Source organism: Watersipora subatra, chromosome 7, assembly GCF_963576615.1.
Source record: "Watersipora subatra chromosome 7, tzWatSuba1.1, whole genome shotgun sequence".
Classification (NCBI taxonomy): domain Eukaryota; kingdom Metazoa; phylum Bryozoa; class Gymnolaemata; order Cheilostomatida; family Watersiporidae; genus Watersipora; species Watersipora subatra.
In genome coordinates, this window is record NC_088714.1 from 25085636 (window position 1) to 25146583 (window position 60948).

The 60948-nt window shown below is 36.0% G+C and overlaps 5 protein-coding genes across 5 annotated transcripts in view; all 5 read right to left on the minus strand.

Annotated features, from left to right (window-relative positions):
- The window catches only part of LOC137400315 (neuroendocrine protein 7B2-like), a 20520-nt gene extending 17316 nt beyond the window's left edge, over window positions 1-3204 (minus strand). The window contains exons 1-3 of the mRNA XM_068086643.1: window positions 3148-3204; window positions 2347-2461; window positions 1-186 (exon numbers count right to left, since the gene is read on the minus strand). The exon at window positions 1-186 is cut by the window's left edge and continues 38 nt beyond it. Coding sequence (XP_067942744.1) covers window positions 1-186; window positions 2347-2450 — 290 coding nt within the window. The 5' untranslated portion in view covers window positions 2451-2461; window positions 3148-3204. The remainder of the gene's footprint in view (window positions 187-2346; window positions 2462-3147) is intronic.
- A 12391-nt stretch (window positions 3205-15595) lies between these two features.
- On the minus strand, window positions 15596-27318 carry LOC137399717 (COMM domain-containing protein 4-like). The gene is made up of 9 exons (XM_068085926.1): window positions 27223-27318; window positions 26823-26894; window positions 26487-26552; window positions 25826-25865; window positions 24087-24206; window positions 23921-24001; window positions 23006-23067; window positions 22255-22369; window positions 15596-16142 (listed from the first exon to the last, which is right to left on the minus strand). Exons 1-9 carry the CDS (start codon window positions 27223-27225, stop codon window positions 16093-16095), a joined length of 609 nt encoding a protein of 202 aa, XP_067942027.1. The 5' UTR covers window positions 27226-27318; the 3' UTR covers window positions 15596-16092.
- Window positions 27319-31920: 4602 nt separating this feature from the next.
- LOC137401064 (uncharacterized) lies at window positions 31921-32997 on the minus strand. Its single transcript, XM_068087415.1, has 2 exons — window positions 32897-32997; window positions 31921-32493 (listed from the first exon to the last, which is right to left on the minus strand). Exon 2 carries the CDS (start codon window positions 32479-32481, stop codon window positions 31921-31923), a length of 561 nt encoding a protein of 186 aa, XP_067943516.1. The 5' UTR covers window positions 32482-32493; window positions 32897-32997.
- A 1962-nt stretch (window positions 32998-34959) lies between these two features.
- On the minus strand, window positions 34960-49636 carry LOC137399849 (protein AAR2 homolog). Its single transcript, XM_068086087.1, has 7 exons — window positions 49457-49636; window positions 48809-49009; window positions 45549-45690; window positions 44971-45068; window positions 43557-43653; window positions 41963-42127; window positions 34960-35246 (listed from the first exon to the last, which is right to left on the minus strand). The coding sequence occupies exons 1-7, from the start codon at window positions 49621-49623 to the stop codon at window positions 35016-35018; spliced, it is 1101 nt and encodes a 366-aa protein (XP_067942188.1). The 5' UTR covers window positions 49624-49636; the 3' UTR covers window positions 34960-35015.
- A 10165-nt stretch (window positions 49637-59801) lies between these two features.
- Window positions 59802-60629, minus strand: LOC137400581 (uncharacterized). Its single transcript, XM_068086911.1, has one exon. The coding sequence runs from the start codon at window positions 60627-60629 to the stop codon at window positions 59802-59804; it is 828 nt and encodes a 275-aa protein (XP_067943012.1).
- Between the last annotated feature and the right edge of the window lie 319 nt (window positions 60630-60948).

Consider the following 60948-nt stretch of genomic DNA (forward strand, 5'->3'; position numbering starts at 1 on the left):
TCTTCTTCAGGGTGTCGTATGTTTACCCATTTGGGTGAGACTGTGTTCTCGTAATCATGGTCGTTAGTCTGGGATAGATGGATCGAAGGCATGCTTTGTTCAGACTGCGAACTGCCGTAAGAATTGTGAGAGATTTTGGCTAAAGTATCTTCAATCTCACCATAAAGTTCCGCTAGCATGTGATTTCTACAATATGACATGCTATGGGTGTATGAGGCATCAGACTTGTAGTTGGAAAAAATAAAATATTAGTTATCTCTCATTTTCCACAAATAAGTAAAACCACTGCCTTTTGTAATAAATGAAAATCTGTGAAATAGAAAGTAGCCGTTAAAGTCACATTTTGATTAATCCTAAGCAATTTCCTCCTTTTCTTAGGCTCATTGGACAATCTTGGGAGTCGTGGCTATTTAGAGGTTGACTTGCAACGAAATTCACATTACAGTTATTTGGTATCAAAAGGTTCACCATGTCTTACTCTGCTGTGTTGTAGGTGCAAAATATGTGGAAATGTGATTACAAGCTCTTAAAAGCTAAAAAATGAACAGTTAATCGCAGCCACACGAGACCGCCGTAGTTTGGATTCTCTTTCCAAAACGGCTCAAATGGGACGCAGTTGTTACAGGATGGTTTCTGTTTACACTTTCATGCAACCTCATTTGTCGAAATATTTTTATAAATATACTTCACGCATTCAATAAAACCTTGTCTATTGTTCTTACGCATCTGTTTTATCGACATTGTAATGCTGTCACTTTTAGCACTGATATCATAACTTACCGTAAAAATTCGTTAAACTTTTTAACCTTAGCTTGAAGGAGTACATATAATTGTCTGATAATCATGACGAGCCTGTTGGTCACCTGTGATAATCGAAAAGTGCTGCAAAAATTATTTGCGAAGTATTGGGTCACATGATCAGATTACGACTTGACGATTAGATCAAGCCAAAGCAAAACTGTAAAGTAGCGAGCATCTATATTTGATACGGGGTCTTCGGTAAAACCCGAAGTGTTTGTCATAAACTAGTGCTACGATAAGTTTTATATTGAGCTTTTTATTGGCCTTTCAATTCACGTGAGAGCATCATGTGACAAGACAATAAATAAATTTCACGGCTACGTCAGAGAAATAAAGAGATTCCAATCTACAGCAGCTTTTCGTTTTTGAGCTTTTAAGAGCTTGTAATCACATTTCCACGTATGTGGCACCTACAACACAACAGAGTAAGACATGGTGAATCTTTTGATACCAAATAACTGTAATGCGAATTTTGTTGCAAGTCAACCTTTAAGAATCAGGATGAAGGGTGTCTAAGCCTGTTGCACTTCATGCGTAACCAAATAAGTGAACTGTGGCAGCTGCTAGCACAACATGTCTCGCTAAGGGATCTCACTGGGCCAGAATATGAGAGAGATTTATATATTTAATATTTTTGATTTTTTTAAAATTTGTACATACTATCTTTTTCCTGCAAAGTACTGAAAGCTTCAAAAAGGTAATCGTGAATTAGTGAAGGATTACCATATATAGCTAGATGTAATCATGGTTGCCATCTGAGTAGCCTATCTCACAGCCTCATAGACTAGTTTGATAAATGTAAGTTGAAATGGTTAGTGCAAGGGTATGTATTATGGTAAAAGGTGAGCGTAAGCTAAATTATCAACAAAGTATTATTAGCCCCTACAGAGTGTAAGAGAAGACTTGCAAACCCTCGGTGGTAATCCTTACTGTGACCTTTTTAGTCACAGTTACTGTTACTGTTGAGTAGGCCTACTAATGACATAGTTTTCAGTTTGGTTCGAACTGCTAATACTCAGGGTAGGAGTTACTTCTTGCTAGTACTACTTTGGTAAAAGTGACTGTATCAATGGTGAGTAAAGGTAAGGCCACACGTATCGTGTAATTTCAACTAATCTGGGAAATTCCAATCGTACGAAATTTCTGACCTGCCACACAGAGTTTTCCCACCACGGATTCGTACGAAACTAACTTTCAACTAGCCAATCAGAACGCGGTGATAAATTGAAGCCGATTCTGTTTCAATTATTTGCTTCAGTACAAACATGCGCAAAAGAAAACGACCTTCAACATTCAACTAACCTTTTCAATCGACCAATCAAACAACGATTCGTAGGAATTTCTCACGTTTCGTCCAATTCAGGATTCGTTCATCGTGCGCAACCAACGATGGACGAATTCATCCAAATGTCAATTCGTACGAATCGTTTCGTCCAAATTTTGCCGATTTCGTGAGAATTTTGTCTCGTGTGGCCCTACCTTAACTCCAACTAAGTATGATTATACATTGTTGAGCTCTTCTTCTCTAATCAGCACAAAATCTACCTGGTTTGGTCATCTCGGAAGGAGCCTCCATCAAATCCTTGAGCTGCACCACGAAGTCCAGCCAATCCAATAAGAAAATAAGACTTCCAAACAAAGGATATCATTTTCCCTCCTGCTACAAGATGAACCAATCATTTTCCCTCCTGTTACAAGATGAACCAATCATTTTCCCTCCTGCTACAAGATGAACCAATCATTTTCCCTCCTGCTACAAGATGAACCAATCATTTTCCCTCCTGCTACAAGATGAACCAATCATTTTCCCTCCTGCTACAAGATGAACCAATCATTTTCCCTCCTGCTACAAGATGAACCAATCATTTTCCCTCCTGCTACAAGATGAACCAATCATTTTCCCTCCTGCTACAAGATGAACCAATATATGAACAAAATAAGACATCAGTAAGAGAGCTTGTTACTTCCTACTAATGGTTTCCACTTCTCTGTTTTAATAATAGCCTTAAACCAGAAAAAGCGACACCTTTTGTCGACTGCAAAGAGACTCTAGCAGAAGAGCTCACTTTAGCACTTACTGCCACCAGTTGCAGGTAAGATGCAATATACCAACCTACATGTCAGAAATGACAATCCTGAAGCTTGTCACCTCCGCCAAAAAGCATACATATCCGCTATTGCTAGAGTTATAAAAAAATGGCTGTAGACAAGCTTACAATATTATAATAATATGCACAATAATAATAGTGCCATTCTATTTCAAACTGAAACTTTCAACTTTGAAAACTTAAGAGCTTAGCAGATTTCACAAATTTTCTAAGTGGCGTCTAAAAACATCTGAATTACCTTTTAAAAGAAACTTAGAAAGTCAACAGCTGTTGCGCCTAGTAGAAGAGAGACGATGTTGTTATTCACCGCTGTTATTGCTAGTGACTTGAAACTATATCATTGCCCTGTCACAAATCAATATCTTTGTGCGCGTTGAACATGTACAACACTTCGCAGCTCCCACGTACCAATCAATACCTGCTTCCTAACAGAAGAATACAAATGTGACATCAGCATTTTTAGAGCGTCAGTAATCAACTATCAATTTGCACAATCAAGTACATAAATGATTGGCAGCTCCAAATCCCTGTTTCGCAATGGCCAATTCTAAACCAAGCGTAATATTTTAGAATTTTCAAGAGGACAAAGTATAGTTTGAATTGTTTTAAGATATAGATATAAAAAAACTTGTAAATTTACAGCAACTTTGCCTAAGAGTTATGATTCTTTTATGAAAAAACTATGATCAACAATTCAGGGCCTTCATGTTCTATGAAGTTTCAATATTTTTTAATTTCTGTTGTCTAAAGTACTCTAACAGACTATCTCATATACCCAACCACCCACTTCATATTTGCACTTCATAACAAAAAACTACTGAACACACCAGACATAAACATTTTGCCCATCCTATATCTAGAACATTCTTGAATAATAAGAATTTCACTTTTAAGTTATGTTGATTTCATTTTTAATTATTTTTTTCTACACAGCCTGATTAGTTTTGCCGGGATTTGCCTGTGAAATAAAGTTAATATGAAATTGTCAAAAAAACTTTTCATCTACATAGCTTCTTTGCTTATTAGTAAAAAGCCAAAATGTAAGCTGGATGCTTCGATATCCATCAAGTTTAACTAGCTAGGTTCTATCTGGATATCACACGAGAGTTATTATTTGTTATACCCTCTGCAGTAACTCTAGTATCAAGATAACATTAGAACCTCTAGACATCAGAAGCCTGGTACTCAAAAAATATAGAGTTACCTTTGTTCATAACTACATGTAAGTGAGAAATTACAATAGATAGATATGAAAATGAAATTAAAATTAATAGCTACACGAATAGTGAAGTACAATAAACAGCAAAATAAAATAATACAAACAAATAAATAAACAGTTGAGCGAATGAATAAAATATTAAATATTGAATAAACAGAAATAGGCTTCTTCCTTCCATTCACTTGCTCATCTCAATTTACAAAAAACATTTGCTATGTTGCACCTATTATAAATATAACATTATTATATTAGTAAATACATGCACTAGTTTTCATTTCACCGTAAACCTTGGCAGCTAAAGATGGAAATCTGCAATATTTCTTGGCAGTTTTTGAGCAAACATGACGCTTTGAACAGATATTCTGACATCAATCCCAACAATGTCCTGTTTGACAAAAACAAATGAGCTTACCACCTACTAGAAGCCTTGGAATATTGACCATTAAATGTGTCACATCTAATAGTTGGACTGACAAATTGTGAACATCACAGCTCACCTGGATAAATCCAGGCCAAATTATATTCTCATAATCAGAAAACCATTTACAAGTAAATACATATCTTTATTCATTGTCTTTGTTTTACGCACATTTTGAAGAGAGAAAAACAAAAAAGCGGAACAATATAGTAGAAATAACAATCAGAGAGAGAGAGAGAGAGAGAGAGAGAGAGAGAGAGAGAGATTAATGAGCTAACGAGCAGACAAATATTTAGAAATATAGCATGAAAGGACACTGAGACAATAGCTGAGAAGATATGAATAAGCGTAGGTCTCTGAACAATGCCTAATGGTCAACGTTTTAACCAAATTACTAAGCGATTTAAGATATCAATTCTATTTATTAGTGACCATAAACACCATGTGCTATTTTTCCATCAACAAGGATTATCCGGACAGCACACGAGAGTTATTATTTGTTATCTCTTCCGCAGTAACTCTAATATCTGAGTGAAATTTAAAACCAATTGTCTTTAACACAGAAAACTTACTTATTTTCAATTTAAAAGTGTGAATGCTGATAAAAGGAGTAATTTAATGATTCTACTGAACTACTAAACAGATTTGTAACTCATAACCAAAGCGTTCTTTCATTTAATATATATTTCTACTCTCTATATTTATATGTATATATAATACAAGCATACGAGTGAATAATATGTAAAGCAAGTTGGGTTATCTAGATAAACATTATTATTTAAATACAACGAAGTTTGGGTTACGACCTGGTTTCAAAGTTACAAGTAATATTAATCGTCATTTTGTCTTACGTCATTTATGTTGTAAGTGATGTAAACAGTTGCGAACTAGTTCTTCCTCAGCAGATGAATGCATTTTGTTCTGGTTGCGTCCCGATGTTTCAGTGATATGCTATTTTGGTTGTGTATATGGGTTCTCTCCTTCATGTGTTGGGTCTTTTTTTAATTTTTGACTCTGGTTATCACTCTACTACTCCAGATTCTCCACCATCTCATTAAAATTTACAATAGTTTTTTTTTGGAAAAAAATTGTTCTCTTTTTCTAATCAAGTAATTTTTTATACGATTTTTTACATTTTATTATAATACAGTGCATAAAGAGTATCTAATTTATTTATGATATGCCGAATTCTACTGAAGTTTGGGCTGCACCATGTCTTAATAATAGATCAACATTGTAATTGAGGACTTTTTGTAATTAATATCAAAATATAACATGGTGTTTAATTATTTCACTATTTATGTAAAATATTTTTGTTTGAATAATAAGAAGCCATGTCTGTTATGAAAAAAATACTTTAATCAAGGTGAATTTTCAGAACCAAACTTACAAGTAGAGTGGGCAAATTATTAGCTACATTATTTTTTAGAATATATGTAATAAATAAAGTTAGAGGCATATTTATGCATTTGTAAATTGAAGCATAAACAAAAATAGAGTAATACTAAAGTATTTGTAAAGGAAATCGCAGCTTGTTACAAAGTTTTCCATCTGACTATACTTAAGTCTTCCATCTGACTATACTTAAATCTTCCACCTGACTATACTTAAGTCTTCCACCTGACTATACTTAAGTCTTCCACCTGATTATACTTAAATCTTCCACCTGACTATACTTAAGTCTTCCACCTGACTATACTTAAGTCTTCCATCTGACTATACTTAAATCTTCCACCTGACTATACTTAAGTCTTCCACCTGATTATACTTAAATCTTCCACCTGACTATACTTAAGTCTTCCATCTGACTATACTTAAGTCTTCCATCTGACTATACTTAAATCTTCCACCTGACTATACTTAAGTCTTCCACCTGATTATACTTAAGTCTTCCACCTGACTATACTTAAGTCTTCCATCTGACTATACTTAAATCTTCCACCTGACTATATTTAAGTCTTTCATCTGACTATACTTAAGTCTTCCACCTGACTACATTTAAGTCTTCCACCTGATTATACTTAAGTCTTCCACCTGATTATACTTAAGTCTTCCATCTGACTATACTTAAGTCTTCCACCTGATTATACTTAAATCTTCCACCTGACTATACTTAAGTCTTCCACCTGACTATACTTAAGTCTTCCATCTGACTATACTTAAATCTTCCACCTGACTATACTTAAGTCTTCCACCTGATTATACTTAAGTCTTCCACCTGACTATACTTAAGTCTTCCATCTGACTATACTTAAATCTTCCACCTGACTATATTTAAGTCTTCCATCTGACTATACTTAAGTCTTCCACCTGACTACATTTAAGTCTTCCACCTGATTATACTTAAGTCTTCCACCTGATTATACTTAAGTCTTCCATCTGACTATACTTAAGTCTTCCATCTGACTATACTTAAGTCTTCCATCTGACTATACTTAAGTCTTCCATCTGACTATACTTAAGTCTTCCACCTGACTGTACTTAAGTCTTCCACCTGACTATACTTAAGTCTTCCATCTGACTATACTTGAGTCTTCCATCTGACTATACTTAAGTCTTCCACCTGACTATACTTATGTCTTCCATCTGACTATACTTAAGTCTTCCACCTGACTGTACTTATGTCTTCCATCTGACTATACTTAAGTCGTCCATCTGACTATACTTAATTCTTCCACCTGACTATAAGGAAGTCTTTAAGGAGATATCTAATATATGAACGCTTTTTGTATGGAGCTTAAATTCTGGTTTTACGGGTAGCTCAATACTACATAAAACTCATCAGCGCTGACATTCACACACACCTCATAATTTTAATCTAGAAAGAGTGACAACTTGGAGATTAGAAAAGCTAACTTATATAGTCATAACTACAAGTAGTCTACTGTACGCATGGCATCATTTTCTCCAATTGCTCAGATATATAATATTAATATATTTATATTGTACTAGCTAATATATAATTTTATTGTATAATTAGTTTGGATGAGCTTTTCTGGAAGGGCACCACAGAGACTTAGCACTTCAATTTTTTGTCAGGCATGTCTCCCTGCAATTTGAACATCTAATCAGAGACCCCGAGGTGGGGTTGAACCACTGCCCTATGGCTTGGAAGTCCAGAGTGGTAACCATTGCACCACGGCTGCTCCTATAGTAATTGATTTATCCTGATAACTCGGAAAAAACTACAGGACCAATTCTTCAAGATTGTTTACAAAGAAATGACCTTTGACCACTGCTATAGTATTACAATAAAGTCAACTTCTAGTTAGAAAAGCTATCTAGAAAAACTTTAGAAAAATTTTTGGTTTATGAAAGCTATTCTTCCCACTACTGCCAACACGTGTTGAGTTGTTAGTTTTTAGTAGTCACACCCACAAACTTTTATATTGCTGAAAGAAATATAATAAAATACTAACTTATAATTCTTAGTTTAAATGACAAATTCAAATTTCTCTCATAAGCTGTTTTTAACAAATGAACTTTGTTTTTTGAAAAGGATTGGGCAGATCTAGGCAAGTGACACAACATCTGGGCATTTTCCAGTTCCACCCAATTGCTAGGAAATTAGACAGACAACTTATTTACACATATGAAATCTGTACTGAGGGGTCAAGCGCTGGTCAAGACAACACTACATCCATTTAGGACTGTAATGGCTTGTATGGGATGATATATTTTGCAAGCCTCACACAGTTGTTTTTATTCGATCAGATCAACATTCGTACTTACATGAAACATTCAGCTCATTGATAACCACGTAGCTGTTTTCATATTATAGCTGACATCTGTTCTGTAATTCATTACAGTGCCTAATGAATTGGTTTGTTTGACCGCAGCCAGTCACTTACAAAAGCTTGTTATCAGCGCCGTCTGCAAAATGTTAGTATGATGAAATTTGACTTGAATAAGCAACCATTCTTGAATGAATGTCAGTTCACTTGTACCCTTTGCGCGCTGTTGTAGAGGGCTATAGATTTTAAATATGAAAAATTGAAAGCAAAGCAAATAAAAAGTTAACTTTATATAAACTTTCTACGACGCCTAGAACAGCTTTAACTGCGTCATGATTTCACGCATGAGATTAATTTTTTATTCAAGTGCAGTCGCCATGTACACGCTTCCAATCTGTTGCTTTTATAGGTGAACTAGCATGAAATTTTAGTAGATTTTATTAGAAAGTACCTGGTATGTTGCAATAATTTGTGAATGTTTGTGATGTTTGAGGTGATCTGACTGTCAGGATGTTTTTAGATTAAAATCGACAAAACTTTATTGCGGTTAAAACACTCTGAGGAAAAATACGTGCAAAAAGGCGTCACTAATTGTTATCGTTGCTATAGTTGATATCAGCTATTGTGTTCAAGTTGCAGTGTTGCTCGTCCTTATTCTGTCTCTTTGCAACTATAGACATCATCATCGCACTATCATTTGGTCTGAGCATTTTAACCACGATCAAGTTTTGTCCTAGAAACATCCTGGCAGTCGAATCACGTAAAACATCAAAAACAATCACAAATGATAGGAAAACATCGAAACTTTTTGATAAAATTTACTAAAATTTTTTGCAAGTTCATCTTTAAATCACCATGCTTCTAAAACTTCAAACTTGAAAACTTTGAAGTACCATAAATGTGTCCTCATCTTATCATTGTAGGCTGAATAGTTTAACTGCTCATTAGTAACTGAAGGCAAAATTGAAATGTTTTTATTGAAAAACATTGTCAATCCATGAAAGCGTACATTTAAATAAAACAATAGAGAGTCCTTTAGTGTCACGCAAACATGAAGGAGTCCATCAATTGTGGATAGTTCGTGAGAAATGCAGTCAAAATTGAGCCACACCTCACGAGATGACACTCAGCAGGTGTTGATAGAATAGTTGGTTTCAAGATTAAATGACACCTAGAAAAAAATGCTCTAGAAAGATTTTTGAGCAAAAAATTAACAGTTGCAATATGGTTGCACATTTATTTTTAACATTTTTGCTTATCATTAGTTAGGGGCGACTGATTTGTGGATTGAGTGCATTTCCAATTACTAAAAAAAACTCCTTCCAGCAATAAAAAAAAGGAAACAGCAAATGTCAGGGTCTAACATTGACCGACAGTTTTTTAAAATATTTAGTGACTAGTAATGCAATGCTAACAGCTTTATGATTATTTATGCCAGCTACTGCAATCTATTATTGGGAGCAACAAGCAGATCTTGTACCATATCACTAAGTAAAAAATCACAAATGGAATGAGCTACTGTTAGTGCATAATTGAGTCATGTAAAGGCAATAGAAAAATTTCTGTTTTAAATTTTGAGCATTTCACATTAATTATTTATCTCATGGTTTTTGTTGTAGAAATAATATAGCTGGATTATTTTAACAATTTTTTTGGTTGCCGGAAATCTGGTCTTTACATGAAAACGGCAAACCAAAACTTACATGGGATAGGCAAAAAAATTGCCTGGAAAAACAAAGAGTGATGATGCTTTTCTTTCGCATATGATGATGACGATTTCTAGTTCATCTGTTCCGCTGCATGCTCTAGATGACAAGATTATTACAGAAAAAATGCTTTCTCACTAGGCATGCTCAGTGAATCCACTAATCTATATGGGTAACAGAGTATGCTACAGCTATAGCCTGGTTCCCATATCGATTGCGAGACCCAGGCGGTAATTTTGTGCAGCAAAACGCTTGCGACGCTAGGCTCGGCGGCTTCTGTTCACATAAAACTGCATCGCTGATAACCACATGAAAATATTCGCTTGCCATGACATTTTGATAATGGTGACCTTCACCTGTACAGTGCATTTCGGGAAGGTTTTGCCTGCGACTCTTCGTGAAATTTGAACAGTGCCAAACTCTTGCGTTGACCGCCGGCAACTACCGGTGGTACTCAGCGGTACCCGGCATGTAGGTTCACATTTCACCGCATGTAGGTTCACATTTCACTTGCTGTCGCCGGTGCTTTGCGGCGTATATGAGAGCCAGGCTTAAGAGAAGATATGTGGAAAGAGTGACAAATTATGATCAGACTTGTTCTTACTCTCCGCATCTGCTAGAGGTATAACGCAGTATAACAAACTTTTAATCTTTGCAATTAGTTTTCAGTTTAAGGTGTTGACAGCATGGCTTCATGTCAATAAAGATTAGATTATAGGATAGAAGGGGTGATTTCCTTCTTAGTGAACAATAGATAATAATCATGGCCAGCGTCTAGGCAAGAATAGGCTTGTTATAATATAAACAAATTATTTTTCCATTCAGACATATTTCTGCTCAGGTTTAGGCTAAGCCCTTGATAAGCTTGGAGAATAGCTTTTATATTTAGAGCCTCTCTCAATCATTTCCTTGTTAGATCTACTTGACTGACGATGATGCAATTGCATTAGGTAGATGGAAGGTAAAATGGTGCAACAGTCAAACTCTAGCTGTCTACCAGCTGGAGTCCCAGATAGAATTAATACTAAAAACTGAAGTCATCGCTTGATAAAAAGTTGTGCAACCATCGGTGTCGGCCAATTCTATAGCAATAATATAATTGATTAGACTTCGCATTTCAATTGCTAATTTAATGTGCGAAGCGATAAGTGAAACGAAAACCTTTTGTAATTATACAAAAGCCGATATAGGTTACACTCGGAAGTGGAAGTCTATATTTACTGGTTAGGGTGTCTTCTTTGTCAACCTGATTTGGTACATCGAAGTTACAATTCATCTCTGTTTGCGCTCTGACTCATAGAGTTTGTGAATACACTCTGGAGTACAGAATACGAGACAAAGAAACAGCAGTGCTGGTAGGCAGATGTTACTCGAGATATTCATTCGATGTTTAATCGCTATATATTACGGTGATCAGCAAACTTGAAATAAGTTTCGCAATAACAAGCAATATTTATTCATAACTTTGTCATTCTTTGTCTTGCTTATAACTTTCTTTCCTCCATACAGTTATTATTATTTTATATGTTTGAGCATGAGCAATAGATTTGTACATGTTGTACATTTAATCTTTAAAATCACAGTTTTTTAACAAGAACCCCCAGGTTTACCTGAAATTACTGATTGAAATTTTTAACCGAGATTATACACAGAGGTTATTAACTGAGATTATTAACAGAGATTAATAACGGAGATTAACAACTCAGATTATTAACTGAGATTATTAACTCAGATTATTAATAGAGATTAGCAACTCGATTATCATTAGAGATCATCTACTGAGCTTATTGACTGAGATAATCAACTGAAATCATTGACTGAGATTAACAATTAAGATTATGTATTGCGATTATTTGCTGATGCTATTAACTGAGACGATTAAATGATTAACTAAAAGCGTGTTCACACTAATGTCAGCATTGTAGCAGAATGTTAATGTTGGCCGATGCACAGACATTAAGGCGTGTTTGTCTTAGCAGTTGGTGACAGTTTTTTATATTTTTAAAAATGTTGTAATTTATTTACTAACTTCCTGTCAAATGGGTAGCTTCTATTGCTAGTAAACTAATACTGACCAATCTGTAAATTCCTGTTCACTGCTATTTAAGCTTGTGTATGTATGTACGTATAACTTGTGTAGCGTATGTATAACTTGTGTAGTGTACGTATAACTTGTGTAGTGTACGTATAACTTGTGTAGTGTATGTATAACTTGTGTAGTGTATGTATAACTTGTGTAGTGTATGTATAACTTGTGTAGTGTATGTATAACTTGTGTAGTGTATGTGTAACTTGTGTAGTGTATTTATAACTTGTGTAGTGTACGTATAACTTGTGTAGTGTATGTATAACTTGTGCAGTGTATGTGTAACTTGTGTAGTGTATGTATAACGTGTAGTGTACGTATAACTTGTGTAGTGTACGTATAACTTGTGTAGTGTATGTATAACTTGTGTAGTGTATGTATAACTTGTGTAGTGTATGTATAACTTGTGTAGTGTATGTATAACTTGTGTAGTGTATGTGTAACTTGTGTAGTGTATTTATAACTTGTGTAGTGTACGTATAACTTGTGTAGTGTATGTATAACTTGTGCAGTGTATGTGTAACTTGTGTAGTGTATGTATAACGTGTAGTGTACGTATAACTTGTGTAGTGTACATATAACTTGTGTAGTGTATGTATCTTGTGTAGTGTATGTGTAACTTGTGTAGTGTATGTATAACTTGTGTAGTGCATGTATGTACAACTTGTATGTGCAGTGGCTGGATGTCATGTATGGTTGTGTTGCTCCAACTGCTCGGCGCAAGTTTTTGACTATTCCAGAGTTTTCTAATGTTCTATTATTTAACCTGTAGGCCTATATGATATACCGGTATCAGGCATTTTGAAAAGGAAACAATTGGCCCCATAAAAATTGTGAGATTTAGGATGGCATATACGCGCTTCAAGGTTAATACTTGCTAATTTTGCGTAGAAGAACAAAACATACTCAAGTAGAAAATAAGTCCATAAACCGGAACATATATTATGTTGAATTTTAATGAAATTATAAAGTTAAACTAAAACGAAAACTGAAACTTTTATTTGCTTATTCATAATTCATCATGAGATTCTGATACTTGATGCAGCCTTTCTATAGAAACCATGATGTCTATTAATTATTGCATTATGGCTGGTTTAGTTACCACAAGCACTGACCGAGACATCTATGCATAGCTTTCTTGTGATTTGTTTACATTTGGCAGTATTTCCAATATGATTAATTGGACTATGGGCTTTAGCGGATGGTGACGAATGTCCGCTATTTCACACTAACACGCAATTATTCCAGCTAGAATAATTTGGCAGATAGTGTTAGTTTGAATTCTGTGCATTTTTGTAGGTTGAAGCATCCTAAGGTTGATACACACTATATCACCATATGTTGATGCTAATCCCACTACATACTTCGGTGATCGGCTGGCATAACATTGTTCACATTATCACAAACCTACCAGCGTTTACATCAGTGAATATTCAACAACAGCATTCTTATTATAAAACACGCTCGCTGAAATACTCGTTCAGCAGGAACCGCCATGAAAGAAAACATAGATCAAGCAATCCGCGGCGGCCAATCACTATCATCGAAGACGTAGGCATTGCACAGACGCCGTAAATGCTCGGTAAACTCTAGAGAAAGTTTGACAGCTGCAATATTACCGATGTATCTGCATTGCCTTTATGATTCCATCAGTTTACGTAGCCAATGAAAAATCAAAGAGAGGACAACACAGGCATATGACAACATACCGACATAAGTTTCTAGTTACATTATATGACTTACTAAACAATAATAGTGCACTCCCTGGCCCGTTTCCCATTATATAAATTGTACAATTCCATGACTTCCATCGATACATTACAGGAAGCTGTTATAGTGACAGGCTCTCTCATTGATTCTTTAAAGTATAGGAAATAAATCTTTTATAAAACAAAACGTGCAGAATTGAAAATTTCAAGGGAGCGGCCTGCTCCTAGATGTTACAAAGCATCAATGCAAAGTTGTATACATACCTTGTGTATACATGTACGTGATCAGTGTTCTTGGTGCTCGGCATTCCACTTGGAATTTCGGATTCTGTATAAAACTTGTTTTCGACTAGTGACCTTAATGATTACTGCTAGCACTCGCAATAATACGGTGAGCTAAGGCTACAGATATCACAGGCCACAATGGAAACAAGTTATCTCTATTAATAAACCCGCCTTGCCATATTGTGTCTGTTAGACTGCGTAAACGTTTCCACATTCTTTGGCAGATTTCACTCAAACTTCACAACTCTGCGCCTTCTACCAGGTCGCTAAAAATCTTTGGTTTCCGCACATCATCTGGTTCCTCAGAACCAGCATCTGAAACACCTACCCGCTGGCTGTCTGATTGAAAATGTAACAAAGCCCAGGCATCGCCAGGCTTACCGCTGGTCACCGTTAAAGCTCTTTGACACCATTCTATGATGCTCTGTGATGCCTCAGTGAGTAGAATGGTAATCATTGGCAACAATTGTTACATTGGCAACTGAATAGGTCTGAAGGAATATATATTATGGTGAGATTATTGGTGCAGGACTATGTATGAAATATCAACAGGTAATTTGTATATTGTTCATTTCAAAATATGAAACATTCAAACTGAACCCTAATTTTACAAAACTATTTGACGAATGGCGACATAGAGCGCGCCGAGAAAACTGCAAGCCGAACCCGGATTCATCACAAATGACTGGAAGTTACTAGCTTCTAAAACTCACCTAATAACCAGCACAGGAACATTATTTGCTATGGTCTCGCCTATTTTTTGCAATTAATACTTTTGCCTTATGTAGTAATTGCACATGTGAACAATCCTACCAAGCTACCATAATAAAATGCTAATGAGTATTTGTCAAGAGAATTCATTTGAAAAACAGCAATTAAACGCAATTCATGACGCTATCCTAAGGTTAGATAAAATGAATGCCTTTCATTTAATACCAATTTCATACCGATCTCATACTGAGCTCACACAGGCATGTATGAAAATTTCATAGGAAGGCATTTGAGATTGTAATATTGCAAACTTGCTTCAAGGCTACCTTTTCACTAGCTTGGCCAGCCGTTCAGAGGAGACATACAGACACATACGCACCAAGAATCATTGAAAGATCTGTATTTGTCCATCATTTGCGATTGTTTTTGATGTTTGAGATGATCTGACTGCCAGGATGTTTCAAGATTGAAATAAACAAAACTTGATTGCATTTTAAAATGCTCATAAGAAAAACATGTATGAAATGATGCCGTCACTAGTTGCTATCGCTAGCACAGTTGTTATCGGCTGCTATTGTGTTCAAGTTGCATCGTTACACGTCTTTATTCGGTCGATATCTTTTATTTTGTCGATCGTTTTAATCGCGACCGTTTTACCTATTTCAATTTTAAAACATAATGGCCATCAGATCAACTCCAACATAAAAAACAATTGCAAATGATAGAAAAAATACCGATCCTTTCTGATGAAATCTATTAAAGTTTTGCATAAGCGCATCTTTAATGCTAATATTACACTGGGATATGATTTACAGCGGTTAAACATAAGAGATGATTTATTATCACGAATAAGAAACAAATCAGACACGCAGATAGTATATTATTCAGCATTTCAATAGATTCATGAAAAATTAAATATATTAATTACTTGTCGCCATGTATTGATGTTGATTCAAGTCACCATTCCCAACTTGTTTTATCCCATAGGCAAACATATTGGAGCATCTATTATGTGAGTCAATAAGTCTAGTGAAACATTGCAATGGTCGCAGCAGGTCACGTAATGAGATGTCATATATCACAGCGCTGTACAGAGTTTACTACAAGCCACGATTAAAGTTAAAAATACATATAATAGGTTAAATAGCTTCATTATGACGCAGGTATAGCAAATATATAGATTCTTCTAGTAAGGGAGCCATTACAACATTGGGACACGGTTCCTCATACCATTCTCCAAACACCTGTTACGACAAGCAACGCTCTTTTTCTCAGCGGATATGCTGATTCATTGTTGTTAGCGAGCAACCCAAGTTTAGAGAGCATTGGATGTTGACGCCATTGCCTCTTTTGCCACTTTCATCTCTGCAAGTACACAACATAGCTGAAGCTATGACGGAATCAAATGTTACACATAGAGAATATGTTTGTCATTGTCAGAGCCCTGCTGGGTACAGTAATAAGCATTGCATAGCTAGTACTCGGTAATTACTACCTACAGGGCTGAGTTTTAACTGATCACACTTTTTTGCTTTGTCATGAAGTTTGACTTTTTATTTAACAGAGCTTGACAGTGAAAAACCGGTATCTTTCGATCTAAAGAGGTGACTACAGAGGGGCACAGCGCATCGCATATTCTCATTTAAGGTCATCGTCATATCTGTTTTCACCTTTATAGGCGTTTTTTGTTATAGCTTCAAACGTGACTATTAATTCGATTGATAGAACCCCCTGAAAGATGCCATTTACAGAATTATTGCTCAGATTTAATTATTATAGCACTGGCATAATAATTAAAACAAATGCTTCAACTATTATGCTGTTGCTATAATAATTAAAGCGGATTATGTTAGCAAAATACCACCCTCCTTATCCATTCTTCGTGATTACCTGGGCGGTGCAAACTAATTGGTAAACTTGCTGTAAGAGAAACGAGAAACTTCATAGAAAACAGTCAACAAAAGGTAAATCTTGACTCGGTAAAAATATATCAGCTAAAGTTATCTGACCTTACAAATAAATAATGGCAAGATTATCCACTCTCGGTCCAAACCCGTTCCGGTGTGAACAGAAAAGATTGAACCGACAACTCCCATAAAACCATTAAGATATTTGCCACAAAAACTCTGTTTGCAAATCGGTTGATGTGCATGCAGCTTTAGTGCTTTACATGTACATCAACGGCATGCAGACCGTCGATGCTTTATTTACAAGCCCTCATTACACTGAATATATAAAACATGAAGATTTTAGATGTTCATTAATTCGTGTTAGTCAGAAACTATCATCATCATGACCGGTTCATTGTTTTCAGCAAAGACGTATCCCGAATGCAATGAGTGTCACTAGCCAAAGAGACACAAGCGATAAAATGAGATTCTGAACAAACTCCAGCTAGGTAAACGTAGCCCGAGTGACAAACCTGTCAAGTACTTTCATTGACTGTCAAACAATCGATTTTAAAGCTAAAACCACTGCTTAAAGCAGGGTTGTAACAATTATGAAAAAATCGTAGCTGCACATTGATAAGTAGCCTACTCACTGATGCTCAGATGTTTGGTGCATCGCAGTTGCAGTGAATTTTTGCCTGGATTCTAATGCGCAGTAAAAAGTATTGGTGCAATGGCGTATTACGCACTGAACACTGTGCAGCGCTAGATGCCAAGGAAGTGTTTCTAGTGCGCATCACAGTGCTAGATGCAGTAGGAACTTCTGTATTACACTGTACATACATACACAATCTAATCATAAAATCCAGTATTGAGTTGCAATGGGCATAACCGCAACACAATTACAAAATGTGAATGCTGCCCAATCTTGAGTATGAATTGGCAAACAATTTGATGACATCGAGCATTTTGTGTATTGTTAAACTGAAAATCGATTATGGCTTTAGTGTATAACGTTGATGAAAATAAAATGCAAAGACTTCCATTTCATCAAAAAGGTGAAAATGCTTCCAAAATGATTTGGGGGTTAGCGAACAAATTTATGAGCTTGCTAAACAGCCTCTGACAATGTTATAAGTACAATGCAGTAGAGATGCTGAGAAAGCCAGCAATGTCAGTTGATCTACAGTCTCAACTCCATACTACCGGGCATTTTCACTACAAATACAGTTTCAAACAATGAAAAATGCGTATTCGCAGTATGCATGAATTGCTGGGTTTCAGGTAATGCATTACTAAAGTAAATGCAGTAGATTGCAATTGGCAGTTTGCAGTAGAGGTGTCATTGCAGTAGTAGCAAATGTCAATAGCTCATTAGAAAGTTGTGATGCGCTGCAAAATTACTGCGCGCCGCGCTGACGCAGTGGTTGCAATGCGTCACAACCCTGGCTTAAGTAACTTCACCCCATTAGTGTTTGGAAGTGCACCAAAAGACATAATGGTTTTTACTGGGTGCAGTATAAGAGCGTGTTACTAACCGTCACACAAGAGCACATATAACTCAGTCAACAAGATTCACAGCCCATTGACACCATGACACACATTACATTTGTATTCTAATATAAAGGAAGTATCTATTATATTTACAAATAATGGTATAAACAACATTTTTAAAGTTCAACGAAAAGCACTGTGACAGCCTATTGAGTTAGTTCAAGATTTCAAACTAAACATACACTGAAAATGCGCAACTGTTGCCCCAGGGTGACAAATTTCTCAAGAAATTTTAGGGGCGAGCTTGAGATGACTAGCTTAGAAACAAATGTTATAATGATGTAAAATGGTCAATCAAACAAATTGAGAAATATTATATATATTACAATAAAATAAAACATCATAAAATAATATTTATATAATAATATTGGCCTTGAACTTATAATAATATAAGTGCCTTAGCCTTTACAATGAGGCGAAGACACTTATACTTTTTGTCAGCTGCAAATACAAGGCTATGACTTTCTGCAATATCCAAGCATGTGTTGCTCTCATGTCTCTTTCAGACCGTCGTTATCCATAACGTCAGCCTCGAAGGTAAAAACGTCATAAAGTAACATACATAGTGATGTTACATTTTATTGCAGATCATAACAACTAAATAGGTATTTGTTACTTTTTTGCGAATGCGCTGAATTGAAACAATTAAAAACCTGTAATACTAATATCCCGTTTGAGTGTTTTTTCACAGTATGTTAACGGAGTAATTTGTACTTGGATATTTTATATAGGAAATATCATCTTGAGATGCGAGTAAATTGATATACGAGCTCAGTCCCAGAATGTATTCAGCTTGTATGTTGAGGTATGACTGCACGGTTGAGCATTTATTTTTAACATTGTTACTTATCCTAAGTTGGGCCGACTGATTTGTGAATATGACTGCATTTCCAATTTCTAAAGATCTCCTTCAGGCAATAAACAAGGAGTCAGCTACATTCGGTGTGTGGCTAACTTGGACTGGCCCTTTTTTGAATAGCTAGTAAGTAAAACTCAAGTATATAAAATATATAGTATAATATTCTTCTCCCCGAACCATCCACATTAAGTTCAGCAGTATAGAAATACTCTGATGAACCTTGGTCACAAGCCCACCCTACCATTAACTCTCTATTCCAAGAAGTGCAACAGCTGATCAACACAGACAGGAAGGATCGTATAAAGCATGTATCAGACATCCTCTCCGCCTGCCCCCACACTTGTCATCAGCTATTGTCACACCCGCGCTTTCCCTATTTCCACCCAAAGCCACGCTAACGATGTGACATCATTGCTACTTAGAGCCAGTGTTGCTAATAACGGCCAAGTGGGGAGATACTCTGCGCAATAAACTTATAGGCGCTTAGTGGTATATTAACTCCAATTTAATTGCTGTAATACGTAAATTATTAAATTGCGTAGGCAGAAAAAGGCCCAAATCAACATGTAAATAAGCCATTGATTATGAGACTAAACACATGCCAGGGCTGCCAAGCCTAGGCATTGCCTGGTACTAATTCTAAGGTTTGATTGTACCACGTGAAAACTTATAAAAAATGCACAATTCCACCATATTGTGACAATAACACAGATAGCTTATTACAGTGTTAGCTCAATACACTTTCTTGAGTATGAAGATTTTTGTATAATGAATTAGAGCTAGTGACCATCTAAGCTGTCAGCAATGAGAAACCAGACTAGCTTATTACAGTCAACAGGCCATTGAAAAGCAAATATTTAATATAGAAAATTTATTTGATATAGCAAATATATTTGATATAGCAAATATATTTGATATAGCAAATATATTTGATATAGCAAATATATTTGATATAGCAAATATATTTGATATAGCAAATATATTCGATATTGCAAATATATTCGATATAGCAAATATATTCGATATTGCAAATACATTCGATATAGCAAATATATTCGATATAGCAAATATACTGGATATAGCAAATATATTCGATATAGCAAATATATTGGATATAGCAAATATATTCGATATAGCAAATCTAAACTGAACTGCATAGATGACTTTGTGTATTCAACAATAGTCAACAGATGGGCATGTCAGATTGCGGTATAGAGTGAACTCAAGTGCTTAAGGGAAATGTTATATAAAAGTTCACGAACCCATCTTTCTGCCAATTTTACTGAGTCAGAGATACTATCATTAGCAGCCAATGGCCTCTCAGTTGATGAGGCACAAACAACATGCTGGAATGAGGAATTGAAAAGGTGTATATATGATTAGATATTCAGTATCAGCAGTTTCAAATCAACTTGTCACAGATGGAAGAGTGAATTTAATGTGATGAGTGCTTCCATCAAATGCCAAGCTAATGTAAATCTTGAGTCGAAGCAACAAACACTGAAGAGACATTGTCATGCGCATAAGCTGTAGGTTGCCTATGTGTTGTGTCTTAACAAAGACATGCAGAATAAAGTCTACATCGGTAAAAAAGAAGCTGATGGATCCGCGACGACCAAAGAAATTTAATTCTAACAAAAACTTCTATCCATTTCATTTTATTTTCAGCACAAGCTGATTGTAGTTGAAGCTAGCCTCTAAATGACTGTTTTAACATACCGTACTTTTCAGACTATAAACCGCCCCTCTATATAAGCCGCATCTGCTTTATTTTCCAAAAAACGATAATAAAACAATACATAGGCCGCACCTTTGTATAGGCCGCAGAACTCAGGACAGTGCCTTTTAACTCGGCAGCAACTTTGCTGTTTAAAACGGAACAGTGCCTAACGGCACTGTTTCGTAGCGCCCTAACGATGAAAGAAAAAGTCACAGAATAGCTGCACCCTTATATAAGCCGCATGGCTCAAATCGTCAGAAAAAAGTAGCGGCTAATAGTCCGAAATGTACGGTATATCTGAAGGCTACTGGTGTAAATTAGAATTGTCTAAGAGACATTTCAGTTAACTCTTTATATGATTAAATGTATGAAACCTATAGTCGTCTCGGGTTTCATTTATTTCATGAACCCAAATTAATTTTGTTCTTGTTTGACTTTCATTGTTAATGTGTAGCATTTTTGCTACTTGAGTAAAGCTATAGCATCACAAATAGCTGCGCAAATGCTAAAGCTGCCAAACACTGTTGATAGATAAATATGCTGCCAACGTTTCAACAGGTATAATCAAAAATCCCGCAAAAATATCTTTACAATTACTTAACCTTCGCTCTGGTAAAAACAATGTGCCATTCAGTAAGGTTGGTGTGCATATGTGTAGTCACAGTGGAGATCTTTCACTACAGGTTGGCAGCACATTTCCTCAAGGTTTGCAACATGTTATGACCCACCTTATTATTCATCATAATGGCAAATGATCAATACAACTGCTAGCAAAAAACAAGTTCATGCGATGAAGTTCAACACACAAACCTATATGGAAAATTAATAAATATCGGGGAGCTTTGCCAACCATTCAAGTTTCCTTCCCCCCCCCCCCCGCACATTCTGAAGTATTAAAAGTTAGCACATGCTTCCTCTATACTTGGATGTAAATGTTGCAGCCAAAAGCAGTTGTGTCCTAGTGGTCTAAAACCCCTGGCCCGCGATCAAACAACTGAGGGTCTAATTTCCAAAGAAGGCCACTGGTAGTGACAGGAATGACATGCAACCTTAAATTGCTCCCTGCAACTGGGCATGTCTCTAGTCATTGAGGTTCCCTTGACACTGGACTCAGAAATGTCCATCAAAGATCACAGAGCCATTGTTTGTACAACAATGCTAAGAAAAACACACCTAGTCTTTGCTTGCAGTAAGATAAGACATACCCGATCTTTGAGGGATTGCTCGCGTAAACATTTCTAATCTCTGCAACCTAGTTCTTGCCATGGCTATGAAGGTTAATCATCAACAAGCATCAAATAATAAAAGTATTATGGTAACGTGAGCTAAACAACATTAATAATCATATGTTGACAACTAAAGACCCAGCCACAATTACAGCATCCCAGTTTCCAAAATTCCTTTCAACAAATCGCTTCCAACTATTGATGATTCTACGAAAAATAAATAACTCACCGTGTAAAAATGTCTGGAACTTCCTGGAAGTCATGGAGAAAGACACAGTCTTTGAAGATGACAAGTGAGGATCATTCAGAACAAGTGTCAAGTCTACTATAGGCTCTTCAAGAACCTAAAATGCAGGTTGACTGGTGTCAATGACATGCCAAGGGTGACAGCAACAATGCGTGAGTGTCAAATACATACATGTCACTGACAAGGTGTGAGTGTCAGATGCATGCGTTGAATGTCACTGACAAGGCATGGGTGTCAGATGATGCAATGAATGTCACTGACAGGGCATGATTGTCAGATGCATGCTATGAATGTCACTAACAAGGTATGGGTGTCAGACACCTACAATGAATGCCACTGACAAGGTGTGAGTGCCAGATGAATGCAATGAGTTTTAAATGCAGCGAATACATGTCATTGCGATACATTGCAATACATACATGCAATGTCATTGACACCAAATTAGAACCGTAAAAATGCCAAAAAGTATCCGACATATGCAATAAAAAGATGAGGAAAGCAAAGTATTGGATAGCAAGTATATCCAATGTATAATACAAGGATTACGAGACAACTAATAATGTCAAAGGACATCACAAGTGCGTAATAATGACATTCGTTTGTAATCATGTATATTGCTAACTAATATGTGATTATGAAAAGTTATGATTAAGATGAAAACATCCTAAAAAATAGCTCAGAGATCATGACTAGCAGTACGCAAAACGTTACATACAGATGGAGTAAAACTGACCTGCTGACCAGAGAAGTCAAGAACGTGTCTAACTGTGTAATCCACTTTCTCTATTTGTGATACTGAAATATAGAACAGCAACTTGCATTCCACAGTAGTTTACTATCGATATTGCATCTATACTAGTTACCTATCTAACAACTCATATATACTAGTTACCTATCTAACAACTCATCTATACTAGTTACCTGTCTAACAACTCATCTATACTAGTTACCTATCTAACAACTTATCTATATTAGTTACCTATCTAACAACTCATCTATACTAGTTAACTATCTAACAACTCATTTATACTAGTTACCTATCTAACAACTCATCTATACTAGTTACCTATCTAACAACTTATCTATACTAGTTACCTATCTAACAACTCATATATACTAGTTACCTATCTAACAACTCATCTATATTAGTTACCTATCTAACAACTCATATATACTAGTTACCTATCTAACAACTCATCTATACTAGTTACCTGTCTAACAACTCATCTATACTAGTTACCTATCTAACAGCTTATCTATACTAGTTACCTATCTAACAACTCATCTATATTAGGTAGCTAACTAGTAACTGTATCTGCGCCACGTTAACGTACAAATGTAAATAATTTAAAGAAAAATAAGCAAGCAATATTCTTGGGCCGGCACCTATGAGAAATCACAAGCTTATACAAAAAGAATCCCTAAAAACATCGTTAGATATTATAATAATAAGATAATACGAACAACAATCTACACTAGATGCAAACTATAAACATTATTTCAGTAAGTAGTCATCATATAAAGACCTTCATGCTACTGCTCGCTAATTGGCAAAAATGCACATTTTTATCAAAGACTGCCATTTTCCTAAGAAACCAATAGTTCACCTTCTACACAGAGATGCATAAATAAATGCATAGATACATACATCTTAGTGACTTGAGCCGAAAATGATCCTGGAGAGATGATGAATTGTCAGCAAAAAGCTTGCAGAGTGAGGTCGAGTGTTCTACAATACATGCCAAAAGTGCTTACACACCTGCGTATTTCTAAAATGCAAAGAAAGTACAAGTAACCCCAGAAGAGCGATGTACCTTTTGGAAGTCCGAGTTGTTGAAGTTCATCAGACAATGGCGCTGACTCAATGTCATATCTAGCAGCGCTGGACAGTATGAATGTAAGTACAGATATAGCTGCCTTCACATCGCTTGTATCTATAAATAGCCAGAGGTTCACTAAGTTAGGTGCAAGTCAAGATGCAAGTAAGTCAAGGTGCAATTAAGTCAAGGTGCAATTAAGTCAAGGTGCAATTAAGTCAAGGTGCAATTAAGTCAAGGTGCAAGTGAGTCAAGGTGCAAGTAAGTCAAGGTGCAAGTAAGTCAAGGTGCAAGTAAGTCAAGGTGCAAGTAAGTCAAGTGCAAGTAAGTCAAGGTGCAAGTAAGTCAAGGTGCGAGTAAGTCAAGTGCAAGTAAGTCAAGGTGCAAGTAAGTCAAGGTACAAGTAAGTCAAGGTGCAAGTAAGTCAAGTGCAAGTAAGTCAAGGTGCAAATAAGTCAAGGTGCAAGTAAGTCAAGTGCAAGTAAGTCAAGGTGCAAGTAAATCAAGGTGCAAGTAAGTCAAGTGCAAGTAAGTCAAGGTGCAAGTAAGTCAAGGTGCAAGTAAGTCAAGTGCAAGTAAGTCAAGGTGCAAGTAAGTCAAGGTACAAGTAAGTCAAGGTGCAAGTAAGTCAAGTGCAAATAAGTCAAGGTGCAAGTAAGTCAAGGTGCAAGTAAGTCAAGGTGCAAGTAAGTCAAGGTGCAAGTAAGTCAAGTGCAAGTAAGTCAAGGTGCAAGTAAGTCAAGGTGCAAGTAAGTCAAGTGCAAGTAAGTCAAGGTGCAAGTAAGTCAAGGTGCAAGTAAGTCAAGGTGCAAGTAAGTCAAGGTGCAAGTAAGTCAAGGTGCAAGTAAGTCAAGGTGCAAGTAAGTCAAGTGCAAGTAAGTCAAGGTGCAAGTAAGTCAAGGTACAAGTAAGTCAAGGTGCAAGTAAGTCAAGTGCAAGTAAGTCAAGTGCAAGTAAGTCAAGGTGCAAGTAAGTCAAGTGCAAGTAAGTCAAGGTGCAAGTAAGTCAAGGTGCAAGTAAGTCAAGGTGCAAATAAGTCAAAGTGAAAGTAAGTCAAGGTGCAAATAAGTCAAGGTGCAAGAGGATCAGCCAATCACCGTTTCCATTGTGCGGATGATGTGAATTTGGAATTGTGCGCACATTGAGTTACCGTGCAACAAGTGCTTTAGTGAACATTCACATGCTGTTGATTAAAGTAGATTTTTTTTAATGTTCAAAAATTATACCCCGGAAGTTTAGTGGTGTACTCCGGACTCGCTTAGCAGCACGCTTCGAAACAGGAATGATTGATGCCAAGAAAATGTTTAAAACAGAGTAGTTTAAGCAGCGTTGTGTCTTGCGCATCATTAGCAAGTGCATTTCATTCTATCACAAGCATGAAATGTTCGAGAAAAATTTGAAAGTAAGAAAACTCACTTGACTTGTGGGTTTTTGTCAGTTCTATTTTGCGAATTACGCAAACTTGTAGATCAAATGTGTCATAAAAACAGTGAATGCAACTACTAAGAATTGCATAGACATGCAAAGGCAGTTTCAGCGTACATTCAACATATAAAATCGCCACAGAGCAAACAAAGCCATATTCCTGTTAGGCTCGCTGACCAAGACAATAAGATGTTAGCAAACCTAATATAAAATGGACATTTTTAAACAACTTGTTTGACTTTTAATAAATGCTTTCGTTGGACACCCAAATTTTTCCAACTAAAAGCTGGTGAGAATGGTTGGCTACTCACCATACTTGGCATCAGCTGTGTACTTCTTCACTTTTTCATACTGAAAATGACAGCAAAATTAAAGATAAGGATAATAACTGCAAAAAAACTGCTAAAAACACAGAAAAAGCCAGATAATTGCAATGATAAGACAAAACACCTGGTAGTCAACCTTTTAAAAATATTCCATGCATTTGTAAACAACATTTGTTTAAAGATCATTGTTAGCTGAGAAGTAAAAAATAACTCAATAATGTTAGGCATCATATAATTCATATTAAGTTACAATTTCCCCAAACATACAGACTTGTTAAAAAATAACACCCGTGCTCATGGGCAGAATTCTGAATGTATTAAAAATTCTCTTTCTGTGCAGTTAGTAGTATATGTAAGTTAGCCAAAGAGAGTGAGTGAAAGTGTCAATATAAGAAAGTAACAAAGGAAAATAAGGGTGAGTGAAATTGATTGAGATCAAAGGGGTTTGATTGAATGTGTAAGAAGTTGGCTTAGAGTACCTAAGGGTGAGTGAAATTGATTGATGAGTGAAGTCAATGAAGATGAGTGAAGTTGACTAAAGATGAGTGACTATGAGTAAAGTTGACTGAAGATGAGTGACTATGCGTAAGGTTGACTAAGGATGTATAAAGTTTACAGAGAGCAATAGAAGTTGGGAAACACTCACGTCTAGTACTTCTCCCAACAGATTCTTTATCACTTGGCCGCTGAGTAACTTCATTTTTATGGATGACTGAAAACAAAACCAGTCTATGAGGAGTTATTTGGCCACTAGTTGCAAAGGGAAAATAACTTCCGATACTAACTGTCATTTTGTAGGTCTTCTGGGTATTTTCTAGATAAGCCAAATATAACAAATATATACAGTAAATAGCAACAATACTAAAATATGTTTACTAAGGTAATTTAGTTTATTTTAATTTATTAAAATGCAGAGAAAACTCTTGTGCATTGAAATCAGACAATAAAATCCATGGATTCTTTTGTAAAAGGCTAAACTTACCATCCTGGCAAGAATTGTAATCTCTGCCAACACCCAATCGGGGCAGTCCAGCCCACCGCAGAATCTAAACCTCTAAAATGTGTAGCAAGTGCATGAAAAAATAAAAAAGGTTGAAGCAATCAAAATCAACACTAATTCGCATCCTGCATTAATTACACAAACATGAAGAGTTATGTTTGGACATGAACATGCATGATTATCAGGTAAAAAAGTTAGCTAAGTATTTCTTAAACATGCGGATAGTGATGCTGCTGGATCTTTCAGATCAAATGAACAGTAATGGTAGAGCTCTAGAGGTTTGCAATCAAAAGCATTCTTATATGCTCATCGGCATTTCATGAGACTGTCTATCAAAATGATGTGAAAAAACTTCAAACACGTCTTTCTTTTTAGGACTTACCATTGCTGCCGGAAAGAAACTTCAAGAACCTCCAATGCTCCTTAGGGTCTCTCTGACATAGCCTAACAGCAGAATAATAATATATGGGTAGATCTCTAAAAGACAAACTCGCTTTTAGATAATTGATTGTTGTTGATATAAACGATTCGTTATTAATACGATTTTGTGGACACTTTTCTAAAGATCACTTGATATTGTGGGTTCATCAAAATCAAAGATTGTCAAAGTGGTGGTCAAATGGAGGTGTCATTCAAATTGAGAGTGGCGCTCTATTTTGTTACCCTTCTTTCATAAAGGCAGCCAAATAAAGGTGGTGTTCAAATAAAGGTGGTGATTAATTAAAAATTGTGAATAAAAATTGTTGAAAGTTTTTGTAACTGCATGACAGCAGACTAGCATTTATCACAAGTATCTTTTATCCTGTGGGTACAGACACCGGAAATCAATACCATCTTATTACTAGGCACACCTTTAAAGATTAGCGTAAAGCATTCCAAACTGGCCAGACTTGATAATTAGTGATCGATATTGAAAATTATCATGGCCATATACAATTTAAAAAGTGAGACAGTGAGTAACCTAAAGTGTAAGAATGGAAACAACAACACATTAACTCAATGCTTGCTGAAACCGCTTGATGATTAATTGATACTAAACAAAAATATCTTTTGATAATATACCCTAATTGTCCAAATGTGCGTGCTTAAAAACATGGACCTATTACAAACCAACCACAGACAAAGGTATCAAGTTGATTATACATAACACTATCTTGGGGCACTACGAAATTAGTGAATGCTATCTATTCACCCTACAAATCAGTAAATTCATCTCAAGAGATTAGCTTTCATGATAACAGGAAGTCTACCAATTGATCCAAGTTATTATATAATGATATTTGGGACACCTATAACAATTTGGCCAGTTTTCATAATAACAAAGACAATACTATTACTATTGTGGTGGCATTGTTATAGCTTCAAATACTTGATGCATTTACTTTTTGGTAAAGCATAATTTCAATACCGCGGATGAGAATGCGCTGCTGTGATGTTTAGCTTGGCTTTAATGAGCTACTTTTGAATAATCATCAAAAGATCACCATTTATTCTTTACTAAAAGTCCATTTCAATTATTTTTTCCTCATTCTGTATTTCATGCCATTTTTTCAGGAAATGGAGACAGTCAGATCATATGAAAACACAGACTAAAGTTTCTGAAAACTAGTTACTAAACTGTATCCAAAACTATGTTTTTTAATTGCACATGTATAAAAACTAAAAATATAACTGATTACTTTGGTGCAACAATCAGATCTCAGTCAAACATTTTTATTTCTGAACTGAATAAGCTTAGAGGCCAAATTATTTACCTAAATCATAGGAAAAAAACAACAAAAAAACAATTTCCCTGTTATAAGCTACACTTTTTAGTTTACAGTAGCGTAACAACAATATAAAATAGACTATTAATACGAGTAGGGTATATGTATTTCGATTAGACAAAGCTACCAAACATTGTCACGTTCCTTCAATTTTTAGTAGATCACATCTTAGTAATAAAAATTCATGAAAAGGCATATGACACCTACTTTTGCAATGGGATTTGGGAACAAAATTATTTGGCGATTAAAGATATCTGACAGTAAAGACTAAAAGCAACTCTAGCAACTGATAGTCAACAGCTCACAACTACATTTCCCTGTGTTATGCAAGGTTATTTAAAATATGAAAACAACACCAAATATTTTGAGTTTTCCTTTGCTTTGGTATAACTAAAAAAAAACGACAAGCTGTGCGTTTAATGCTATAACTATAACGCATTATCATTTTATTTTGACGTACCTCAAAAGTTGGACGTTTTTATATTTCAAATCGACCACTCTTTCAATTGCATTAATAATAATTAGCAAAGACATGCAAAATTTAAGCTTCGTGCATATTACAAACAAGAACAACCAACATATACAATGCTCAAATTCAACTGATAGTAGCTAGAGATTTTTCGTTTATTGAAGTTCCTTTGATCAACACTTGCTGGTCAAAGCTATTCGTAAGATGTTCACTACGTGTAATAAAAAAAGCACACAGTAATTCAGACACAAATAAAAATTAGCATTCGGAAAAACAGGCATTTGTCTGCCATTCTAAAGACTTACAGACAATGAACCGAAAAAATGTGTTACGAACTGTCACTTTCATGTGTAGGAAATAGTAGTCCGAACAGCAAACACTGCCTAACACATTCACACAGATTGCTAAATCGCAATCTCTTCTCACACGGAGAGATTAGCACTCGGACTAACAAAATACGCCCATTTTAAATGAGCGAGTAATTACGGAGTTGCCTTTTCACCGTACTGAAACAAATCGCAACTGCGAATACAATTACATACTGTGGGCCTAATGCCCCTAAAACAATTTTTCCAGAAAATATGGTTTCCTCCCTCACTGTTAAACTTTTTATTAATGATATTAATTTTACTATGGTTATACAAAACACCTTTATTTTAACAACAATTATTCCAACAAAAATGAACAAGTATGGAATAATTTATTTTTATACTATAACCTGTTTCAATTGAATTGAATCGGCCGCTTTCATGTACAAATTCTAGCAGCTGTTGATAGTTGTGAGGGTTAGGGAATATTTTCTTTTTTAGATTGATGTAATTGCTGCATCTGTATAGGTAATGGTCTACTGTTTTGTCCTCATCCAGGCATGTGCATGTTGGTGTAACTGTTAAATTGAGTTTGTATAAGTGATATTGTAAGGTTGTGTGGCCTGTGAAAAGCCCAGTTAAAATTGATATTTGTCTCCTTGGTAATATAAGTGGAATAGGGTTTAACCCACTGCAGATAAACCATAGAAGTAAACATCAACAATACTTACACAGACAGATGGTACATACCATATTATAGTCATCCAATTATTAATAACAATCAATCTTGCCACAACCAATACTCATAGAAGATCTATTCTTCAGACCTGAACCTTTGTATATAGTATCACTCAATTTATTTTTATATAAGTTATCCTGCCTTACTTATTTTAAGTCATCCTCTCATGTAAATTTTCTTTTAAGTTTTCTACAAATAATCTCAAACTAAATATGAATTGTTCGCTACTATCTTGCATTCAGGATACTTCTACAGTTTCAATTTTATTGGATAATATGCCTGCACAATGGCTTTTTGTTGTCAGCAAATTGAAAGATTACTAACTAACTACTATAACATGAAACAAGTACATGTATTTACTATGCTAAACTAAGGCTTAATTAGGTTACCACAGTTTTAGACTTAGAAATAGACAAAAATCATAAAACTATCACATAAAATAGTAAATACATGTAAGTAATGACTACAAAAATACAGTTAAATCATTAGGCAAATATAAGCGTAGAATAAGACAATATGTTTAATTTGACAACTGAGACTTTTATACGCTAAACAAAATTTAAATGTTTACAAAAATATAGTCAAACTTTTAATGCCTCCTTGAAGAGAGCATATATTATTACCACCTGCCAGCCAAAGTTTGTTCATTTTATCTACATATAAGTACTGTACGTGAATACTACAGAGCAAGTGGCAGGCAACTACATTACATCTCATTGTTTATAAGCTGATGTTTAATTCCCGAGCAATGCCGGGTATTCCGCTAGTGTGTATATATATCTTATAAAGTTTGTATAATTCCATTTTTTAACTTTTATATGCTTTGCTTAACGTAAAATTTTAATTTAGCCAAGTTATGAAAAACATTCTCATTATGAGGCTCAATATATTATGGCTCCAACAGTTGTTCAAGGCAGCAAACAAAACTTCACACTATGCCTCAGAAGATCATTGAAGTAAAAAATTGAAAACATGAACATTCAATAGTGCCTAACAAAGAGCTAATAGCAAATGTAATGTTTTATACTAATGAAGCATGGCTTGATCTGCTAAATAGGCATGCAGTTTTAAATATTTCTGATGCTAAAGATTGGCTTCCGGAAGTATCAATCAGAAAACCAAAACTACCTACTCACAATACCAAACATCAAAGATTACTGACAACCGTTTGATTGAGCCACCTAATAACTCCACTTTTAGCCTGGTGTAGCAGGTACTTTACAGCTATGTAATTTTGAAGCAGTCTCATTGTTGAAGTTTGGAGACTCAGTCTTCTTCTTAGAAAGCCGTAGCATTGAATAGCTTCAGCAGACGCACAGACAGTGTACAGATTACAAATAAGAAGTATTGTGTTTATATGGCGTAACTATTACGTGCAACTCTATTCATCCTTTATGAAATGCATCATTTAATATTCCCTCAGGACACGGTGGAGCATCACTTTTTATACTGTTCCATAGTTTGATATAGATAGTATGTGGTCACAAATAGACGCAACAATTATTTTAGTGCGCAAGCCTACACTGGTGCATTTGTGTTCAACCTATCCATTTGTGTTTTCTTAACCAGTGTTTTCTACTTTGTAACTTTGGACCACCACCCCTTTAAGTTTTTTCATTAGTTTACCTTACCTAGCAATTTTTGACTAACATTCCATGCAGGCGTCTACAGAACAATAATAGAAATTTCTAAATAATGATACATTGTATTTCATTTAACATGAAATAATAAATTGCAAAGTAAAGCCATAACTTGAAAAAAACAAACCTAGAGAAATGACTGTGACAGAAGTTAAAAGTCAAATCCCATTTGTGAGCTTTGAAACAGCTATCGGTGGTAATTTAACGGGTTGTTTGTATTTGCCAGGGTTAAATGCTGAGACATGAGAAGGCAATCTCCACACTTGCTTTCGTAATAAACTATGGGAAACCTTTTGCACAGGATCTGAACTTCTTGTGTTATGATTTCGCGGCGGCTTATGTGATGGTTGGGTGCTTGGCGGCATAAAACTTTCCGGAGTGTCTAAGTGATGCATTTTACTGGTGACCAGAGGCGGATATGGCAGCTTAACGACTGTATGGGGATTGGCTCCCACGATAGTCGATCCTTGAGTCTTAAACCTGCGCATATATCTGCCGGTGTGAATATCATAAGCTAGCTTTGGGTCCACGGGTAGAGGTGATGTAGAATAGTCATATGGATCCATATCAATGTCTTGATGGAAGGAGAATTGATCTTGCAAATAGCGTATGATCTGTGAGAATTTGAAGGCTGAAGGGTCGTAAGCCTGGTCTAATATCTCCAAGGATCTTGGCTTGATAATCGGTTCTAGGTTATACATATCTCCAAGCATTTCCATTCTCAGATATTCCTGGAAATGTGATAGCTTTATTATTCATATGCGCCATTAAGGCATGTTGTATAAGTGGACAATGGTAACGTGAACAAATATAAGATAAAAAATGCCACGAAAAAACCAATAGAACTCGAACAGCAATTCATTAATTCTAAGTACTTCTTCACCTTTAACCTTTTTCACCTTTAACCTTTAAGGTTTTCCTCATAAACAACTATCAATTGAGTGAAGTAAAATAGCTGAACACGTATTTCAAGTTGATACAGCATATTTTAAACCAACCTTGTCAACCAGATCTCCCATGCCGACTTCAATACAAAATACCTCTTTAACAGCTGAGCAAGAAATTCGGTAAAACTAATCATAAAGTGCTAATAGTTAAATTCCTCATCGTAATATTAATAAACAAGTGACATACCTTTAGAAACAAAGTATGTTATACACTATCCATACAAAGAGCCGATAGAACACTCCAGTTGAATGCGCTAGTGACAGTAGGTGATTATGAAGGAGTAAGAGCTAAACCACTACTAAGCTGGGCAAACGCCTCTGTTTATTATATAGTAGGCAGCGATCAGATTTTATTCAGACCTCTGGATCAATATCGATGAATAGAGACTCCTAATTACCTCCTCGCACGGCATCCTTCCATTTGCTCTAGAAACTAATTAAGATTATGTGGAACAAGTGAAGTCCTCAATGCGTGTTTGGGAAAGAATTGATTTATTAAGCACTGACTTGCATCGAACAAAGAGTGATCAGACGATGATCTGACGCATCTTTGTAGATTAAATATGTTTAGATAGTGAAGTTAATTATTTATTGATAATCCTGGTGTCAGAATGGGAGCAACTGGCTCAAGTAGACGGAGAAGAATAGAGGAGTGGGGTCAACATAATACGCGTGCATCGCTAATTAGCCTTACTATAGTTTCAGGAGTGATTAAATGTTGTTTATGAAATGTAATTAAACACCATGTTTACTTAAGCCCTATTATTATTATTATTCAGATATAATTGTGTTTAAAACAACTAAAAAGTGACTTACTTGTCTTCAATTGCTTTAGTATCAATTCTTTATGAATAACTTGCCAGCTACATTTCTATGTAATGATTCATGTTTTGTCTAATAGCGAAGACATCAATAACACTTCAGTCATTAAAAACCTGAGTGTAATTAAAAATGGAAACTAATGAGATGATATTAATTATCTCACATTTTACAATTAGTAAAACAAAAGTGCTATTTAATGAGTGCAGCTAAAAAGATAAAGAATGTATATTGAGCAATGTGTTCAAATAGCTTGCCTTTGCGAGCTCCCAAAAGTCGAGATGCAAGAGGTAACATAACTGTTAAGCTTGACACCAAATATTTACTATATCAAGGGCTGCGTCCTTCCATTTGGTCACCCAAAGCCACGGGTAGATGGTGCGAAACTCTACCATATGCACCATTCAACCACTTTGCTGTATTTCGGAATATTTGTGCAGGTGGCTATTAAGCATGATGATCTCTCATGGTGCAATCGGACTGCCAATGTACTAGTACTTGTAATGAGCTTGTTAAAGATGCAGCGGATAAGCACCAGTTGAAGAACAGAAGATAACTTTAATGAAATATTCATTTTCATTGTTTTATACCTTTATGTGATACAGGTTGGGTTTCCGATAAAGCATCGTGAACAAAATTCAACTAGAATGTTTAGCCGTAGACATTCTGACAAACGCTATTGGCTATAAGAAACAATAAAATTTTGAATGTCAGCAAATTCATCATACAAACAGACAAATTATATTTATAAGTGTACCTAAAGTAACAAACTCTCAACTGCAAATAAGTTTGACCATTAGGGAAATAGAAAACAAATGAAAACTGTTTTAGGTCAACACAGTATAGTAACAGGTCCGGAGTGACCTATATTTATGCAGATTGCCATCATACAGCAACTAACCTGATAAAAGTGCTGCGTCCAGCCGCCTGAAAAGTGAGAAAACTTGAGAAGTGAGAAGCTCTAACATGGAATACACAAATTTTTGGCAAATTTATTATGACACGTATTTGACCTTGGAAACTACCACAATTTATTTGTAGTTTCCAGTTAGAAACTGAATGAGCATATGCCTTCTTAACCAACTTATACTGCTTCATAAAGTATAGAGACCTTTGATTTTAGTATTCCGTTTGAGTTGTAACTCCTTTATGAGTTAAGAGACAGTATTTTCATCTACACAGTTATGTATTTATACATGATCGTTTCAAGATATGTTGCCTACTCACACTGATATATACATTAGCAGTAGATATACAATAGAGCAGTAACAAGCGATGTAGATAACTCAAACTAATTCTCTGAACAAATTACTGAAAAAAAGAAAAAATTCAATTCTTAATATTTATACAATATATACTGAGTTAAACATGTACAAAAAATCAAGATTGAAACTATATGGATAATGAAGTAGAGAAATGACGTAAAATGAGACATTTTAAAACCAGGTTTGACATTCAGGAAATGACCTAACGAGTGGATAGCGCCATCAATAATTTCCTTGTTCATCCACAATAACTGGTGCACAATCATCTGGTTCCTCTTCAAAGCACCATCCAAATTGTTTTGTTAGATTTTTACTGAACTTTGCGGCTCTAGTTTTAAGATCAGAACTGGCATCACTGTTCTGCATGTTGGTAAAAAGGCTGTGCAGAGTATGAGTCAGAAAGTTGTCACTAGATACAATGTCAACAAAGAAGTCTTCCGGTATCTCCTTCATCTACATAAAAAACAATACGTGTGCACCCATTCGGTGACACCAGCATTTTTTCTGAAAGAAAATATAAATCAAAAAAATTTATTTCAGGAGTCAGGATTGTGAATGTTTGATAAGTTTTGTTGGTTATGACATGCGTATGATCTGTGTTAATTAATTTGAACATTCAAAATACAAGCACTGTATTGCTTCTTTTTATATCTAATAGGCTAGACACCTCGAGGTCACAAAAATCTGAATAAAAATTTTTTTTTATGGTGATTTCAGATGATTCACAAATGATGAAAATATTTGTGGAAATGAAAATAATTTAAATCGCACAAAATAATGGAATTTTTCTTTGTAAATTTGCTTTGCTTTTATAACCACTAAATATAAGTGGTGAAGCATGCATTTAGCGCGATATCAATAGAGCGGAAACTGAGCCCTTGGAGTATGAAGCTATATAAAGGAATAGGAAATGCATGAAAAGCTCTTGTCATATGTGTGACAATGAGAGCAGCTCTGCAGAGAATCTCGGAGAAGGAAACTGAAACGGTATTAGCCGCACACGAAGGGAGTGAAACGGAATAGTTACATCAGTATCTCAAGTTTAAACAAGTAAAAAAGTACACTAGCCCAGAAAATATAAAATAAGGAGAAAAATCTGACCCAGTGGATATAAAATAGTGTACCAAGGAACATGGGAGTTTTCAAGATAATAGTCTTGCGGTTTGATGCATAAAACATTTGTATTGACGGACGAATTTAGACAGCCAGCATGCATTAGTAACACAAAAGAGTTTAGAAATAGCCATAATAAATATATATGCATATTTGTCAGACTCCCAAAACATTTTCTGTAGAGTTAAAGAACCTTTTTAGTTTAATCAACCAAGGCGAAACGCGCAGTACAGTCAAACACCTAAATAACAACCAAACGCGTTCCCAGCTTTGCTTAAAATATCATAATGGTCTTATGTTGGAACAAACACTGCTATAAGAATACATTGTGTCCTGTTTAGTTTGTTCTACGGTTCAACCACTCATCCATAATTATTTCAGGTGAACAAATACAACATTTAAGAAAACACCAGCAAACACCACTGGACACACCAGACATAAACATCTTGTTCATCCTATATCCAGAACATCCTTTTATCATAAAGATTTCTTGTATATACGATTGAGTTCACATGTTATTATCATATTTATGTTATTTATACATTTGCTTTTTGCACATGGCCTGATGTGCTCTAGTTAGTATTGCTCAGTGAAATAAGTTAAAATCAAATCAAACTAAATATATTATATAAAACTAGTAAATCTGATCGTAATGGGAAGTTTGACTGTATAGAATATTCCGTCAAACTACGTAACTGTCTAAAAGCAAACAACCCTGAGCAGTCTCATGACAAGGAAAGATGACAAACATTCAAACATAAGCAGCGATGAGATGCTAGTCTCTGAAAGCATTTAGCTTCTATATTAATTTTACTTCACCGGGTAATTTTTAGGTTTACTAATTTCCACTTTCATGTTAAGGACAGGAATACTGATTCATTGATAATACATAACTAGAAAATGCACAACACCTTAACGTATGACAGTAAGACCTTAACGTATGACAGTAAGACCTTAACGTATGACAGTAAGACCTTAACGTATGACAGTAAGACCTTAACGTATGACAGTAAGACCTTAACGTATGACAGTAAGACCTTAACGTATGACAGTAAGACCTTAACGTATGACAGTAAGACCTTAACGTATGACAGTAAGACCTTAACGTATGACAGTAAGACCTTAACGTATGACAGTAAGACCTTAACGTATGACAGTAAGACCTTAACGTATGACAGTAACACCTTAACGTATGACAGTAACACCTTAACATATGACAGTAACACCTTAACATATGACAGTAAGACCAGGATAATAATGAACAAACCCATAACTGTTATGACAACTTTGAAACAGAAACCAAATCTTTCAGAGAGTGAACAACGATAAACCACAAAATACCATGATAAAAAAGAGATACGTACAGAAAAATAGACTGCTTGCAGATTATGAGGCTGTAGCGATAAAAAGTTACCAAGAAGCGATTCTTTGAATAAACTATACATAACCAAACATTAGAATAAATGACTTTATGAATAAATAAATGAATAAATTTAGTTAAAATATGATATTATACTTAAATAGCATCAGTGATACAACACGAGACTATTTTCCTACACCTGATTTTTCTTATTACGACATATATATCAGCTGCAATGGTCAAGTGATTGTTATGTAAGTCGAAAAAAATCATCATTTAAAGTGAATTATGCCTTGATTATTTGGTCCAATATATTTTCCTATTATTACAAAAGCAATGAAACATGCCAAAACTTATTATGCTTACACTCAAGAATGCACACAGATAGTCTGTACACTCTCATTAAGATTTATGGTATGTCAAAGAACCTCATATCATCATATAACTTAGTAAGTAAAAGGAATTATAAATTCTCAGCTACGATAGTAGCCTGAGAACCATACAACAGACATCCTACATCAAACAACAGTGTCAGTAGTCAAAGAATCATAAAAACTCTAGTATGATACGGAGTGGCCCGACAAAATGTATTATCTATACGATGTTCAGGCGATGCAGTAACATCCTACATACAGGAACACGGGCTATACCGGGTTTAATAGTAGTAATTTGATGCAAAGCATAATGAAGCATGAATGGATTTTAACACTTTCATTCTCAATAGACATGAGGCAATCGTACTTCAGCACAAAAAAAGTCAACCATTCAAACTAAACTCCTCTCGTTAAGACCAGGCCACTTACGTTGACAAAATGCGGCAGTTGCAGTCAATAAATTGATGCCGATGCGTCGCTTTCATAGGTGGACTTACACAAAATTGTAATAGATTACATCAGAAAGTCTCGGCATTTTTTATCATTTACAATTATTTTTGATGTTTGAGGTGATCTGACGGCCAGGATGTTTTAAGATTAAAATCGACAAAACTTGATCGCGGTTAAGACGTTCAAATGAAATGGAAGTGCGATTATGGCATCATAGTTGCAAAAATATCGACAGAATAAAGACGCGTAATGCTCCAAAATGCAAACGCGTAATGCTACTTTTGTGCCAAATAGCAATACAGATCATTGCACAAACACTATAGCTATCACGAATCATGGATGATCCGTATACATTACAAATAATCTGATCGATACTTAAATAAATGTACTAGAGAATCCAGCAAGGATATCATGGCCTTCACATGACTCAGGCCAATTCTCATTGGTCAATATATTATTCAACGCGATGCACCCTTTAGTAGCCTGTCTTGACAAACTGTTGTTTTTGCGGAGTTGTCCCCCGGCGAGCGGGGTGAGCAAAACAACAGCTTGTCACAAGACGCACAGCACCTGATGCATCAGCTGCACTGAAAGGGAGTTGTTCTCTTCTGTCTATGCGGTTTGGCTGCGATGTTATGTCGGTTGCTCCATTGGTAATCATAACGGATTTCGCGCAAAAATTTATGTAGAGAAAAATAAGATCAAAACGTTTACCGCAGAAACCAGTTTCTGCGGTAAACTTTAGTAGAACTTAAGAATACAATAAATTGAAAATAAGTATTATTAATAAATCAATAAGAACAAATAAAACTGACTGATACAAAAATGCAAATATAACTGACTGAGCGCACAAATAACAACATGTTTAGTTGCTGTTGTTGTTTAAGTTCTTAAAATCTACTAAAGTTTACTGCAGAGACTGATCTCCGGTTAGACGCTATTATCTTTTTTTTTTTTACATAAATTTTTGCAAAATGCAGTCAGTTATGATTACTAATGGAGTGACCGACATAACATTGCAGCCAAGCCGCATAGACGAAAGAGAACAACTCCCTTTCAGTGCAGCTGATACATCAGGGCAGTGCGTCTTGTGACAAGCTGTTGTTTTGCTCACCCCACTCGCCGGGGGACAACTCCGCAAAAACAACAGTTTGTTAAGACAGGTTAACCATGTAGTAGCGCAGGCCTGTAGCCACAGCAAATATCAACATTACATGTCAGCGATGAATTTCATCTGTGTATCCAGGACTTAACTCTAGAACTGAGCTCTTCAAGTGCATTTTTACGTTTGTCATAAAACTCATTATCTGGGTAATGTAGTGATATACAGGATACAATGATCATCAGCGGACAAGTACTTATATGCATATATCAAAAGCCTTGATAGTGAAATTGAATTAATATTAGATTCAATTTAATATTAATTAATATTAATACTTAATATTAATTAAAATTAATATAAATTAAAATTAATATTAAATCAAATTACTTTATTGCTAATTAAATTACTTTATTGGCAACAAAATAATTGCCAATAATGCAAGATACCTATATGTATAAACATAACTTATATTTACATGTATATATATATATATATGTATATATCTATATATATATATGTATATATATAAAAAATTGTTTCCTCACCCCGGATACCCCGTATGGGTGGTAAATTCTGCTCTAACTCGGGTCTCCTACCAGAGACCTGGGAGTTTGAGCACTCGCCTCAAGATCTTAGCTGTTCCTAATAACGCACTTTTCTGTAACTCACCTGAGTTGATTGTTGTTGGTATTTGGGCAAGCCACATTTTATGCGCCGGTGTTATTGCGCCCAGTGCCCCAATGACTACTGGGATTACAGTTGTTCTTACATCCCAGCATTTTTCAATTTCTTCTCCAAGAGGGAGATATTTCTCTACCTTTTCTTTTTCTTTGCTGGCTATATTGTAGTCATTGGGTACTGCTATATCTATTATAGTAGCCCTCTTGTTCTCCTTGTCTACCACCACTATATCTGGTTGGTTTGCTAAGACATGCTTGTCAGTTTGGATGTAGAAGTCCCAGAGGATCTTAGCGCGGTCATTTTCATTCACCTTACCAGGAGCTTCCCACCAGTGTTGTGGTTTATTAAGGCCATGCTCATCACATAGACTTCTATACACAATACCTGCGACATGATTATGCCGCTCAGTGTATGCGTTTCCTGCTAGCTGCCTGCATCCACTGATGATGTGTTGGATGGTCTCAGGTGCATCTTTGCACAGTCTGCATCTAGGATCGTCTCTAGTGTGATAGATTTTCGTTTGGAGTTGCCTTGTTGGGAGCACTTGCTCCTGGGCTGCCATGATTAGGGACTCTGTATTGGCCGTTAAGTTTCCTTTGTTCAGCCACATATATGTCTGGTGAAGATCGCCAACCTTAGATATTTGTTGGTGGTAAGCACCATGAAGAGGTTTCGTGTGCCAGTCAATTTCCTCATCATCAGGGCGTAGGTCCGTTGTAAGAGCAGCCGATTGAAATTCAGCTAGCAACTTATCTGAGATGGCCATGGAGGCTGCATATGCTTTGATGCTTTGCTCCTCCTCTTTCACTGTCTGCTGTACGCTTTTGAGTCCCCTACCACCATCTTTCCTATCAAGATACAATCTAGTAGTATCAGATTTTGGGTGGAGTGCTCCATGCATGGTCAGCAGTTTACGAGTTGCTATATCTGTTTCTTTGATGGCTTCCTCAGTCCACTTTATTATGCCTGCTGGATATCTTATTACTGGCAGTGCGTAGGTATTTATTGCCATGATTTGGTTCTTGGCATTGAGCTGGCTCCGTAAGACCTGCCGAAGGCGTTTCTTGTATTCGGTAATGGCTTTGTGACGTACCTCGGCTTCGTGGTTGATGTTGCTTTGCATAATCCCCAAGTACTTGTACCCTTCTTCTATATCTTTGATGGTACCATTTGGCATTCTATATATATATATATCTATATATATAGATTTATATATATATGTATATATATATACACATGTATATATATATATAGATTTATATATATATGTATATATAAATCTATATACATATATATATATATATATATAAATATATATATATAGATCTAAGTGTTTGTTGGTCGCATGTCCAGTTATATTAATTAACTTTTAGGAAAGAAAAAACTGCTTCACACTGGAATTGAATTCGGAAACCCCGGTTCTGTAGACAGGCATGCTATCTACTATGCCAAACGACCTACTTGCTATACTATGGAATAATTGCGTGCATACTTATTGCACCAGCCTTATTGCATCAATCTGTAATGCCGATTGGTTGAAATATGCATACTTTGCGGTTCAGTAGCACGCTTGAACTACTGGAAGAAAATGCATGCCCAAACTTCCCAAAAATGTTATAAATATTATGTATATATAACATAAGCTTAATTAAACTTATAGCGCACACAGCAATAAATAAATACCTTAATTTAAAACTTAGAAAGATGAATATTTTATATGTTGATTAAATACAAATTTTTGTACAAAAATTTTCTTATTATCCGTGAAGAAACTTGGGCTATATCTAGCGAGGACTGGGGTAAAAACAAGTAACACTTGATAAAGCGCCATACAATGGACAACACAATATGTAGTGTTAAATGGGGAAAACCTTGCCTGAAATGCATACAAACTATTTTTGAATAAAATAAACTAAATAGAATAAATTTATCAATTCCCTCAGAATAGGGCTCGATTTTGAACCAGCCCTACTCAATAGTGTACAACCTCAGTCTAAACATTAAGCAGTTGAGAGAGTCCTAGTTTGTCATTTACAGAGGCCCGTATGACTGACTGATTTAGTAGACTAAATACATAGAGTTGTCGTACCTGAAAGTGAAGAACACTGATGAGATCTGAGTACATGCTGCTGTATTTCTCTATACACTGGTTGTTACACAAGAGACCAACAACTTTTTTCCACTGTTCAAAGCTATCATACTGCTGACCAATCAGGAAACAAATAAAAGCCATCTGTAGCTCACCCAAAACATTCTGTAATATAAACAAATAGACCGAATGCAGAATCAGGCAGTGAAGGCTAAAGTTCGAAACTTACCTCCATTTCTGTGTAGACATACGGGTAAGCAAAAACGGTGATAGGTAAAATATAATAATCTATAAGAAAATGTTTTAAAAACAGTCTTGGAACTCCCATAACATGGAACAGTTGGCATCAATTAGCTTTCATCTACGTTGAAAAAAATCAATGATTTCTTTTCAACAGTTTGATATTGTTGAGGCACACGAAACATTATGTTTCATGCTCTGCAACAACACCAAACCTTTGTGAGATACATAACACAGGTCTGGCAGATATTCATGCGAATGATTGATATTCAGTTAAGAACTAAATTCATATTTGGAGAACAGAATTGGCTAATCTACATTGTGTACAATAAAGCATGTATCTGTATTTACATTACCACATTTTCTGCACCACAGGGCACGTCGTATCATGAAGCGCAATCTCTACTCCGTGGTCTATTTCTATACTTCACCAATGTATAAGGCAGACCATATTGTAAGGTGCATTTTAAAACAAGTAAAAACAACAACAAACGAAAAACAATGAACTTAGTCAAGTTTATTGGATATACATGTAATGCTCACTCTTCTTCTAACATTCTGCCCAAAATTTTTTGATCATCCCTATCATTGTCTGAGCCAGACTCGACGGGGAGTTGCGACTCAACATTAATACCAGCTTGCTCAAAAGCTCTGATAGTACAGGCTGGCTTTGCTTTAGCCTATGCCTCCACAATCCACAGCATATGATGGCGTAACTTGCCCGCCGCTGCCTCTCAGTTTAAACTAAGCCAATAAGTACGCGGCTCTGCTGACGATGCCATTTTTGGAATTTTTTAGACAAATAAATAGCAATTAGCAGCACACCTCTGCTGTAGACTTAGCAAGAATTTTCATTGTTTCAGCGGATGGTCCACGGCGTGGTGACCGTAGTTCACTTACCAAAGGCACATAACAGACTTTAGAACTCAGTCCACAAACGTTGCACACCGTGCTGAAGGGCGAACAGTTAATTTTTATTAATTGCAAGCTTTCCAGTCAGCTTCAAGGTGTAAGAAATACGGTAGCTCATCACAAATGAATATAAATAATAGTCGATGAGGTCTAACTGCTAACCATACCCTAGTCTCTACTTTGATTATCTATAAGCATAGCAGATGCATCTATATGTATAGGTCAAAGGTAAACATATTCATTAGTAACAGCTTCAAAGAATCAATAAATGAAGATGTTAGTGAATGCCTTCATTTTATGGTGACAATTGCGCACGAAGGTCCTCAAGGCTCACCCAGCATTCATGATACTTCCTCAATAAGCACCTGCCAATGATGTCGGATTAGAATATATAAGCACCTGCCAATGATGTCAGATTAGAATATATGACCCTGACACTAACCTGACAAGAGTGACATCGGCTAATAAAATCTTCTAGAACGAGCTGAGAGTTGACGGCGCAGTCAGTTATTGTCTTCGGGTCGCTGCCTTCCAAAAACCTGAATATTAAGAATAAAATGCTGCTACAACAACCAAACACCAAAGCAACGAGTAGAGATGCTACTGTCTTACTGATGCAAATATTGATTTCATTTCTTAGCAATCATCATTCTCCAAGGAGAGTTGAATAATGAAATCTATGAATCCTTCACCGTTTGCTAAAAATTTAACAAGATAGCAAACATCTAAGACATTGGGAGCAAATAATCCAATACGCCATGAACAGTGCATTTACTATACCGGACAAAATAGTTAGGACACACAACTAGCAATGCATGGGGTTTCACTTCTGAACTAGAATAAATTTCAAGTTTTTACTGATGGATTCCCAAAACTACATATATTTTGGTTCTTTATACTGTTAATAACCTTAATGAGTTCCATTTTATCATTTTTGGATTTTTCTAAAATTAAACACCATTTAAGGGAGCATATCCACAAGTATCATCAATTGTCACATTTCTAATTAAAAAAAACCGATCAGAACTCCTTAATATTTTTTTAGATATTTGAACAGCTCCTTGTAATATGGTGGCCCTGACAATTGCCGTCGAGGTCAGTAAATTACTTTTAGTATTTGGTGATCTAATCCTTCAGAAGATGACTGCTGGCAATCGTCTTAAAATTGGAGGTATAATGAAAATTTCTGCACTAAATAGAGAAGAGATAAAAATTTTACTTTGAAAGTAGCTGATTTGGATTCCTTTGTGTCTAAGAATTCAATAGACATATAAAGATCCATAGTACCTGGATGAGAGACAACAAATATGTCTAAATAACAAATATGTCGAAATAACAAATGTGGTCTAAATTAGTCTATTAAAAAATTGCGTCCCAACAATTTTCTTTGGCACTGTAGGTAGAGTGAGCTGAGCATTTGTCATGCACTACGAATACTGCTATTCTAATAGTCTGTACTCATTTCAACTGGATAATTTAAGACTCCTCTTTTCCCAAGAGAAATTGTGTGCGCAGAAGGCAAGTGAATATCAATATGAGAGCAACAGAAATGCATGCCAGAGCTGAGAACCATCAGAGTTCTTTACAGAGGATAAAGGTGATAAAAGGAGTTTTCTGCCTTTCTAGAAGAACAACTCCAAGAAAAGCTCATCAAATTGTATACAGAAAAAAAATACTTGAGAAGAAACGTTTAGGGAAAAAAGATACAATGGTCATTGAGAAAAACAAGGACAAACGAATTCTAGATGTGAATTCCATTAGTTACATATATGCAGTGAGTGTTATTAACAGCCTGTGCTCCTTCACTTTAGTCAGAAGGGAATAGTAATGAGCGGCTAAAAGAAAGGCATCAGTACCTGTGGACAGGTGTGTAGTTCATCTGTTCATTGGGATCCAACTGCATGTCTGGCATAAGATTGTCAGCATTCAGTTTCTCCATAGGAATAGGCTCAGCCTGGCAACAGGTGAAGCAGCTGCTATACCAAAGAGTGAAATTCGTTGTGCCGCATTATACCTGCTCAAGACTATACTTACATTGTATGGCATAGAGTGCTACATAGAGTGCTGCATAGAGTGCTACATAGAGTGCTACATAGAGTGCTACGTAGAGCGCTGCATAGAGTGCTACATAGAGTGCTGCATAAAGTGCTTCTACTCCTAATTACTAAATGGTATAAAGTGATTTTATTAATAACAACTAAACAAAATAGAGTGTTTGTACTCCTAACTACTAAACAGTAGAGAGTGATTGTACTAACCAGTAGAGAGTGTTTGTACTCCTAACTACTAACCAGTAGAGAGTGATTGTACTCCTAACTACTGAATGGAAGCGAGTACTAGTATTTGTAGACTATTTATCCAAACTGCCAATACTTCTACAAATTATAAATTACAAAGCGAATTCAAGCAGTGAAGATGGATAACATGCACAAACCTTTGATTTAGCTGCTCTTGATGATGAATTGCTGGGCATGGAAAGGAGTGCTGACACGGAGAGCACAAAGCCTGACTTTGGTTGGGTTCTTTGTACAGTGTGTGCAGTGATATGCTGAGAAAGAGATATCCACTTCTTGTAGCTGTGTAAAATTAAAGTATCTATAAAACCCTCAATTTTGGATTTTTAAAATTAGGTGACAAAAATAAGAGGTCCTATTGGGCCATGTTCAAATGCAACAATCTGCTAATACCATGTTAAGCAGAGCCTTTTGTGTCTACAGACTAATTAAATGAATGATATTATTATAGATGATCAAGGCAAGTGAGCGAGTGAAGGTCTCTAACACTACTCTTGTTAGGGAATACATTTACTAACAAGAATAGTGAAGATAATTCGGGGAAAATATTTCCCCGAATTATCTTTGGCCTAAATTTGGGAAATGTTTTCCCACCTGATACTAAGCCCAAGTAAGCACAGCTTCATAGTTTCACTTGGTTTTTTAGTTACCGCCAAAATATCATATCTTTGAAAGATTGTGAAAAAACTGTTTAATAAATTTAATTTCTGTTTTTTTCTACCATAGATATAGTAAACCCTAGATTGGCGAATAGCTATCATTACAATGGAGCAAAAGTGAGACCTATAATTGGCTGTTGTTTTCACGACGTTACATCGCAGTGATGTGCATCACGGCAACAGAGCATTCAGCTGAGCAGTGAGTTTAGTAGTGAAAGCATGCTTGTCCTACTAGTTTGTAAGTCATAAACGTTACAATAAGACCAAATTATTGGTGAAATGTCATCAGAGGAGACTACAACACCCCAGGTATGTGAACCCACAATAAAAATTTTAAATACTTGGTAAACCTAACCTTTGCACGTGTGCTATACCATTGGTTCACGTTGTAAGAAACTACTGGAAACAAACTAACTACCAACTCAACTGAACTTACTTGTCTTATCATGGTCTCATAACAACGAACATACCTTTCTATGATTATTCTGAATTGAAAGTGAAGTGAATGAATGCTTGGGACTATCAAAAGAGTGTCTAGACAGATTATAACAACACCTATTACAAACTTGTCTTTCAGCTGATAGGGTGGTAATCTAGCTTGGCATGACTGATCAAATTCCTTTTTTGTCTCATTCCAAGTAATGTAATGATATTCATTCTACTACATGTATGCATTGTTAATGTTTAGGCTAAGAAAAAGTCAAGCCCCGGCTGGTGCTGTGCCTAAAGATGTTCAAGCAATCCTGAGAAATGCCCAGATCTGGCGTTTCACCGCTTTCCTGAAACCCGTAATGCTTGGATAAATGCAGTGCGAAGACAGGATCGGACTCCAACATCAAGCTCTGTATTATGCAGTGGAAATTTTCAGAAAGACTGCTACAAGGTTCCACCAGGTATTGGAAGAAAACTAACGCTAAAATCTGAGGCAATACCTACAATATTTACAGCTTATCCAACCTACCTTCAGCCAAAAGTTGTGAAAAGACGGACACCAACCATAAGAACAGAAAGCCAGCCGAAATGTGGAAGAACATCTCAGACAGCAGCCAGCACCATAATACCTGACCCTGAAAATGCTACACCTTTTGATACTACTATCCATGATGATGAGCAACCTGCAGCTTCTGACAATCAGGACACACCTACAGCCTCGACAATGAGCTGCCGACGTGGTGGTAGACCTAAACATCCTGCTGTCACATGTATCCCAATATTAAAAAGAAGAATCAAAACTCTACAGCAGAGAGTTATTAGTTCAATTTCTATTTGGACACTCTTTGTATTATCAATGATATAGAAGCTTCTAAATCATTGGTATTATCCATTACCATATGTCTAAGATTCTTGCCTTTCTCATCCAAAGTCAGTTTTATATATTATCAATAAAATATGCAGTCTCACACATCTTTTAAAACACTTTTATTCGACTTACTCAATAGTTCCTGATTTCTGTCTTTACATTTTTTTATTTTGTAATCTAAGGGGAAACCTCATTTTGATGATATCAATGCTAATAAAAAGTTACACACATACCAGGTGAGATGGTGCAGCCTGCATAACAAATAGCATAGCGTTGGCGACTGAAGAGATTTCAATAGGGAAAAAACAACAACTATCACTTCAACACTTTTGGTTTGATAGAGCACGGCAAATTGGATGCTAAGTTCATGCTCTTGATGAGGTAAACTTTTAAAACTAGACACTCATTTCTGCTTCGTCATTTACGCAGTGGAACCTCTACTTACAAAAATGTCAAGTAATGAAATGTCTTTTGGTAGATATTCTGCTTCCACTTAAGAAATATGTTTATTAATACGAAAGACATAAAAGGCCTTCCGTATTTTGGCTCGTTTGGTATTTTCTGCCTGTTGGCTCCCCATGGATATGACATCATGTACAAATGCATCTCACTCAGTTTCATATGCTAACAACATCAAAAATAGAAAGTTTTGTGTTCATTAGTTGCATAATTAGTTTTATAATTTGGAGTTATAATATACCACATACAAAGTAGGACAACTTTTGTCTCTAGCAATGCAAGCTCAATGTTTTTTGTACGATGGCATAGTTTTTGAGTTTGTGCTAATGTAAATAAATTTTTCTACAGGCGTTTCTAAAAACATTTATTCTGAGCAAAAAACCAAGATACAGTACAATGTCCAACTCTTCTGACCGTCGGCCATCCAGCCCTGCGGTTTCTTAGCCTCGTCTAGACGGCCAACGTGAAAGGTGAAAAAACAAACATATCATTCAGTTTTTATTCATTATTTCTCTATTCTTTCTTTTTACACGTGTACTTTTTATTTATTATGTAGTCTAATACAAATTTAACATGTATTTGTTACAGGTACTAATCATTAAATGTATGTATGTATAATTTATACAAATGTTGTTCGAATTTTGTTGGGGCTCGGAACGAATTAGGGCATTTATATGGTTGAATTGGTTTCTACTTACAAAAGTTTCTATTTACGAAACGGCTTCTAAATCGAATAAATTTCGTAAGTAGACGTTCCACTGTATAAATGTATCCGACTAACCTATCGTATGGATAAGGTCCACAATATCGTAAGTAGAGGTTCCACTGTATAGATGTATCCGACTAACCTATCATATGGATAAGGTCCACAATATCATAAGTAGAGGTTCCACTGTATAGATGTACCCGACTAACCTATCATATGGATAAGGTCCACAATATCGTAAGTAGAGGTTCCACTGTATAGATGTACCCGACTAACCTATCATATGGATAAGGTCCACAATATCGATCTAATTCCTTTTTATTATCTTTAAACTTTTGAAGTTCTTCATCTACTACTTCATTTTCAAATAATTCCAGACTTGTGTTCCATTTCCGAACAACAACTTCTCTCTCTGAGAATGCTCTGAAGAATCCACTCCTTGGGCTATTTTGGCAGCCATCTCCACTGGGAGGAACTCTAAGGAAACGGAAGACTGATTTAAAAACTGCTCAGATAAACAGCCAAGGTAAATCTGATATTAGCAATCATAAAAAAGAAAGGGATTTACACTCTCGCTTTATATTGCTGAAGTAGTTTTAAACTTTAATATGAACAGAAAGTTACAGAAGTCATATCACAAATAATATAAATAGAATATATAAACATATATTTATTATAAATAAAACTGCAATAACTATTATGAGCATACTATAATAGATAACACAATTACTGGAAAACTAAAAATTAAGTATTGAATGAATATAGCCACAGAGATGAATCTTCATGCTGGTGAGAGAAAGAGCATACAATTATACCACAATGTTTTAATTAAACGCGTCTAAAAACTCCATAAAACAAAAAGAATTTTAAAAATGTGAAGTTGGAATAGTTTTGGAGTGAGTAAATAAAAAAACAATATCTTACGTAAAGTATATGAAGTGTAGGCCAGGAGGAATCATTTTGATCCCCTTAAAGTTGGCAGTCACCTGCCAGGAGTGCATGTCAATGCCTATTTCAGTCCCTTTCGGTACGTCTAGAAGAACCAACACGGCTCCAGCCTCAAACAAATGATTAGCTGTCGCTTGGTCCATGGCAATGAAGCTACCTATCTGCAGTAAAACATGCCATGTAGTATGCAACATACTAGCTGTCGAATACATCTTGTAATAGGGTTGCTAAGTAGCAAATCTCCGCAGATTTTCTATTGACTACGTTTGTTTTCAGTTTGAACTAACAAGGAAAGATGAAGAAAATTACTAAAGTGAGTGAAGCAGCAGCTATGAGCATTTAATTTCTACTAATAACCTTAGTAGCATCATCAGGCCTGTTGTGATACACAGTCACACGTGTCAAAAAATCGGAAAGTTTTGGCCGAAATTGGGAAATATACGAAACACATAAAAAAATTCGTCCAAACTCAAAGAATTGTCAAAGCTGTGCATGCACCCCGAAATCGTCGACGAAACACTTTCCATTGGCTGGACAAACTATTAGTGGGCGCGATTTAGCAGCTTTTGCGATTTGTTTAGTCCGAGACACATATAGCGCCATGCAAAAAATACGAACATAATTCAACATAATAAATACGATGCAACTTATTAAAAAAGTGCCATCTCTAGCGCAATCTAATTGCATCATATTTACTATGTTGAATTATGTTGTTTTGTTCTTGCGGGTCGTTATGTGTCTTGGACTAAGCAAATCATAAAATCTGCTAAAATCGCGCTTGCTAATAATTTGTTTAGCTGATTGAAAGCGTTTCGTTAACATTTCGGTGTGCATGCACAGCTTTGACAATTCTGTGAGTTTCGGATGAATATTTTCGTGCTTTTTGTATATTTTGTGATTTCGGCCAAAACTTTCAAAATTTTCCGCACATGTGGCCATACTTTTATGCTCTGCTAGTAAACTCTTCACGTGCAAATTAGGCAGCAATCGCATAGGCTTGATCAATTCTTACAAACATACCGAATCATACAAATTATACAAACGATACCCTCAGCTAGTGAATAGTTTACTAACATAATAAATGATATTATTATCTAAAATTGATTAATTTCAAAAGCTATCATTTGCATTAGCAGAATATTGCATTATATTACAATTGCAATATAAAAAATCCTATAATTATACTAATTATATCGCTATACCATTGCTATAATACTATACCTCTACATACTTAATTGTGCAAACAAATTTATTGCTTAAAGGTTGACTTGCAACAAAATTCACATAAAGTTACCGTATTTGGCATCAAAAGATTCACCATGTCTTACTCTGCTGTGTTGTAGGTGCAAAATATGTGGAAATGTGATTACAAGCTCTTAAAAGCTCAAAAACGAACAGCTAATTGCAGCAATCACGAAAATGCCGTAGTTTATAATCCCTTTATTTCGACGATGTACTCAAGTCCATCTGGTTATTGTTTTGACACGTGATGTTATCACGTGAAAGTAAAGGCCAATAAAAGACTCAATATAAAAGGTCTTGTAGCACTTGTTTATGACAAACACTTTGGGTTCTACCGAAAAGCCCGTACCAAATATAGATGCTCGCTACTTTTACAGTTTCATTTCAGTCTGGTCTAATCATCTAGTCGTAATCTGATCATGTGACCCATATTTCCTGCCAAATAGCGCGGAAAATTTCTGCAGCATTTTTTGACCATCAGAGGTGACAAACAGGCTCGCCATGTTTATCGGAGGATGATATGCACTCCTTCGAGCTAGGTTAAAAAATTAGACGAATTTTTATGGTAGGTTTTGAGATATCAGTGTTCAAAGTGACAGCATTACAATGATGATGAAATAAACGCCTAAGGACAATAGACATGATTTTATTGAATGCGTGAAGGATATTTGTGAAAATATTTCGACGAATGAGGTTGCATGAAAGTGTAAACAGAAGCCATCGTGTTCAACTACGTCCCATTTGAGCTGTTTTGGAAAGGAACTCCAACCTACAGCATTTTCGTGATCGCTTCGATTAACTGTTCTTTTTTGAGCTTTTAAGAGCTTGCAATCACATTTCCACATATTTTTGCACCTACAACACAGCAGAGTAAGACATGGTGAATCGTTTGATACCAAATAACCGTGATGTGAATTTTGTTGCAAGTCAACCTTAAAGTATTTTTAATTCACAATAATTTGTAATTAACAGCATGATTCTGTGGCAAAAAAAGGCACAGCGGCTTGAAATAAATCCCTAGGTGACCAATCAGATTAAGTTTAACTTATTTTAAATATAAAGTTTTTGAACTACGAAAAAATTTACTTATCACCAGAAGTGTATTAAATTAAGCCAAATATTTTTTTTATACTGTCTAGATTTGTATAACTTATTTTAGTAAGTTTTCGCATACCTAGTCATATCAAAATTTTTTTATCATATTCACAAATTACGTAAATTATTACAAGCAAACTGTGGTACAGACAAGGATGACTAAAAGTAACGGAAAGAAATAGTTTTGAGAATCTAATGGACTTCAACAAAATTGGAGAAGAGAATTGAGGTGAGCTTTGTCAGAGTAGTAGGCCTAGTAACTTAACAAGTTACAACCTTTATTGAGTTATAAACAACAAATTTACACTAAGCAACCTTTTATGAGCAATAACTTCCTTCCACATAACTGAATATTTTATTACGTACGTTTCGATTACATGTAAAGCGAAATGTGTGACTTGATAACTTTAAAACTGTTTTAGAATTAATTTGCAATAACCAAAAAAGTTTTCAATGAGTGGGTTTCCTAAGAGTAGAAAAAAATTGCACACTGGCCATCAATAGCAACAGCTTGGAATACGGTTGGACCATTTTTTGTAAACACAATTTTACAATTAAAGCAAATAGTGAGCGCATGTCTTGTGAAAAGAAAGAATAGTAAATTGAAAATAGCAATACTTACTAAATGCTAAAACATTAGCTGATAAAATTTTACTTATTTTAAATGTTTTAATAGTGAGTACAATTATAATCAATTGAGTGTGATAAAGCGCAATAATTATTGGCGATCTCTTACCAAGTTGTAAAACAATAAGGTAAAATTACATAACAAAATGGGTCGCGGTCACAGAAACCATGGTTAAGTCGCAAATCACGAAGTTGAGTTATTCGACTTTAAAGTTGCACTAACTGAATTTATAATTTTGGTAAGGATTTTTGTAACACGTGCTTCTGGACCAATCAAATAGTGATCTTTCTGAATCTGAAGTCATTTTAAATAGTAAATGTCTTAAAACCTCGGAAAAAAACCTTAAAACCGTTGCTATGCTAAACAGGAAGTACTGAAAAATGGCGTCCGAAAAACGTAATTGTTTCATTTTTGCCGATTTGAAGGATAATTCTGACATTTTGGACACTTATAATGAGCACTTCGGTATTCCAACTGATGCCAAAAGCACTGTAAGTATGTCAGGGAATGATCATGATATATTCCTAACCATTCTTATAAAATTTTTACAATATTTAATTATAAGAATAATTATTCGATTTTATAAGATTTGATTATAAGAAAAATTATTCGAATTTGCAAGATCAAAGTATAGAGTGACCGATGATGTGCAATGTGTTACTGTTATTATTTTTTTAAACATTTTGTTGATCATACTACGGTTGTGCTCAATATCGCGGCACTGCCAAGCCGTTTTTAATATCTGCAAAATTAGGTAATACATTTTCTTACAGATACACAGCCATTTCTATGACAACCCGCGAAAATCTGTTTGGATTTTTAAATTCAGCATAATGTTTTTGATATAAAGACAGAAATCTAGATAAATATCACAACCTCTTAATATTGGTTGCTATGACGTTTTGAAATGTAAACAAAACTGTGCATCGGTTTTCGTTTCTCAGACTTTAACACCAGTTTTCTCGGAACTATGTTTTCGCACTGATGGTAAACATGCATTCAGTTTATTGACCATAAAATCTGCTGTAATTAAGCTAGAATCAAAATTTTTTTTGCAAAATAACTGTGAGAATTTTCTCCTTCTGTTAATGCAGATAAACTCTAAATCTTATAATCCCGACTTAACCATGGTTTCTGTGATCATGACACAAATATATGCTACAATTCTGTACTAATTTTGAAGGTTATGCATAGGGAAAAATCTAGTAGCACCTATACCCTATAGTGCTGCAGTGTATGCCATGGTGCTTTGGGTTGCAAAACAGCCTAAAAGTGCATGCGATAAGCTTATGTGATAAGGCAGCCAGCAGGCTTGGTAATGCTAAAGCCCTCTTTAAATTTTAGCTATACTCACTAATTTCACCTTCTAAGCACATTATATATATAAGCTTTGCTGACTGAACAGGCAGCAGAACAGTGTAAGGCCTTAGTTGATGTTGTTGAATTTTAACTATTTTGAAATAAAATTTACTGCAGCTATCCGTGTTTATTGCCAACTCACTAGTAGTTAAATTAGCATTGATAGGTTGGGATACCCAGTCTTGCAGCTGGTTTATTGTCAGCATCAGTCAATGCCCAATCAGTTCACGATATTTCACACATGCTAGTGAGATTGACTATCATTGTAACTATGACAGTAGTTTGATTACAAGCTGTTAGAAGTGAATACATACAATATTTTGCCAAGGAACAAAATGCATAGCATCTTATGATTAATCATATCTGGAATATATTGTCATCTGTCATTGAAAATTGCTCAGTTCAAAGTTTGGGTCTACAACTTCGTTACTACACTTTTAACTATTTTTGGATATTAACCATGTTTTTGGATAAAAGCATTTGCCAATCGTTACTGCTGAAAACCCAAAAGCAGTACTTTTTCCAGGAGCTGCTCCAATGACACTGCATAACGACATTCAAAGTTATTGTAAAATACTTTGCGTCAGAACGCTAATAGTGATAAAAAATACACTAATCTACCTAATACTTTGTAAAAAATTACTTAACAACTAAATTGCAAAACAAATAATATGTAATTCAAGTGGAATTAATAGCAAACGTGCGCAAATCACGGGCTGAATTCGACTAAAAACGATTTAGTAGCATTCGCTGCATGCCCAGTTCTTACCTAGCCAGAGCTGTATAGCTTCGCAAAGTCCCGCGACCAAAAACCGGAAATAACGCTTGTTTCCAAACAAACCCAATCGACATACTGATAAACATACATACTGACAACCTAATACAATACGACATACGGAATATTCATGCCTTGCTCTCAATACCTTTCTTTTTTGCATTTATTACAAAAAAAATTGTCTTTTTTGAAAAGGTGTATAATACAACAATCAATTTTAGAGTGACTGCCGTTGGAAGTAGTTTTTATTGGTCAAGGTTGCGGCCTCTCCATTACCTTATAACTTAGATGTAAAATAGTGGGAGTCGCCCGTTTGTTTGGAAACCAACGAGCTCCCACATACGCTTCCGTTGGTAGCGGGACTCCGTGAAACTATACGGCTCTACACCCAGCTACTCAAATTAGTAATATTCCTAATACATGTAGGTAGATGTTATTAGGGATTGAAAGGCGGCTTGGAATGCGATTGACAGTCACTGTATAAAGAAAAGCTTACGGGTTGGAACTTCATTTCATTAGCGTTTGAACGAATGGTACTTGCACTCACAGCGATTCTATTCTTACCATCTTATCTCAATGATTAGCTTCTAAATTCAGATATGTTTACGCACCAAATATGGCTAACAGACTTTTTAACAGACTTTTGCATGATCTCTATTTATATTAGTATATTTTGCTCTTTTTACCTCCTAAATTGGCTAACGCTGGCGCTCAGTCTCGCTGCTGTTACAAAGTGTTGACAAAGCTGTTTTTATTATTTTCATTTTTTGTTGTTTTTAAAGATTAAAGTTGAATAGATGTTGCAAAAAATCAGTTTTGCAATAGCTGCTGTAAAGAAATTAGGTTACTTGGTTATATGTCGGTGATAGAACTCAAATGTTCAGTTCCTATTCAACTAATGGTTGTACCTCTGGTATTATGTGTAGAGCACGCCCCAGCGATATCCTTTGTCCTTGCCATGAATATAGTTTTACGAATCTATGTCTATCTCTCTTTTTTGTGTGATGAGTGTCTGTGTGGCTTGGAGGACCACTACTGCATATAGTTAATGTCCTTTTCTATAATAGTAGTAGTAGTTTTTTTTTTACATTATTTATTGTGATAATCGACATTCATGACAAAAAAGCATGTTTTTCAAGACGTACTACACACTAATCTAGATATGAAGCTAAAATATAATATGAAGGATAGAACATAAGCAATTGAATGGGAAAATATATTGTGCTGTTTCCGTGACTAGTAACAAAAAACGAACATAAAACAAATACAATATTTGATGAGCATTTACAAGCGGTTACAGTATTAGCAGGTATAGTAGTAATATCATATAATTTGTCCAAAAGAACAGGATATTGGTGTTGTTGTTGGATGGCATACATATTGGATGGCATACAGAGAGTTAGGGTTATGCAAATTGGCAAAGAAGATGAAGTTTAAGGTTAGTTTTAAAAGAGTTAAGGGTCAGGGTTCGTAATTTTCTGGGAAGAGAGTTGAAGTTTCTCAAAATGTTTAGGTTTAATTGGTTGTGATTGTAATGTCTCTTGCATGTATATATATGTATATAAGTGTAGAAGTTTGCAGTTTAAAGTACAGTTTATTCTCTGCATGTAACTATGTCTATACGCATACACAATACAATTCTAAGTGATTCAACTCCCTATTACAACTGTCATCATCACACATAGTCTGATGAAATGATGATGCAATACATAGTCTGATGAAATGATGATGCAATGTCAATATACATATTGAGTAGACAACTCCGACATTGCATCCTTTCGTTTATAGACGAATAGTTCATTCGTAACAAAACATTTATCAAACAAATAGAACGCGGCTGTATGAAATAGTGATCAACCAGACCACTTAGTTTAATGTTACAATTAGACTGCTGTCCGCATCTCTGTTAACCTATCACATAATCCTTCAAGTAATGCGGGGGCTGGGAGTGACGACCGGATCTCCTGGGTTCATTTGCCCAGGATTAGGATAGTCTGCATTAGGTAGCGTATCAATATCAGTGTTAGCATTAGATCCCTCTGCCCCATCAATTGGCTCATCATCAACATGTGTCATCTGGTAAGGTTGTGGCCTAGGGTCCTGCGAACCTGGTGACATCACTGGCATCACGTTTGTCCTCGTAATAGGTATCTGCTCATTCCTATTCTGTGGGACTTGTCTTCTGTCTCTATCTAAAACATCAACAGTAGCAGGCGGCAGATACGGTTTGGTATAATGGACATTGCGCCTAAAGATTCTACCATCCCTGGACTCAAGAACTAGTACAGGCCCACAGACTTCACGAACCCTAAATGGATCACTATAAAATGGAGCCTGGATTTTATTAGGATTTTCCCTCCTTAACAGCGCTAGATCCCCACATTTTGTTTCATGAAAATGTCTCCCATTGTTTTTCCCTTCTACCATGCTGTGCTTACGCTCAGCGTCATTATCTCTGCATTGCAGTTCAGCGTTGTGAATGTCATTAATATGTGGCAATTTAGTACGCAGTTTTCTACCAAATAACATCTCAGCTGGGGATTTACCTGTAATGCTGTGGGGTGTGTTGCGGTATGCCACTAAATACTTTTGTACCTCGACTTTGTAATCTGCTCCTTCAGCATACGCAATTTTTATGCGCTTCATTATTGACCTGTTTTGTCTTTCCACTTCTCCGTTTGCCTCAGGCCACCTAGGAGTCACCAGATGGTGGTGGATACCCATGGAAGTCATGTACTGCTTAAACTCATGTGAGACGAATTGAGGACCATTGTCACTTTTGATGTATACTGGCAGGCCATGCACATCAAATATCTTGGACATGATCTCAATGATTTTGGTGCTAGTGATTGTTTTTATGTACTCTATTTCATACCAGCGGCTATAATAGTCAACTATAACAAACAGGTAGTCGCCATTTGGCAATGGTCCCAACAAGTCACACGCTAGCTCCTCCCATGGCCCATTAGGCAAATCTGTGACCCTAATAGGGTCCCTATTGGTGGTTGAACCTGTTACCTGACACCCCTGACAACGTTTCACATAACTCTCAACATCGGCATCGATGCCTGGCCACCAAACTCTTGTTCTTAGGTTTCTCTTGGTACCTACTGTACCTAAGTGCCCTTCGTGCCCTAACTTGATCATGGCCTCTCGCAACTCCTTCGGGACCACTATCCTGTTGCCGCGGAGCACCAATTTACCAATAACACAAAGTTCATCCTTGCGAGTTCGATATATGGGCGGCACCTTTGACGGAAAATCATGAAATTGACCGGACTCGAGAGCATTACGGACATGACACAACTCAGGATCAGTGAGAGAAGTTTTTTCAACTTCTCTAGCTGTTATGGCTGTGATACTATCTAGTAAAGTGTGTCTGACATATAATTCAGTATGTTCAGTTTCCTTTTGAGGTTGCTCAAGCTCCTTCCTCTTATCGACAGCCTTTAATAACTTCGACAGTGGATCAGCAATGTTCTTGCTGCTTTTCACATATTTGACTTCAAAGTCATAAGACTGCATTCTCAGCACCCATCTCTCTATTCTCATCGAAGTCCTCTTGGTCTTACTGCCATATATGACTTCCAATGGTTTGTGATCTGTTAGTAGTATAAACTTGACACCAAAGAGGTAGTGGTGTAGTCTCTCACATGCCCATACTATAGCTAGGGCCTCACGCTCAGTCTGCATATAGCGTCTTTCGACATTAGTGAGGGCACGGCTGATGTAACAAACCACTCTTGGCCCTTTTTCTGAATATTGCACTAGCACAGCCCCTAGACCAACTGGGCTGGCATCCGTATACAGTAGAGTCTCCCCATTAATGTCAAAGTGGGCAAGTGTTTCATAATTGCTTAAGTCCTTTTTCAGAAGGTTGAATGCTTTCACTTCCTGTGTGTTCATTGAAATCTCCGTTCCTTGTCAGAAAAAAATGGGATGAACTTAGAGCAATATCCAACCAATCCCAGAAAACTCTTAAGCTCTCCTACATTCCTTGGCATGCGGGCCTCACCTACAGCTTTGATTTTATCTTTCCCTGGGCTCACACCGTCACTTGATATAGGGTGTCCTAAGAAGTCTATGCTTCTAGCACCAAAAGCACACTTCTCCCTGTTGAAGGTCATGCCAGCTGCTTCCAAGCGCGTCAGAGTCTCAAGCAACCTTTGATCATGTTCAGAACATGTTCTACCATGAATCACTATATCATCAGCCATGTTGGCCACGCCAGAAATGCCTCGAATGATATTTGCAACCTCGCGCTGATAGATTTCTGGTGCCGCGCTAATACCAAACATCAGGCGTTTGTAACGGTATAAACCAATGTGGATATTGAACGTTGTAATGTCTCTGGACTCACGACTCAATACAAATTGGTGAAAGCCAAGTTTCAGATCTATTTTGGAGAAGAACTGTGCTCCATTCATGTCCCTCAAGAGTTCATCAACTGTTGGAACAGGGTAGTGGTGCCGAATTACTGCGGTATTGGTCTTTCTCATGTCAATGCACAACCTAATTTTATCATTGGCCTTTGGCACTATTACTACGGGGCTGACCCAAGTTGTTGGCCCTTCAACCTTTTCTATTATGTCAGACTCAACAAGCTCATTCAAGTGGTCCTCAAGTTTTCTCATCATTGCAAAGGGAATTCTACGGTATGAATGTGCTACTGGGGCCACATCAGGGTTAATAGTGAGACAAATTTCTTGTTTAGCCCTATTAATCGAGCCTGAAAATAGGTTTGGAAATTTGGAACTATATTCCTCTACTCCACAACTATCACCCTTACCTACCACTGCACTGCTACTATTACTGTTAGCAAACTTGACAAGGTTAAGTGCTTGCGCAGTCTCTACACCAAGAAGAGGTTCAGCACTTTCTGATATAACAACAAATCTTACATCTGCTAGAGACTCGGCACCTAGATTCACTGTGGCCCAGAATTGCCCCAAAACAGCCATGGGAGAACTCGACGTGTATGTATATATGTTTGGACCACCCTTTTCCTGTTTTGAAATATTGACCTGATTAGCTTTCATATGCTCCCAGGAGTCTTTACCTATGATATTGCAATCAGACCCAGTATCTATTATGAAGCTCACGCTAACCCCACCAACGCACAGATTTACCCTCATTAATCCTACTTTTTGCACTGTACTAATCTGAAAACTAAAAGCAAGTTCTGAGTCCAGGGGTCTACCGCTAATATCTGTCTTTTGAGATTAGCCAGGGAACTCCCTTTCTACAACTGCATTGGCACTGCGTGTACTCGACTTGCACATAGATCTGAAATGATTTTTTCCATGACATTTAAAACATTGTTTGCCAAAAGCGGGGTACTCTATGATTTTGTGTGTGGTGCCACATCTACCACATATTCTGTTACCTATTGTTCCATGCTTATCTGCCTCAGCTGTCACACTACCACTAGGATCACTCTGACCCTGTCTGTTATAACCAGACAAACCAGACTTGGTCCTATTCACCGCCACATTACCACTCATTTCTGTAGCGCGTGCATCCACAGCCTCCTGCGTAGCTGCAATTCTTAGCAAGTTTGTAAATAACAGGTCATTGCCTTGCTCTAGGAGTTTGCGCCTAAGCAAATCAGAAGTACATGTTTCCACTATGTGGTCTCGGATTTGTTCGTTCAAGTCATTATAACCACAACTCGAACCCGCCTTTCTCAGCCTAGCACAATATTGTGATACACTTTCGCCAACTGCCTGGCTATGCCTACGAAACAAGTGCCTTTGAAATGTTATGTTTGGCTCAACTGTAAAATGGTCTGCTAGTGCTTTCTTAAACCCCTCATAATCGTCTCTTGCGGACTCAGCAAGGTTTTTACTAATCTCCCTGACTCGAGGTCCTGCATGAAGTAATAACAATGCTTTTCTTTGAGCACGCATATCCTTTCTCTCATCATCAGGCAAGTCTAAGATGCCTTTAGAATCTGAGAAGGCCTCGAACTCCTCAATCCACTGTGCCCAGGCTGCCGACACAGCACTAGCTTCCCCATCAGGATTAAAATGTGAGGGTCCCCTATCCATGGCCACTACGCCACGCATACAAAAACCACTAGTGGCAGAGTGTCAATGAAGGCAGAAAAGCAACCACCAAATACAGATGGACAGTAAATATATACTCAACTGGTCATGCATCAAGTCAGCCCGTTTAACACTGTAGAGCCGCTCCAGAAATTTATATCCTCGTCGCCATTGTAATGTCTCTTGCGTGTATATATATATATATATATATATATATATATATATATATATATATATATATATATATATATATATATATATATATATATATATGTAAGTGTAGAAGTTTGCAGTTTAAAGTACAGTTTATTCTCTGCATGTA

What these genes read in the sequence shown, in the direction of transcription:
- LOC137399717 (XM_068085926.1), bottom strand. An exon ending in TGTTGGGAGAAGTACTAGAC is followed by an intron (nt 25,866 to 26,486) that starts GTGAGTGTTTCC and finishes TGTCATTTTCAG; the next exon opens with TATGAAAAAGTGAAGAAGTA. An exon ending in ACAACTCGGACTTCCAAAAG is followed by an intron (nt 24,002 to 24,086) that starts GTACATCGCTCT and finishes CATGTATTGTAG; the next exon opens with AACACTCGACCTCACTCTGC.
- LOC137400581 (XM_068086911.1), bottom strand. Translation starts at nt 60,629, where the DNA reads ATGGATAGGGGACCCTCACATTTTAATCCTGATGGGGAAGCTAGTGCT.
- LOC137401064 (XM_068087415.1), bottom strand. Translation starts at nt 32,481, where the DNA reads ATGGAAATGCTTGGAGATATGTATAACCTAGAACCGATTATCAAGCCA.
- LOC137399849 (XM_068086087.1), bottom strand. Translation starts at nt 49,623, where the DNA reads ATGGACCAAGCGACAGCTAATCATTTGTTTGAGGCTGGAGCCGTGTTG. An exon ending in CAAGAGCAGCTAAATCAAAG is followed by an intron (nt 45,069 to 45,548) that starts GTTTGTGCATGT and finishes ACCTGTTGCCAG; the next exon opens with GCTGAGCCTATTCCTATGGA. An exon ending in AACTACACACCTGTCCACAG is followed by an intron (nt 43,654 to 44,970) that starts GTACTGATGCCT and finishes CTTAATATTCAG; the next exon opens with GTTTTTGGAAGGCAGCGACC.